Source organism: Nannobrachium achirus (assembly GCF_963921795.1).
Source record: "Nannobrachium achirus genome assembly, chromosome: 14".
NCBI classification, from domain to species: domain Eukaryota; kingdom Metazoa; phylum Chordata; class Actinopteri; order Myctophiformes; family Myctophidae; genus Nannobrachium; species Nannobrachium achirus.
This window is the reverse complement of record NC_137821.1, coordinates 57,827,492-57,899,580: the sequence shown is the minus strand read 5'-3', so window position 1 is coordinate 57,899,580 and position 72,089 is coordinate 57,827,492.

Sequence of the window (72,089 nt, the reverse complement as noted above, 5' to 3'; positions counted from 1 at the left end):
AGACTTTTACAAAAATATTTATAACAATTATGTTAAGCCTCGAACCAAGCCATCCAGGATGGAGGTGAATCATGACCATATAACCTTTGATCCTATGTGAAAACATATTTTAATATTACATTATTTGGTATACTACATTTAATAACTACCCTTTGTTTAGCGATTTTCAAAATGTTCTTTTCATAGAAAAAAAGGTTATATGGTCATGATTCACCTCCATCCTGGATGGCTTGGTTCGAGGCTTAACATAATTGTTATAAATATTTTTGTAAAAGTCTATGGCGAAAATGAATGGGGAATGACGTAGTGACCCCAGGAATCAACTTCCGCTGCGATGCTCTATTGTGCAACCCCTGGGGTTGTCCATCCTCCAACAGCATCTACTTCAACGGTGTGTATCAACAAAAATCAATTGTGTATGGCGTGTGCATTGAAAATAAATGTGGACACTTGCTCCTCCTTTATTTTAAATTGTAATTTGTATTAATGACAACAGCAACATGTATTTTGTTGCACTGCTCTGTTTACACCTGAGTTCATAACATACAGATGTGTTCATGGCAGACTCCAAATATGGTGATGCATTTTGTGAACATATTCCTATATTGGCCAAATGTGCATGTCGGGGCTCCTTCTTTCCTAGTCAAGTAAAGAAAATAAAGCATTTAAAGTTGTACCATGTAACTTTTTTTATAAAACAAATCTTAAAATTGTCCTAACTGTTAAATCGCTAAAGTTTTAGAACACCCACTCCGTTATTTTCAGCTTCTGAAGCCTTCTCTTTATATGTTTTCTATGATCCTGGCCGTGGACCGGATTTCGCGCCAAAATGACGTAATCTGCATCATCTGTATACGTTGTGTATACGTTGCCCAATCACATCGCCGATCATGCACACATGGTACACTACCGGCCAATCACAGCTTATCTGCTCTGGTCTCCAGGAAGCGCCTCCGCTTGGCTACAGTGTTTACCATGGTGAAGGATTTTAACCTCTTAATCCACAAATCCTGGCCAGAAAATTACGTTCTACCATGCGTTCTACCCCTCCACGGATTACTATCGGTCGCGGTGGTTTGCGGCGCCGCTCCGGTGGTCCGCGGCGGTGGTCCGCGACGACTCCGGCCGAAAAACGGCCGAAAAAAGCAATACCGCTACTGACCACTAGTTGAACTTACACAGTATAGCTTTAAGAACAAATCACCTAACCTTATTTGCTATCCATTAAGACAATTTAAATAAGTTGTTCCAACTTGTGCTTATGTTACAGTGTGTTCCTGAGTGTGACTTGACAGAGGTCACCGTGGAGGCAGAATCTTCTGACTGCATAAAAAAAACGAGGTCCTTACGTACATTTCTGGGTGGCTGGTCAGAAAGGTGAAGGAAGACCCACTGCTCTTGTCCTGCTGCGGATGTGAGGAGCTGCTGGTGCACATCAACCCCTGTGAGCACAACTACTGTGCCACCCCTGGTGACTCAAATCTTTTCCTGAAAAGGAAAAGATACACAGAAGACTCTAATGTAATAGAACCATCGAAACTGGTTCGAGAAACAATTTTTCAAATGGAGTCAAGGGTAAAGGAAGCCATGAAATTCCACTGGAACGAGCGCAGCCTCGTCAGCACTGTAAAGCAACAATTACAAGATTCTGACATTTTCTGTGCCATAACCCATGCCCACCCAGAGCAGGCCTTTGCTCTGCAAGAAATAATTTCTGAAAAATATGTAATGTGCATGATAGGAGCAGAGTTGAGAAGAATTAACCATTCCCTGAAAGAAGAGGAAACACGAGCAAGGAGGAAGCTGACATGTTTCACATCAAATCACTGAACGATGTACAGGGTTCCCATGGTCATGACATTTCTGTAGTTTTGTTTTTTGTTTTGAAACATTTTCCATTCCTGTAAACTATTTGGAATAGTTTTTCTGTTTTTGGGCAATCTACTCGACTGTTTATTTGCACTATTGTGTGCTATTAAAGCTTTGCTCATTATTGCACTATGAGTGCTATTGGCCTGGAAATTGGGTCAAAATACACACAAAAAAGGGTTTTGACAATTCATTGTTAATGTGTGGGAAGCCTGGATTTAAGTTGTCTTATAGGGTTATTTTTGTTATTCCAGTAGCAATGTCACTGAGTTAAGAGTTATTTATCCCTATAGCTGTTACAAATGACAACAGCTATTCTATGTTATTATACTGTTGCCACTACAACGTTTGGCAGCTCATGTGTCTAACCCTAACCCAAATGGGACAAATAAATCCTCTGGAAACGTGTTCAAATCTGTGTCTGTGCAAAATGCATTCCAAATATTAGTTTTAATCACATGCTATTACATTGGTATTCATAGTAATGTAAGACACTTATATACTTATATATTATTCACCCCCTCTATTGATGCACCTTCTCTTTATTGGTACTGTACTGCTCTTTTTTCCCTCTTATCTATCTCTTTTTCTTACTTCTCTGTAACTTTGTAAATAACTGTATACTTATATGCTACAACTGGACAACTGAATTTCCCCCTTGGGATAATAAAGGTATCTATCTATCTATCTATAGATTTCTGACCATCTCTTTGACCTGGAAAACCTTTTACCTTGTAAATGGGAACGATTCCCCTTTGAAGGCCAGCGCCACTTCAGGCAAACCCTTTTCAAGGTTCAAGGTTCAAGGTTGTACTTTATTGTTACGTCTTTTGTACAGGTACATAAGAGTAAAATTTGTTTTTGTTTGGCATCCTTCAGTCAATGCAGTCGTATATCAAAGAGAAAAAAAAACAATATAATAACATCAAACCACATCTAAAAATAATAATAATAATAATCTAAAAAGGAGTGCAAAAGGCAAAAAGAGCAACAGGAAAAGAAAAGAGCATCCTCAGATGTACTTGTGCAAAAAGTTTGGCATATTCTATACGCCAACAGCATATTTTTCCAGTAGTTGCTACTGTACTGTACTTAACTTTTGTAAACATCTTCACAGAGTGTTCTATGTGCAACAGATTAATATATTCAGCTTCACAGTATGCATTTATGTACAGTAGGTGCAATTCAACTTCACAAGGAGGGAACGTAAGGGGTATGTACAGTAGGTGCAGTTCAACTTCACAAGGAGGGAACGTAAGGGGTTGGGGGCTGGGGGGGGGGGGGGGGGTGCTAGCGATTCCTTTTTTGTTAAAATTAGACATATTTTATACAGTATGCCTTTTTACCTTGACATTATAACGTCACACACTGTTCGGTTTGCTCAACATGTCTCATAACACACGTCGGTATCTTAATCTTTAAGTCCTGTAACAAAATGACTGTTGGCTGACACTATCAATATTATGGTTCATTTATGCAAAAATATCAACACGCACAGTACAGTAGCTACTTATGAACGCACTTACCGAAACACGATGCACAAACAATGCAATGCTCATCCACATTCCACATGATGTCAGCCAGGGAGAGAGGGATAGGGGGAGGAGATCCGACCTAAGTAAACCACGCCTACTTAGGAGTCTATTTGTAGGCTTTGTGTACCATGTCGCACTCTAGTGGATCCAATGAGGATGAGCTATCTTCATTAATTAAATATCTTTGACCAGACTTGCACAGACTTCTCAGAGCAAATTACCCACAATGCCTTTCACCATTTCTTCTTCTCTTGCTTCTCTGTCAATAAACTGTTAAACAGCACCATCTACACTACAGTATGTGCAATCTCCCACAACTTGTTTTTACTGTTAGCTTTGATGCTTAAAATACTCTGCAGTATTTAATTTCATTATATTCAATCAATCAATTTTATAATTATATTGACCTAATATCGGCTACACTTGAATGAACAATTGAATTGGAAAGGCTGTTTCAGTATTTCATATTTCGTTTTATTGTCAATGCACATTAAGCCCTGAAAAGTCATTTATTGAAGAGTAGCTTAGATGTTATATCTGACTTTATTTTTCATTATTACATTTTTGGCCACTTGCAGTAAGATTTCCGTGAGAATGGCATAATACTATAATCACCCAGGGCTGTACACTGCACACAGTGGGCTATATTATATTTATAATTTGGCTAATAATAACTTTTTTTAAAACAATATACTGTATAACAGTAATTGACATTCAAAAAAAGGAAAGAAAGAACAGAGCCAGTGTTGTGTTTTATTTTATTTTTTCTAATATATATGTTTAGTTGTAAAGTGCACAATGACTCTGTTGGAACAAAAGAACAGATCTACTGCTGAATGCGTCCAACTTGTAGATCTGCCCAGAATACAGGCCTATTCACAGAAACAGTGGAATGCCCTGAAGCAAGCTGAGATGGTGACGTCATTGAGTATGCTGCTATTCCAATAGCAGAACTACCCTCCTCCCGTCCTCCCGTCCTCGGAAGTCCCTTCTCCCAAGGAGAACTTGCTAGTCTGAACTCCCAAGGAGGGAAGTCAAAGTCACCAAGTATTTGATTTGATAATCGTCCATGATCTTCTTGCACCTCCTGCAAGCAGTCTGTCTTCCTGTCTGCTGTTGTAGGACACACTGAACAGCTTGCCAGATGCTTCAACTCTAAGTTCACTGTTCATTTTACCATTTCTATCATTTGGATTGTTTGGAATTGAGACACAGTCAATGGATGATGATGATTTGTTAAGTTAAAATTTGATATTAGTATTGTTTTTTTAAAGAAAATATCCCCCGGGTCAAAATGACCCGCGAACAACATTAGAGGGTCAAAAAAAATGAGGGGGGTGTAGCATGGGTGTAGTGCAAAAATATATTTTTTTACATGTTAATCACAGAAGACTCTTTAAGGCCAGTGAGTTTCAGGTGGAACAAATATAAACATCTACCTTTTTCTTTCAAATGAAAATGTAAAACGTGTCAAAATGACCCGAACAGAACTTAAGGGTTAAGATGTAGGTCTACTGTAAATGTCCACAAATTAGCAGTACAAAGCAGCAATTAGAAAAGGAAGGCTTGCAACTAATTTTCAATGTCCCACACCTTTATCAAGATAAGGAACTTTAAAATGATTTCCAAGCCGTCCTTTTCTAATTGAATTCACGGTGCTTTACAGTGCACAACCCACCAACGGTGTGGAGGCATATGTGCATTAAATTGTTCCTGAATTCGGAATAATTACATTATATCTATCTTCACTTACAGGGCTATAGGTTATAGAAATATGCGGGACAAGAAAAAGAAGAATAATCAATTGGGGCCTAATGCAAAAAAAGAAATAAAAGAAAAAAAAAATGAAAACTAAACCAAAAAATATATAAAAGAAAACGGTGCCTTTCTCACCTTTAAACACCAGGATGAGTATCAGAGATATCCCGCATGGCAGCTTGTGGAGGGCCATCTTCTCTCTCTGTTTCACCTGCATCATCCCTCTGATTACCAGGGGCGTCAATTGGGTGTGGCAGGGGTATGCAGCTGCCATACCCTGGGTCCAGGGGGAAAAATAAAAGTTAATTTTAAATATAAATCAATGAATGTCTCTTTGTCTATCTGTGCTGGTTATTATGTTGTTAAATTACAGTAAAAGGCATTTAACAAGGTATTATAATTGTATTCTCCCCACACTTGTTTTCTCCCCATCTTGACAGAATGCTATATTCCCAGGTTCCGCAGGTCAGCTGCACAGGTGCAATGCATTATTGTTAATTGTAGAACATTTACTAACGTGCTAAGTTTAGCTGCACTTGAACAACCATTCCAGGCTGCCATATCCAGCCCAAGAAACCGTAGAAACCTGTGTAAAAAAAAAAGTCAAAACTCGTTTTTTTTTTTTCAGACATTGTGAAAATAGCCGATCTACATGCTCACAAGCATGTAGATCTGCTATTTTCACAATAGAACCGTGTTATACAAAATGTAATGCCTCTTTTCCATTAGGACTCCGATCTTTGCCATACCCTAGCTTTTGCTGAACTGACGCCACTGCTGATTACATATACATGTCTGAATACCTTTCTGTCAGTATTCACGTTATTCCTGGCCCCGCCCCCGGCTTCCTGTTCATATCCTGAAAGAAAATAAAAAACATCATTTGGTTTCCTGTGTCCTTGCATTAAAGTGTCAGTAGAGGCGCTCTGGGCTCTTGGCTCTGAATGAACCGGTGTTGCCATGTCTGCTTATAATAAGCAATTTGTGTAGTTGTTTATTGGGCTTACTTTCTAATATTTTTTAAACCAGTGGTTCCCAAATCTTTTCATATCAAGGACCCCAGTGTAACATATTTGTCCACAGTTGCAGACCCCCATCTGAAAATATGTGGTGCCAGGGACCTCCACACAGATTTATGTTGTTAAAATCTTTCAAAAATATTCAAATTTATTTTTTTCCCCTCAATATTTTTTTAAATAGCAAATATACAAGCTCACAATTTGTGCGCTTGCTGATCTGCTATTTTCAATTGTAAATGTAAAGTAGTATAGCCTAGTTGCTTCTGTTGGGCTTATTTCTTTGGCAAAATCTGGCAACAGACAATTCCGTGTCACTTCCTTACTTGGGAGGAAGTGAAAAGATGTTTTTTTAAGCACACACCCTCTGTAAAAGAAAATGGCAGCCTCCATAGAATGGCCAGGAATATCGTGAATAGGATGGACAATCTGAAGCTCAATTGTGCTCAAGACAATTGCAAACATGGGTTCCCACACCGAATCCCAGAGCCTGTGGAGCTAGTTTCATATCGTCACTGTCAGGCAAAAAAAGAAGAGAAAAAAAACCCTTGTATCTTCAAATGTGTATTTTTTTAATTAAAGCCCTACTTCACCGTACAAGACTGCCGCACACAAGTAGTGAAAATAGCAGATCTACAAGCACCTCGTGATGTGATGTGTCGTGTGCTTGTAGATCGGCTTTTTTCACTATTTTAAAAATACATACAAATAAAAAGGAACCGTTTCGGACATACAAGGTTTCTACCTGACATCGACGATATCTTATCGCCTATAGCATAGTCATGACTGATCACATGTGTTAAATGGATAGGTGATGGGGTGTGTGTTCCTAGGTGTAATCACCGCAGGGTGTCGACAAAAACACACAGGATGTCCAGAATTATATTTTAATTTCCCTTGTGCATATGGTTCTGAAACAGTAACACATGTTACATGTTGCATCATAAGTCAATAATCTCACAAACGTTACAGTATAAAATGCCAATAATCTTGAAAATAATATACATCCAGTTGTATCGCACCAACACTCATTAGGCATATTACTACTTGCTTAAAATTAGGCATACAAGTAAATCAAGAGATAATATAGGCAGACTTAACATAGATCCATCAAACAAGGTTTCTTTAGGCTGACTCAAACTAAACTCACCCATGTAATGCACGCACAAACACAGAGGGAAACAATGTGTGACTGTTCACAGTGGCAAACTGGAGGTAACTGGCAGCTAACAGATAAACCAGGTGCTGATGATGTGGCTTAATTAGATAGAGACGACCTGTAGCAGACAGTTCAAAGGGGCTTAAATCAGTTACAATTAGAGACTTTTCAACACCCGCCCCAATTTACTCTGTAAATTATACTACAGAAAAGTCTTAATTATTTATGTCAGGGAGGGATGGCAAACAAACAAGCTTGCTCACTGGACTTTGTGTACGAACTTCCCTGCAACAGTTCGGATTCTCCCATCAGCTCCTGCTGTGACTCTGGTCAATTTGCCCTCTGGCCAGAGAGCTTTTGGCAATTGTCGATCGGTGACCATGACAACTCTCCCCTCCTTGAAGCTTGTGGCAGAACCTGAGGCCCATTGTGTTGTACTTGCAGACCAGGCAAGTATCTCTTCATACGGTGGGCCTGGGAACGGTCCAAAAGAACCGGACTGTTACTCTTACGGTCTGTGCTCAGTATCTTAGATATAAAGGATACCACTTGTGGGAGAGCGGAGTCTGCCCGCCCCATCAGCAGACTGTTTGAAGTGGCTGACTTCCCTGGCCATATCTTACAGTCATCACAGTCCTGCTTTGGACGGTGTATGGCAGGGGTCCTCAATAGGCGGACCGCGGCGACCGGACCCAGGACAAATTGGGACAAATTGGAACAGCCGATATCTACAAGCACACGTACGCCTCGCGGTGCGAGGCGTTGTGTGCTTGTAGATCGGCTGTTTTTACTATTTTTTGCAACGGCCTTGTATGCAGGGTTTTGCTTTGCGAAAAAATTTATACATTTGAAACTTGGAGATACGAGGTTTCTGCCCGACAGTGACAATTTACTTTGTTGGCCGCCCAGCCCCCAAAATGGAACGAAGGCCGACATTTTATTTATATTTTTTTCCTAATGGCCGGCCTGGACCGGCCGGGAATGAACCGGCCGTTTGGGAGTTGCCCCGCTTTTCCCAATGGCCAGCACGTCCCTGGACAGACGGATGGACGGACAGATGGATGGAGGGGGCGAAAACATAGGCTCTCACAGAGAATGTGAGCGAGACAAGTAGGCCTACACCTAATCAACTAAATCGGTAATATACGAGGTGTCAAACATTCAGACAAACTGGTTATACCATCTCCAAGCCCATACGATACTTTACTGAACTTATGAGGCAATGACAAAAGAATCTGAATAATTTGCAAAAAAATACTTTAAAACAAACATGTTTCCCCTCGGGGATTAAGAAATAAACCATACCTTACCATAAGATCTAGGCCTACTGTAAATGTCCACGGATGAACAGCACACAGCAGCACTAATGCTATTGTACCAACACAGAATGTTGTTGTACTTTTGTTCATTTACAAATAAAGTTGAATTCAATATAATGATACATAAAACATTGATCATTTCTATAACATCACTGGGAAATTGTAGGTTGCATTGTAGCTTGCACCAAAAGATGCAATATGTATAAATAAATATGTATAATTGATCTGCTTTGTAATTGTAGTGATATTTTAGTTAACGTCCACATAATATAAGACGATACATTTTGTGCCAGACCATCTCCCAGTGGCCCGCAGATGTGCTGCCTGTCAGGTTGTAAAGTGATATCTGGTCTTGTATGCCAAGTCTGCTATGCTAGTCAGCACACAAGTATTTATGAGCTGTGGTTGAATGACACATAGAAGTAATCCCACTTGTTATTGTCATACAGGCAAGCAGGTGTCAGAGTGTCCTGTGTTCTAATCTGAATAATTATGATTCTCTGAGCTTGTGAAAACGCCCACACTGCCCAAATAGTTTAATTTAAACAACTCATTTGAACATCTAGATTGATTTCTTCATTGAGACATGTACACTTAGTTTTAATTACAGTTTGCAGACAAAATGATTGTCATAGCTTAATGCTTTTAATGAGCTCAAACACTGTACATGCCAAAAAGCCTCAGGGCTTGTGTTTTTTATCCTCTGTGATATATTTATGTACGTGGTTGGAAGTACTATTGGACATTGGAATAAAAGTAAAACTTTAATGGTCAAGCATGATAGCATTCAGAACATCTTAATGAGATACAAAGTTCCTTTTTTTTTCTTTTTTTTTGCAAGGTGCAATTAGAATCTTAGCAACATACTGGTACTTTTGACCCCCAGGGCTAGAGTAAATATAATTCCCTAGTATGTTAAAGCCGCATTGTGCAATATTTAATAGACACATAATAGGATTGATTGTCAAGGCGGTTGGTTTTATGGGGCATTTTCACATCTGAGACTTTTGTTTAGCTTACTGATGGCAGTCAAACATTCTTTGTTCATAAAACTGGTAGCCAATCTACAAGCTCACAACACGTCGCAAAAAAGACGCGTTGTGGTGCTTGTAGACCTGCTGTTTTCAAAGCATTTTTAATGCATTAGGGCAGGGGTCTTCAACAGGGGGTCCTCAGAGTTACTACAGGGGGTCCTCCAAATCTTTGTGTGATAAGAAGAAAAAAAGAAAATCTCCTTTTTAGCCAGATTCTTAACCAGATTCTGGGAACTTTAGCCAAAAATAGCAGATCTACAGCTAGGTTGTAGATCGGCTATTTTCTGCAAAGAGGTTTGGTGTAGATGGGAGAAGTATTGACAGTTCAAGTGGTATATCTGAAAACACAAATTGACATGAATCCAATATACACTGATGATTGTGCTGTGAAACGATGAAACAATATGGGATCTATGAACAGGTTGTGGGGGTCCCTGCTTCATAAATATATATATGTTTTAATCCGAGGCACCCCTACATTATAATTTTCACTCCCAGCACTTTATATTTATAGCATATTGTCATTGTCGGGTGGAAACCTTGTGTCCAAAACGTTTGTTTTGTATTTATCATCTATAAAAGGTACTAAACTAGTGAATCTACAAGCACACAGCGCCTCGCAATGCGAGGCGTTGTGTGCTTGTAGATTGGCTGTTTTCACTAGTTTTGTGCGACAGTCTTGTATGATGATGAAGCAGGGCTTTGCTTTACAAAAAGACGTACACATTTGAAACTTGGAGATACGAGGTTTCTGCCCGACAGTGACAATATTTTAGTGATTATGTTACGAGGAAAACGTTGAGATAACAGCCATTTTGGTTAGAACTGACTGAAAATAACTTTGTAAGTTTAAAATTATACTAAATATTTTTTCAAGTGTCCAAATAAATTCCAAATATTATCAAATTATCTCGCGGCACCCCTGGACTGCCATCACGGCACCCCAGGGTGCCTCGTCACCCACTTTGAAAACCCCTGCCCTATTAGACCGGTTTCTTGTTTACAAACATTGAGACTAAATGCACAGCTGAATGTATCATGTAATCAATTCCCACCAATCCCCAAACCTGTTGTTTTGGGGAGCGCTGCATGGTTTCTATTTATTGGCTAATTTTGGTACCGACCCATCAGTGTGACGTGGACCAGAAACCCGTCTATATGCTTCCCACTATGGCGGATGACCAGTATTTTAGCTACGCATGTTGATCACCTTGGCTGTGTAATCTGTAGGATGCATGCGAAGGGAAGGGGGAGAGTGATTTGTTGTCCTTGTTTATATTAGCAGTCGGCTACATATTGCACAATGGGGCTTTAAGCAACACAAAGTTACCACACAGAGTAAAGCCCCAATACACGTAGACATTTTTTCATCAATATCAACCAGCAACGACCAGTGGCGTCAATTGGGTATATTGGCAGCGTCATTGGATTAATCTTTTTGTGCCTCCACGCGTGCAAGACACCATTCATGTTGCCATACCTTACTAATAAGACACCTCAGGGTGCCATGCGACCTCACCCTAAAGGGCGAGGTCGCGCCAATTCTTGGCCAGGCCAGTGATGTATATCGGACCCATATATGGAGACCCTTTATGATAGTCAACAATGTTGGTAAAGCCAGCAGGGCTTTGGCGAGTTAGGGCCTGGGTTTGATGCTTCAGGATCTCCATATATGGGCATAAGGGGGTACCCTAACAGGGCATCATCTGGGAATGTCCATACTGTATTATGGACATTTTATTTATTTTATCCTTTATTAACTGGTTTAGTGCCTATCCCGAACATGTTCGGCTTTATTTCAGTCCAATACAACTTTTTTTTAATTATTTTACTTACCCTGAGTTGCTTGTAGAGCCGTGGGTGGTCCTGGCTCGTCCTACGCTAGCCAGCTAGCCATTTTACATGGTCCGACGATATATTCCATTAAAAATGGTTTAAAATACATTTTTGAGCCCCCCAATGTTCACCGAATGTTCAGCGCCGCTTCCGGAACGTAGTCCAGTGTGCCTATCCCGTACATGTTCGGCTTTTTTAATGAAATGAATAAAATGATCCGAGGCCTTCTGAAGCCTGAGCCTAAATTTAAAATCCAGTGTTCCAAATCCGGGGGCCGCCAAGCCGGCCGTTAGCCGCGAACGGCGCCGCGAATCGCCGCCGAATCCAATGAAAACCCACATCTTTGAAGGGCCATATCTCTGGATTGTGTTTTTAGGGATGCGCGCCGAGGTTTATTTACGGCGAAATCGCCGAAAAATGATCTTTAAAATGACAAAATGGGAATAGCTATTCTGTTAGCATTATCATCCGGGACCTTTCCATGACGTGCACGAACGTGAGCACGCGCGTCACTGCAACGTGAGCCCCCGGATGCTAATGCAGTCCCCTATGGGAGAAAGTCTGGCATTCTAACGGCGCCATCTAGGGGCTGGCACTGGAAGCGTTAATATATGATATCCATAATATCATGCCCATACATGGGCATTACTAAATATGGGCATTCCCAGATGTCCTTAATATTGATGACAATGGGACAGGGATCTCCATATATGGGCATAAAACATAATGTTAATTAGTAAAGCCGAGCAGGGCCTTGGCGAGTTAGGGCCTGGGGATCTCCATATATGGGCATAAGGGGTCCTATTAATATATATATCTATATACATATATGGACTAAATATTAACAGAAGGTAGGGTGTAGTCGCAATCAACAGGCATGAATTTATTTTTGGAGTAATAATGGATTGCATTTTTTATAGCGCTTTTCGCTCAAAGCACTTTACAATGGTTCATTCATTCATACATTGGGAAGTGAAGCGGCGAACATTCGACGCCAGCGTCCTCACTTCCTACATACATTTATTTTTTTCCCCTTTAGCCAAGGTATGGCAGTTGCCATACCCAAATGACGCCTCTGGTCTTTGCTGGTTGATATTGATGAAAACATTGCTACGTGTATCAGGGGCTTAAAGAAGCAATGCAAAGAAGGTTTCCTATGGTCAAAGTAACTTAAAATAATGCAACTTTGGTGCCTTGGAAAAGCCCTTATGCAAAACCAGCCATGCTGCAGAGCATCGGCGCAACAGTTAAGACATAAGTGAAGTAGGAGAAATGGACGGTGTTCGGGCCGCCACAGAACAGACTCTCGCACGGTTTGACGGGTGGTGGTCGTGTGGTCGTGGGTGGCCACGGTGGGAATGCGGTCGTGGGTGGTTGTGGTGGTGGCATAGGACACTGGAAACCCACGTCGGTGTCGGGGCCGGGGGACGTGAACCTGACGAAGCCTGGCTGGTCGGTGGTGATGTGGCTGTTGATCCAGTCCTGGAAGCGCGACACGCGAGTGTAGACTCCTGGGAAGTCGGGCCGGGCACAGCCTATACCGAAGCTCACCACCCCAGACTGGACCCAGTAAGTATCAGTCCCATTGGGACCATATGTGCGCTGGAACCTCACCATCGGCCCGCCAGAGTCTCCCTGAGGAAATGAGAGATTTATGTATTTTTAAAGAAGTTTATTCTTGGGTGGTTTCTGCTTCACACAGGCACTCTGGCACTGAAATACTCGCCACGCCCCAAAATGAAAATGCACTGTATGAAGGCTCCACTGAAGTCAATGTTGTTTTTGACAAAAAATGTTGATTTAGTTTTATTCATAGTCTTTTGAATAAAATGTCATTTAGTCATAATTTAGTCACCTGAAAAGTTTTAGTTTTAGTCTAGTTTTAGTTGACTGAATATCATAAGATTTTAGGCGTCTAAATCTGCAGTTGATTTAGTCGACTAAAATGTATTTTGGCGGTGCCTTGATGGCATCGTAATGACTGATTTTACACTTGGTTGTGTGCTGAAAATAGCTGATCTACAAGCTCGCGTTGCGACGCGTTGTGAGCTTGTAGATCGGCTATTTTCAGCACGCAACACCGGATAGCAACCAAACATAAAATTACTCTCTTCTCCACAAGTCCCTCCCCAACATTTTAGTCTAGTTTGTATTGTGTTGACGAAATTGTCAATATATTTAGTCTTAGTTATAGTCATCACAGCTTAGTTTTTACTTTACTTTACATTACTACGTTTTTATTTATTTTTCGTCAGTGAAAAAAACGCAGTCGACAAACATTTTTCGTCATAGTTTTAGTCGACGAAATCAACACTGCACTGAAGGCAGTGAAATAGTTATCCTAGCACAGAGGAACAGTATCGTAGAATGTGTCACCTGACATGAGTCCTTTCCTCCAGCTCGGAGACCAGCACAAAGCATGTTCTCTGTGATGATGATAGCAGATGACCCATAGAAGCAGCCACACTTGTTGTTCCCCACGATAGGCACCTTAACTTCCTGGAGGGTATGGGGATGGGGTAGGGGAACTAATGGAAGACATAGGAAAACACAATCATTGGCATTTAGCATTTAAAGTAATGTCCCTATTCACCTTATTCCTGGCCACGCCAAATGTGGGCGTGGCCATGCCCACTGATATATTGTTAAAGGCCATGTACACAGTAAGTAGAAAACAAAGGGCTGTGGGGGCGTTCCACTAAAGACAGGGAAATAATTATTATAGCCAGAAGATGGCGATGCCCACAAGATGGCGGTGTAGGCCTACTGTAGCATCAAAACACTGCTATAAGTCAAGTCACAAGTATGTCTTTTTCGCTCCCAAGGTTTGTTTGAATAACCTATGTTTTTTATGGCATTGGTGCTCAAACTTTTTCATGTGAAGGACCCCCAAAATGATATGTATTTGGCCACGGACCCCCATCTCAAAATATTTAGTTCCAGGGACCCCCCAGAAGCAAAATTTGAGTTACAATTGTAAAAAAGGAAAAAAAAACATATATTCAAAGATGTGCACACGTTTTCTCGACTTTCAAAAATAGCAGATCTACAAGCTCGCAGTGCCGCGCTGTGAGCTTTTATATTTGCTATTTTTCAATAGCTAAAGTAGGCCTATAATAATTCCAGGCCCCTCCACCTTGGGCCCTAGTAACTCAGTCCCACTCTCTCCCCCCCCCCCCCCCCCCCTTGTGACGCCCCTGCAGATGACTAAAACATGGCTACAACTAAATTTCATTTTATTCAAAAGACCATAGCTCACCCGATTCATTCACACTTCCCCAGCCGGTCACCCAGTTGTTGTCGGTCCCAGCGTAGAGGGTGCTGTTCTCTGCCGCCAGACAGACCGGGCGAATGTAGCGAGTGAAGGTGACGGGGCTGGAGAGCTTCAGCAGGGCCATGTCGCTGTCAAATTGCGCTGCCCGATTGTAGTTGGGATGGAGGATGACCTGTGTGATGGTCCTGTTCACCTCGTTGTGGTTCGTTCCACTCTGGTTATGGCGACCAAGATAAACGGTCACGTAGGACGAATTGATTCTGGAAGAGAGAGAGGATTCCGATCATGGTAGGACGGATTACTAATAGATTAGTCTTAATTCAAATGTTCCCTCTCATACTGTGTGTGTGTGTGTGTGTGTGTGTGTGTGTGTGTGTGTGTGTGTGTGTGTGTGTGTGTGTGTGTGTGTGTGTGTGTGTGTGCGCGTGCATGGAAATATGTCCTGCAAATGCATTTTTTTCCACAGCTGTCTTTCCCCGTTTTGCCTTTCTCATTTTTATGGAGAATGGGGCGTATTCTTTTTGCAGAAACCCGCAAATGGCAAGAAACCACTGGCTTTTCTGTGCACACCAGACAGTTTGTACGTGGCTTTGTTCAATATTTAGACATTATATTTATTTGATCATATGATATCATCCAGACAGACAGACAGACACACACACACACGCACACGCACACGCACACGCACACACACACACACACACACACACACACACACAGTGGTGTAAAGTAACTAAGTACATTTACTCAAGTACTGTACTTAAAGGGGAAGCCCACCCATTTTCAATATTGAACTATGTCATTAATATACCTTAGAGGAGTTGTGTGGAAATAATAAAAAAAAAGTTCCCCCTCTTCTGTGTTGCCTAGAACTGGAGGATTGATTTTGGGGTTTGTATTGTAAAGTACAACTTGATGACATCACACATTGTACTTTACAATACAAACCCCAAAAGCAATCCTCCAGTTCTAGGCAACACAGAAGAGGGGGAACTTTTTTTTTATTATTTCCACACAACTCCTCTAAGGTATATTAATGACATAGTTCAAAATTGAAAATGAGTGGTCTTCCCCTTGAAGTACACCTCCAACAATTTTGTTGTTCCAAGCGTCCTTACCGCACTCTAATTTAAAGACAAATGAGGTTGTGTTAGAGCTAATTTCATGGACTAAAAACTATGACGAAAAATGTTTGTCGACTTCTCACTGACTAAAACAAAATAAAAACTATTGGCACATGGGCGGACCCGCAAATCTCTTCTTTTAATAATTTTTATCCCACAGTTTTTGTAATCCATTTTCACCCAGTGCCAATTGCCTATGTAATCCTGGGTTCTGCTCTCCCTCTGCCGCGCCTGGGGAGACAACGTACTGACCTCATGCTTCCTTCTATGCATGAGGAGTGCAAGTTGCTTCTTTTCACCTGACAGAGGGGATTTCACCGGTTTGGACTTAGCGTGGAAGGAACACGTTATTCCAACCAGTTCCTTTCCCCTCCATCAGGCTCCCCGGCTGGCCAGGGGGAGGCATGGATTACTGCATGTTTTTGTGAGGGTATCTACCCTAGGAGACACGGGGAGAACATGCAAAATCCACACAGAAAGGCCCTATCGCCGACCCCACCTAGGGTGTGGGCGCTGATGACGCGGAGGAAGGAACACGCCCCCAGCGCCCACAGCGTCCCCCGGTGGGAATCAAACCCAGGACCTTCTAGCTGTGAGGCGAAGTGCTAACCACTGCTCCACCGTGCCCCCGACCTAGCAAATCTCTCTGGGAGTCTCCGGCCAATAGCACGTGTTCTCCTCCCCCCATCCCCCTCTGCTCCTCTGCTCAGCGCAGAGAACGCTGCTGTGTCATGACGTCAACAAATTCGGTGTGACACCCCTCTGCACTCTGATTGGTTAGGGAAATTCTACACTTCCTCCAACAGTGATTTTAACACGATCGCCCAGGCGTATTTTTATTTTATTTTTGTTTTTATCGCCAAAATAAGCCTTGGTTTCCGAGGCTAGGGAGGGACAAGTGGAGAAGAAATAAAGAACAAGTCATTTTATGTTTGGTTGCGCTTGGGTGCTGCGACATTGCGGCATTACGACGCCATCAAGGCCTGCAAAAATACATTCATGTTGACAGAATCAACTGGGGATTTAGTCGACTAAAACCAGATGAAAACTAAACCTTTCAGATGACTATAATTGTGACTAAAACAAAATTACATTTCATTAAAAAGTGACTAAAACTAAATCACAATGTACAGTCAAAATTAGTTTATTATGTGACATTGGCTGGACTATACTTGATTTAATACACCTGACCTGAAACGTCTTTTTCAGTATAAAACAGGCGGTTAATGTTTGAAATTCTATAGAATGCTTACCAGAGAGTTGAGCATCAGAGCCTGAAATTCAAAACAAAGGAAGACATTAGGTGATGCTGTTGTCAAGAGCAAATGTGTGTGCACTTTGTTGACTATTTCTTCATTGCTGTATGTTAAAGGCAGTTATGTAACTTTGTGCATTTTTACACATCATTTCCCAGCAGTCATGTTCTTCTTTTCTTTTCCTTTTTTCAAAATCTCTAGGCCAATACAATGTCCATACCACCAGTAAGACGCCTAAGGGTGAAAAGCGACCTCGCCCTTGCACCATCTGTCTTGGCCATATATGGATTATGTTAGTGTGGTTCCCCTAACAGGGCATCATCTGGGAATACCCATATATGGACTTTTATTTATTTTATCCCTTAATAATATAATATAATATATATATATATATATATATATATATATGGAGATTCCTGACACATGACATATAAATTGGCATTCACAGATATGGGAGTCATCCTGGTGATGTCAGAATGAGTCAGCCATAGCCATATATGGAGATCCGGGTGATGTAGAGTTGATGATGTCAGTGTTGGTCAGCTCCATATATGGAGGTCCATGACATTAGAGATCTCCATACATGGGCAGGTCAGCCTCCATATGGGCAGGATGACATCAAGGATCTCTATATATGGGCAGGTCAGCGATAGGCATTGATGTCAGCTATAGACATTGAGGTGTTACGAAATCGCTGACGGACCTACTGACAGGATGTGACGGTTTACATACTTAACTGCGACCTTCGGTCGCAATTACAATGCAATAACAGGTGCATTGGCAAAGATTAATTTTAGGGTCATGCGTGTGCCAAATTAAATTAAGAAAAACTAGAAAAGCACAGTTCTCATGACTATAGCGATCGTGTGTGGAGATTGCGTGATGTTCTGTAGAGTGAGACAAGTACACCTAATCAACTAAATCAGTATTGTAATCTGATTCTGTGGAAGTCGATTTCCCACTAGTGGTGCCAAACATTCAGAAAAACTGGTTATACCATCTCTAAGCCCATACGATACTTTAATGAACTTATGAGGCAATGACAAAATAATTTATGATGTACGCCTATACTGTCACGAATGTCCATGAATGAACAGCACACAGCAGCACTAATATTGTACCAGCACAGAGGTTTTTTTCACGTGTTGGAAATGCCTTATTTGGGCATTTCCTGCTTAGAGCAGTTTTTCTTGTAGGAAATTTTAATGAGCACAAACACTGTACATGCCAAAAAGCCTCAGGGCTTGTGTTTTTTTTTAATCCTCTGTGATATCTTTGTGTACGTGGTTGGAAGCACTATTGTGCTCTTTCTACCTTTAATAAAACAAATCAATCAAACTATTATTAACAAGTAAAACCAGTAAGACTCCCTAAATCGGGAGATAAGCAACCATCAGGTCGCATGTAAAAATCGGCCTGATAGTGGCACTAAATGGAACAGATCCATGTTGATGACATGGCTCTACACATACTGTGTAGTGCTTTGCGTGATTTTAGGGCAAAATCTGTAGGAGCAGTGTCCAAAAATGTGTTTAAAAAAATCAGCCTGATGGTGGTGCTAAATGTGACAGATCCATGTTGATGACATGACTCATACATTTTCAGGTATCCCTTCAGGAGAGAAGGATAAAAGACAAACACATTAAATTGGAAGTGAGGAAGACCAGGAGCAGACAACATTGGAACTGGATTCAAAGATACACATGAGTGGAAAAAAGCAGCACACCAGAATGAGCATACAAGACGGGCTCAGATATTAAGTATTCTGAACGCTGACGCGTTTCGGCGTGAAGCCTTCTTCAGAGCAAGTTTAAAAAAGACATTGGAACTGGATCACTATAAAATGTAGTGTTTCCTTTACTTCTGATTAAATCAAATTGGTATGAATTAATATTCTGTTCTGGAGAAATGGAGACATCATAAAGAATTATAATCCTCCCCTCTCACGGAAGGCTTGCTCCAAGCCAACTCATTTTCAATGTCCCATATATCTTTATTAAGATACAGGGCATTAAAATGATTTCCAAGTCGCCCTTTTCTAAATAAATTCACAGTGCTTTACAGTGCATAAACCACCGAAGGTGTGGAAGGATATGTGCATTAAATTGTTCCTGAAATCAGAATAATTATATATTAAAGGCTATGTTGAAATATGCAGGACAAAAAAAAAGAAGAATCAATTGTGGCCTCATGCTAAAATCAACGCAAACTAAACTAAAACTAAAGAAAGAAAACGTTGCTTTGCTCACCCACCAAGGTGTGGAAGGATATGTGCATTAAATTGTTCCTGAGATCAGAATAATTGTATCTTGCTTCACGTACAGGCTATAGGCCTATAGAAATATGCAGGACAAAAATGTAATAAGAATCGATAATTGTGACCTAAGACAAAAAAAAAAAAAAAAAAAAATCCTTTTCTCACCTTTGAGCCCCAGGATGAGTATCAGAGATATCCCGCACAGCAGCTTGTGGATCAGGGCCATCTTCTCTCTCTGTTTCACCTGCCTGATCAGCATCATTAAATATCTTTCTGCATGTCCTCAACTCCTCCCATACAGTAGGGATGTCAGGACATCAGTGGTGGAAAAAGTACTCACATATTTCACTTAAGTAAAAGTATCAATACTACAATATAGAAATACTCTGTTACAAGTAAAAGTCTGGAATCCAAAATGTACTTGAGTAAACGTATGAAAGTGTTTGGCATCGAAATGTACTTAAAGTACCAAAAGTAAAAGCACAAAATGTTTGAAAATAGCAGATCTACAAGCTCACAACGCGTCGCGACGCGACGCGTTGTGAGCTTGTAGATCGGCTATTTTCAAATAGCCTAGGTATAAAATAGGACTAAAGTGAGTTAATGTGTGTTTTATAATATTGTAATTTACACCTGAAAAGTAACAATTAACTAAAGTTTTCAAACAAATGTGGTGGAGTAAAAGTATGATATTTGAATCCTAGACGTAGTGGAGTATTGGAAATTGGAAATACTCAAATGAGGTACAAATATCTCAAAATTGTACTCAAGTACAGTACTTAAGTAAATGTACTTAGTTACTTTACACCACTGCCTGACATCAAACTTTTTTCTGATATGCCACGTGGTTTCCTCGTTCCTCTCTGATTAATTGCAGAATACCTTTCTGTCAGTATCGCTGCACGATCGAAAGCTCGTTGCACGGAAGAGAATCACTATCGTGGTTCCCACACCTAATCCCAAAGCCTGTGGAGCTAGTTTTATATCATCACTGTCAGGCAGAAACCTTGTATCTCCAAGTTTCAAATGTGTATGTTTTTTTTATTTTATGTTTTAAATTAAAGGCCTCCTTCATCATACAAGAGTGTCCCACAAATAATGAGAATAGCCGATCTTGGCCTAAAAGAAATAGCCGATTTACAAGCACACATTTCGAGGCGTTGTTTGCTTATATATATCTTTAAAAAAGATATATATAATAGAAAAGGAACGGTTATGGACATACAAGGTTTCCACCCGACAACGACGATATCTTATCGCCTATTAGCCCATAGTCATGACTGGTTTGTCAGCAAATATCCAGAGAATCATGCAGGCCTAAATCTAGTAGGATAATCATAATAGCCTACTGTGGTCAGGGATGTCTTGCAACCCACATTTCGGAGGGGGCACATTTGAGTCGGTGGTAGTGGGCCTAAGTGGGGGGAGGGTTCGGAAAACTCATTTTTTTACCAATATTAAATGGGGTGATATGCTGTCCCAATGGGATATCCTATGAAGGTAGATATTGTCGGGTGAAAACCTTGTATGTCCATAACCATTCGTTTAGCATTTTCCATTTTAAAAATGATTTAAACTAGTGAAAACTGCTGTTTCACCGCTTTTGTGCGACAGTCTTGTACGATGAAGCAGGGCTTTAATTCGCGAAAGAACATACAAATTTGAAACTGGGAGATACGAGGTTTCCACCCGACAACGACGATATGTTTCATATTCGTGAGCAAACAGTTCTGAGGTTGTGCACTTGTAGATTGTTTTCGCAAGTTGTATTTTGCGATTTGAGCAGTTGTACTTCAAGATCCAAGCAGTTGTAGCTCGGAATTTGCACACGTGTATGATGGAATCTGAAGTTGAAAAACTGCCCTGCCCTGCACACGTACACCCTTTCTATGAAATTTTATATTCTATAGGGAGTCAAGGACGGATGCTCAACTAACCTGCTCAACAACAAACAACAAACGCACAGTTGAGCTGTTGCCAAATCGTCAACATCGAGTGGCGCGCCTGCCGTTGTGTAACTTTTGGAGGAAGCCAGTATATCGGGAACGTGTGTGTGTGTGTGTGTGTGTGTGTGTGTGTGTGTGTGTGTGTGTGTGTGTGTGTGTGCTCGTGTGTGTGTGTGTGTGTGTGTGTGTGTGCTCGTGTGTGTGTGTGTGTGTGTGTGTGTGTGTGTGTGTGTGTGTGTGTGCGTGTGTGTGTGTGTGTGTGTGTGTGTGTGTGTGTGTGTGTGTGTGCTCGTGTGTGTGTGTGTGTGTGTGTGTGTCAGAGATGTAAAAGAGTCTTTGATCTCGAGTAGAGTCCGAGTCACGAGTGTTTGATCTCGAGTCACGAGTCGAGTCGAGTCTTTAGTGGGTCAGCCCGAGTAGAGTCACGAGTCTTTCATCACGAGTCACGAGTCGAGTCACGAGTCACACATATACATATATATATATATATATATATATATATATATATATATATATATATATATATATCAGTGGCGATGCGTGCCCCAAGGGACCGGACCTTCGGGGACGCGCCACAGCCCCCCCCCCCCCCCCCCCCCCCCGCACATGCGCGCAAATTGTATGCCTTTTTCATTCTTCTTTTTCTTTTACAAAACTGGTTAACAATGAACAGCAGACTGTGTACAAGGCAAGCACGCTGGGTAGGCTTAACCTAATTAGCACTACACACATACTCCAAACCAAGACTTCCAAACCAATGCCAATATAAGGATTAAATAGATGTGCGCTGCTGACAGACAGAGCCACACAAGACACAACCAGCGCAACCAATCGAAACGTCCATTTAACATAGCGCGCTTTACGGTGGGACTACACCAAAAAATTTGCACATACGCGCGTACTGTCCGTGAAGAGGCTCGCGTATGCGTAAACGCTCCAGGCTACACCAAGGAGGGAGTATATGTGAGGAAGACCAGATAGTCTGTGTACAAAACGCATAGGCGTGCTTAAAAAATAGAACCGATCCTATTTTTAGGGAATGCGTATCCGTGGTTCGCGCTATCCGTACGCCTGGTGTAGCCAGCTGAATTGATATATATTGGATCTATCCAAAACGCGCATACGCGCGCGCGCCCCGCATACGCACGCATACGCACTGACGCGCGCGAAACGGCTTGGTGTAGTCCCACCGTTACAAAGCAAAACGCACTGTCCACCATCATGTAACAACACCAGCTATCAATGCAAAGAAAGACCACGTCAAGAAAGACCCACATTAAATAGACAAAAACAGGCCTAAGTGTATCAATCTGTCGTTCAATGTTATATGAGATACATAAAGTGGTTCCTGTGTAAATAAGCTGTAAGGTTTACTAGGATCTCCTTTTAGCTGACCAGTGATTTGTACTGTCATGAAACTGTACCTTTTCCAATTGCAAACTTCTAATACATTCTTCAATGATCAATCAATGGAAATTAAATGCACAGCGGCATATCCAGCAATATAAATTAATTCAGTTTCTCTCACCAATGAAGTTGTTCACTTGAAGAAAAGAAAAACATCCTCCTGTCCTTTTGGGTGAATTTCTCAAAGATGGGTTCATAAAGCTATCATTCCTTTTAAGTTCTGTCCATCTTTTCATAAAACAGTCTTCTTGAAAAAGGCAACGATAATAATAAATCCACAGCGTTCACTCCAGCTGCAGCCATGTCGCGTCTGTTTACTTTACAAGTTTCACGTGTTATGCATAGTGAGTGTGAAACATGCTTGTTGTTCCACTCCAAGTCCCGGAAAAGCCGTGTTGTGATTGGCCAGTAGTCACTTGACTCATTTTGATTGGTGGTTGAACGTGGGTGTTCCGTATACCCTTGACCAGAGCCCTCAAAATATGATTGGTTGATCAAACTGTCAATCCACACCAAGGCTTGTATTATGGGGAACTGGCTCAGGGAATTCTAGAAGTACTGCGAGTGAGAGTAATCTGCGCAGAGACTCAGTAGAAAAAATCTCTCATTGGCTGTTATTTTTCCCAGCACACAAGCACTCCCTATGCACAGAACTTGGGGAAGAAACAACTACAACGAGTATAGCGAGCGAAACAGTGCAGTTTAACAGATTACCAACACAAATAATTGTAATTATTTTAATAAAAATAATAAAAAATAAAAATATATTTTTTATTTAAAAATAAAAATATTATTTTCTTTCTTCTGAGGATCCCTGGGTCTTCTCTGAATACCCTGAAGGTCCTGAAAATTCGCCACTGATATATATATATATATTTCTTCTTTTTTTTTTTTTTTTTTTTCGGTTGAAATATGTGGCGCATCACGAATCACCCGGTGTTACTCACAGTGTCACACAGATACAGCAGCAGCAGCCATGGCAGGCTAAATTAAGACACATGAAATTCATGAATGTATACTACTCACAGTCACGCTACGGAGGCGGTTAAAAGTTCCACGATTAATAATAATGGATCCATTTCCCCCAGAAAACATCTCTGAAGTAGACCTCCTGCCTTTCCTTCCTCGGTGAAAGTTCCTTGGAAGCAACACAGTTATGTCCAATAGTAGCAGGGTCCCCGTCCCGAATCCCGATCATCATCCGACGACTTTCTTTGTTAATACAATAATCCCAAAGCCAGCCACACTTGCTTCAGTTGCTTGACACTTGAAGTATGAAAGGACCCCAATGACAATGTAAACAAGCCATTGTGCTTTCTTGTGTTTAAATCCTTTTAGTAGACCTTTGTAACTTTCTGTACTAACCTTTTCCTAAGAGAGCTTGAGCTATACAAGTATTCAAATGTTGTTTTTAATACGAATTGCGAAGCAATCATAATTTCTCTATTTGAAGCACCCGCCAGCTGGACGGACAGTCAACATAAAACTTTACGGCAGTTACGTAAAACGTATCGCTACGGGTTACCATAGTGATGTGTACTCTTAGTGGGAATACATTTTAAATCACTGTCGTAACGTTTGTTACCGGCGTATATTAATTAAATTATGTACTGCCAACTGCATGATTGTTTCATTCATGATCACTCTTTTACTGTATTAATATAAACAGACAGTATGTCAGGATTGATTACATTACTTAGTCATTGATAGGCCTACAGCATAATTTTCAATTTAGTGACAACAACCTATATGAACTAATAGCCTACTATAGGTTTATTGTTTAGCCTATAAGGCTCCCAAAAAATCTGAGTTGCAAGCTATTAAACCATGTCATGGCACGTCTAGATAGCTTAGATCTTCTCTTTTGAAAAGACGCACTATATAGGCGCGAACGCAACAGATACAAAAACAATTTAATAATCCTCTAGCAGTGTAACAGTAGGGCTACTGGGCATGGTGTGGTGTAACCTCACGTTAATGCTTTAAACAATAAGTTACGAGGGGTTAATGAGCTCAACTATATTATAGCTGCAGCTGGTGCAACATTATTAAGACGAGAGGAGGATGCGCTCGCCGGAGAGATACCCGTCATTAGTGAAGCAGCTTTCAGCCCCATTCCCTATGGTTCCCACTATGGCAGATGAGCGCTATTTTAGCTACGTACACTATGTCTCACTTTGGCTGCGTAATCTGTTGGATGCATGCAAAGGGAAGGGGGACACCGGGACAGCACTTTATTGTCCTTGTTTATATTAGCAGTAGATCACCTATCACACAACAGGGATTTAAGCAACCACACACAGTAAAGAATTAATGCAAAGAGAGGTTTCCCGTGGGAAACGTAGCTTAAAATAATGCAACTTTGGTGCCCTGGAAAACCTTATGCAAAACCAGCCATGCTGTAGAGCATCAGCGCAACAGTTGAGACATAAGTGAAGTAGGAGAAATGGACGGTGTTCGGGCTGCCACAGAACAGACTCTCGCACGGTTTGACAGGTGGTGGTGTGGTCATGGGTGGCCCTGGTGGTTTAAGTCATGGGTGGTTTGGTCATGGGTGGTGTGGTGGTGGGTGGTTGTGGTGGTTGCGTAGGACACACAAAACCCTGGTCAGGGTCGTTGCCGTTGGAGGTAATCTTGACGAAGCCTGGCTGGTCGGTGGTGATGTGGCCGTTGATCCAGTCCTGGAAGCGTGACACGCGAGTGTAGACTCCTGGGAAGTCGGGCCGAGCACAGCCTATACCGAAGCTCACCACCCCAGACTGGACCCAGTAAGTATCAGTGTTATTGGGACCATATGTGCACTGGTACCTCACCATCGGCCCGCCAGAGTCTCCCTGAGGAAATGAGAGATTTATGTATTTTTAAAGAAGTTTATTCTTAGGGGGATTCTGCTTCACACAGGCACTGAAATACTCGCCAAGCCTAAAGTAAGTTAAATTTGGTTAAAGACCCTGTAAACAGGAAATAGGCGTATAAACAGGAAGTAGGTGTATAAGCAGTATTTTGTATTCACATTTTGTGAGACCACAGAATAAACCACCCGGTCAAAGTAGAATGATAAAAAAAATAAAAATAAAGTAAAAATGGTTTCCAAGTCGACACAAATGAATGTAGTTTTTCTTTTAAAGGCTGTGGGGGGTGTCCACTGAAGGCAGTGACATAATTATCCAACAATTTACAATTTTGGCATTTAGCAGATGCTTTTAATCCAAAGCGACTTACAATAAGCAGGTAACATCAATTTAAGCACAGAGGAAGATTGAGTAGAATGTGTCACCTGACATGAGTCCTTTCCTCCAGCTTTGAGGTCAGCACAAAGCATGTTCTCTGTGATCTCATAGTAACCTTGGTAGAAGCAGTCACACTCGTTGTTTCCCACGATAGGAACCTTAACTTCCTGGAGGGTCTGCGGATGGGGTAGGGGAACTAATGGAAGACATAGGAACATACGATCATTGGCATGGATTTAGCATATGTTATTGTCCCTCTAGACCAGGGGTGGGCAACTTTGATGATGGCGAGGGCCACCATATTTCCACCTTCACTCCATTGCATCTTTTGAATTGGAATCCTGAATTATTAGTGGCCAAGGCCACGAAGTGGCAAAAGGCCACTTATTAAAATAGTACTTGGGTATTATTCTTCCGCCACTTTTTCTCTAGCAGCTAGACCGTGCAGTCGCTTTTTACGAAACTCAGCAGTATGGCAGAGGACTATGCCAAACTGCTAAAACGCGAAGCTCGCAACAATCGGCCAAAGGGTGGCGCTGTAGGAAGCCTTTGAAAAATGCCAACTTTGAACAGGTATAGCTCATGCTCTGTTTCAGGTACAGCCATGAAACCTGTATACACTTATGCGTCTCCTCATGCCGAACAACTTTTACACTCTGACTTTTGACCTCTGACCTTTACTTCTCCCACCATTTTGAATTATATGAAAAACAGTCAAAATCTATCTCCTCCTGGGATTTTCGCGTCACGTGCGCGAAACTTTTTTTACATGAACTTTGGACCAATGCGCGGATTTCTTTTAAAGCGAAACATTATTTTTTAATAATTCACTGAATATTGCAGTTTTATGCAAATTATTCTTCTGCCTCTAAATCATACATGCAAAGTGACACGTTCATGGCATTTGGCAAATATGTAGAGGGTTAGTCCACTCCAAATATCACTGAAAGCAATCTTACTCCAATTGGCCAAAGGGGGGCGCTATACGAAGCGTTTGAAAACTCAAACTTTAAAGGGGCATAAGTCATGCCTCGTTTTGTTTGAAGACATGCAACTTGCTTACACGCGGGCCTTGACACAAGCAGTTTACAGTTTACATTTTAGGCATTTAGCAGACGCTTTTAATCCAAAGCGACTTACAATAAGCAGATACAACATCACAATAATAAACAAGATAATAGGTCAGTACATTAACAGCAATATAACAATGTAAATGGATATCTATCTAGAGAAAACACAATATAATCAAAGTTCTAAAGAAACCTAAAAAAAAACAAATGCTAACTAGCTTCATGTATGGTCATTGATTTTACTGTAGTGCTAAGGGTTTAGGTGGAGTCTGAAAAGGTGAGTCTTCAGTCCACGGCGAAAGCTAGCGAGTGAGTCCGTTGTTCTAAGTGCGACAGGGAGTTTATTCCACAACTTGGGAGCCAAGAGGGCAAACTGTCTCGGACGAGTGGATTTTTGCCCTGGATTTTTTAGCGAGGGTTCGGTCAGCATCCCTGTGTTGGCTGATCCAAGTGAACGGGTGGGGGTGTGTAGGGGTTGATCAGGTTTTGGAGGTATGGAGGAGCCATACCTTTGGCTGCTTTGAAGGTCAGCATCAGTGTTTTGTATTCCATGCGGGCCGCAACCGGGAGCCAGTGGAGGCTGCGGAGAAGGGGAGAGACATGTGAGAACTTAGGCTGGTTGAAGACCAGTCGTGCCGCGGCATTTTGGATCAGTTGGAGAGGTTTAAGTGCACATGCCGGGAGACCAGTGAGGAGAGAGTTACAATAGTCAAGTTTTGATATGACAGATGTCTGAATGAGGAGCTGCGCTGCCTCCTGGGTGAGGAACGGTCTGATTTTACCTGAGGGTGATATGCGACCTCAGGGTGACATGCGACCTCGCCCTAAAGGGCGAGGTCGAGACAATTATTGACCATCTGGCCAACCACAGCGTTTCTCTGACGATTCTAGTTGTTGTCATTCTGGGGGGAGTTCATGTTTTTGTGAGGGTATCAACCCTAGGAGACACAGGGAGAACATGCAAACTCTACACAGAAAGGCCCTATCGCCCACACCCTAGGTGGGGTTGGCGATAGGGCCTTTCTGTGTGGAGTTTGCCTAAACATGGAGAATGACTCATATATGGGCATAAAAAGTATGTCATATGACATCACTTCCTGTACAGACAGTCAGACAGACAGACAGCCATTGACTCCGGCCTAACAATGGCTACTGTCTATGACGGTAGTCCCATATGACATGATGGACTGGACTATCTCCATATATAGTGTTCTCCACATCTCCATGTTTAGGCCAAACAGGTTTTCTCCATCTCTCCATTTATAGGTCCAAAAGCCCAACGTTGAGGCCTAATAACTTTATCTGACGCCTGTTGCCACCTCCTATTTACATTTTCTTTTCTGAGACTGCCGACTGCACATTGTACCTCATCCACCCTTTCTTCTCTCTCCTTTTGGTATCTTTATCCTCCTTCTCTTTTTTTGTCTTTCTTAGTCTTGTGTATCCTTCTCTTTTTTTTGTCTTTCTTAGTCTTGTGTAGCCACCCCGTACAGGAAGTGATGTCACAACTTGCTGACATCACACTGGCATCACTTCCTGTACAGAAGGAAGGTTACAGAAGGAAGGAAGGAAGGAAGGAAGGAAGGAAGGAAGGTCACTCAAGCGACAAGGTTTTTCAGGGTAAATGCGACCTTCGGTCGCAATCACTGAAACCAATCTTACCCCAGTTGTCCAAAGGGGGGCGCTATATCATTTTGAAAGAAGGCACTCAGTGTGTCAAGTACATTACATGAAACCTTTTTTTTTAAATGACTGGTCAATGATGTGTGACTGCCATATTGAAGTGGGTAGTGCCTGTGCCTGATATACGGAAGGTTGTGAGTTCAAACCCCACGTCAGATTGAGTTGATGTTAACATTCTGGATGGCCACGGTGTGTGCATACATGTCAAACTCTTTAATGTTGCCACGTCTGATCTAACTCCAGCTCACGTTCATGTTTAAAATGAGCCCTTCTCTAACGGCCGTTATTTTTCTGTTCTGAGTGAAAGAAAATATGATCACTCGAAAATATCAGAAATACTCAGATTACATTTACTGATTTCACCCAAGCCTCCAAAATATGAAGAAAAAAAAAACAATACAATCAAGGCACTCAGCCTACATAGAACTTTTTGTCCCCCCCTTTTTTTTAACAAACATTATCAGAACCTGTGGCTGTCTAGTGTAGTGGTCATGTCCAGGGGGTGTACTTGTACATCAAGACAGATATCATATTCTATCTAATTGGCTAACATTGAATTCCGAGGTTTGCAGGGTTGCTCCTTTTTGAACAAAGGAAAAAAATCAAAAAAATCTATAAAATCAAGGCACTCAGCCTACATACTGTAGAACTTTTTTTTTCTTTCTTTTTTTTTAACAAACATGATTAATAGAACCTGTGGCTGACTAGTGTAAAGGTCAGGGCATATGCCTTTCATGCAGAAGGTTGTTGGATTGAATCCCACCTGGGGTTGATATAAGCATAAAACCGTGAAATGTGTTAGACTTGTACAGTTTGGGTCCTTGAACAACGTCTGATATGGAGCCTTCCCAAAAATGCCCCTCCTTGATGCGTTATTTAATATCTGCCATTACTAAAGGTATTTTGCGTCATAACTCCTGAACCGAGCATTATAATACAAACTATGTGATGTCTACACCTACTGTATGTTGTGATGGCCAAGGATTACAATGATATCATGTACCAGCTCAGTGGCCTAGTGGTTTGAGTGTCTCCCCTGAGACTGGGAGAACGGGGTTCAAACCCCGGTCGGGTCATTACCAAAGACTCTAAAAAATGGAACCCAGTGCCTCCCTGCTTGGCACTCAGCATCAAGGGTTGGATTGGGCGTAAGTCCCTGCGACATACAAGCGTCATGTCCAGGGGGTGTACTTGTACATCAAGCTGCCTCAAGCTACAGAAACAGGAGATAGGCTCATGGCTCGGCCGAGTCATATGGGCCTCATGGCAAGGCTTACTTACAGCATCATAAACTGTCCAGGTGAATAGTATCACAGTATTTTGTCTGTTGCATATACAGTCTTTTGCATACATGTTGTGTAGAGGCCAATTTGTGCTTTTACCTATAACCACGATTAGTGTAAAATTTTGTATGCACACTTCCCAGAGGCCAAGGAAAAACCTGTGCCCTGCATTTTTCACATCTGCCATTTATAGCGCCACCAGAAGGCCGACTTACAGTATGTAAAACACATTCTTTGATATTACTCCTTCAGATTTTATCCGAAAATCACAAAATCAGTACACAGTATCTCTACAGTGATGTAATCCTGACGGATTTTTCCGATATCATATTTCTATCTAATTGGCTAACATTGAATTCCATGGTTTGCAGGATTGCTCCTTTTTGAACAAAATGTCTCAAATCATGAACACAGCCTGCTGTGTGTGTGAGATTTTGCACACACATTCCCACTAAGCCAAGGAACAGATGCCACCCTTCTCACATTGGCCTGTTATAGCGCCACCAGTGGGTCAACTTTTGCAAAACACATTTTTGGAACAAAATGCCTCAAATCCCGCATGCAGCATCCGATTGCCGTGAAAGGCCCAAGAACGCGTGGTACCCTTTTCACTTTGGCCTATTATAGAGTCACCAGTAGGCCAAAAAAAAAAAAAACACCTGACCTGTTCGGAAGAACACTGCTTCTAGTTTTTCTTTGATTTCTTCTTTGCTTTCCCTTGATGCTTTTTTGCTTTCCTGCTTTTTCTGCCTTGGCCACTTTATCGCTGCTTGCAGCTATATTTATTTTTTAATTGGAATCCTCAAATGTAACATTTAGATTTAATTTCAAACGCATTTCGTTATATACTCATGTTAACTTTATGAACCTAAATACAAATACATTGGACATAAAAGAAGACATTTTAATACTACTATACTAGACATTAAGCTACTAATATAGACTGACGGATTAAAGCAGGTCATGTTTGGAAATGTAACAGCTGAAATCAATAATATATCAGTATTCCGGTATTAACCTGCGGGCCACATTTAGTGAAAGTGGGGACCGCATGTGGCCCCCGGGCCGCCAGTTGCCCATGTATGCTCTAGACGGATTTCTTGTTTACCAACATTGAGTTTGCACTCACAGCTGCCTGTTTCATGTAATCAATTCCCAACTGGGGAGCGCTGGTTTCAGTTAATTCAACCTCCTCTGGCTGGTGAGATGCTTCTAGCAAGACATATTCTTCACCCTGCAACGGTGTTGCGCGCAGAGAACAGCAGACATACAGTACAAGCTCACATCGCGTCACTGATGCAACCGTAGTCATCTTGGAGGTCTGTTATTCTCGGCCGTTCTCTGCCCACAACCGTAGAGCATAAATTAGGCCTGAGTGAGCAAGAGAAGATCTGGTGCTGTGATCAAACTGATCATAGAGCAGGGGTGGGCAACTTTGATGCTGGAGAGGGCCACTACATTTTCACACTCACTCCAGTGGGCCACAATGCATATACAGTCACAAATAGCAAAGAATTTGAGCTTCTAGATCTGCTATTTTTGGCTATTTTTGTATTGGAATCCTGAATTATCTTAAGCTATTTTTTAATTGGAATCCTGAAAAGTTAAAATTGTATTTAATTTCCAATGCATGTATGTTCTTATGTTAACTTTATGAACTTAAATACAAATACATTGTGAATAAAAAAAGACTAGTACTAGTCTTTAAGATAGTAATATTGACTGAAGTAATTAAAGTGGGTCATGTTTGCATGTTTGGAATTGTAACAGCTGAAATCAATAATACATTGGTAGGCCTATTCAGATATCAACCTGCGGGCCGCATTAAGTGAAGGTGAGGGCCGCATGTGGCACCCGGGCCGCCAGTTGTCCATGTATGTCATAGTGTTTCCTCTGTTCTTTTGACAGCGACTGTAGGTGTGGTTTTCTGGACAACTGCTTTGAATTGCTATTATTGTTTACACACAACTGAAACCAAGGATTATATAATTCAATAGCGAGGAATGTGGGCATGTGGGCATGTACTGTATATGGGCAAGTTGCAACTTGCATTTTGTTATTTATATCAGGTCCCACTTGTTGGTGCTGATGTCACAGAGAACGTTGCTCTCTCATGGGAGCGTTTCGCTGGGGGACTGCCCATAAGTCCGAAATCTCATTAGTCCGAAATCTCATCAGTCCGAATTTAGTTAGGGATAGGTTTAGGCATTGTTTTACTGAGGCTAGAGTTGGGGTTAGGTTTAGGCATAGTATTTTCACCAGGTTAACATCACCAGATTCTGACTAATGGGATGTAGGAACAACTATGTGTCATCTGTTCGACACCCTTACCCTAAACCTAACGTCTGTGGGGTGAGTCGCTAACCCTCCCGACGCTCCTTTGTCCAAATGACGGTCATATAAAAGAGCGAGATTTCCCCCTCTCTCATTGGCTAAAGGCACTGCATTTGTACTGTCAGCCATGCACATACAGTATACAGACTCATCACCCTTCTTTTGTGCTGTGCTGGCACAAGTAATACTTTTTTCAGATGACTAAAACTAAAACTAAATTAGAATAAAATACTATGAATAAACGAATGAAAGTCAAATTCAACACAGCTCTGCAGCTCACCTCCTTCATTGAGATCTCCCCAGCTAGTCACCCAGTTGTCGGTCCCAGCGTAGAGGGTGCTGTTTGCTGCTGCCAGGCAGACCGGGCGAATGTAGCGAGTGAAGGTGACAGGGCTGGAGAGCTTCAGCAGGGCGATGTCGCTGTCATATGGCTGTGTCTGATAGTAGTTGGGATGGAGGATGACCTGTGTGATGGTCCTGTTCACCTCGTTGGGGTTCGTTCCACTCTGGTTATGGCGACCCAGAGAAACGGTCACGTAGGAAAAATTGATGTATCTGGAAGAGAGAGTGGATTCTGATCATGGTAGGACGGATTACTAATACTTAGTCTTAATTCAAATGTTCTCTCTCTCTGTCTGTCTCTTTGTTTATTGTCTCTATCTCTGTCTGTGTGTGTGTGTCTCTCTCTCTCGCTGTCATTGTCACAACGTGTGTGTGTGTGTGTGTGTGTGTGTGTGTGTGTGTGTGTGTGTGTGTGTGTGTGCGCGCGCGTGCCTGCGTGTGTGTGCGTGGCCTAACCCTGGAAAGCAGTGAGCAGCGGTCAGCACCCATTCTTTGTTGATGAGAGAACCTCCACAGAAATGACCATCAATAGGCCAGGGGTACTGTAGACTGGCCTGCCAAGGCCAGTTCCCACGGTTGGCATCTTGACCTCCAATGATTTTGTTGTTCCAAGCATCCTTACCACACTCTAATGAAACACAGATGAGGTTGTGTTAGAGCTATGTTTAATTTCATGGACTAAAACTATGGCGGCGACAAATGTTTGTCGACTACCTTTTTTCACTGACAAAAACTAAATTAAAATTCAATAAAAACTAACCTATGATAACTAAAACAAAAAATGTATTGACAATTTTAACAAATACAAACTAGACTAAATTGTTAGGGAGGGACAAGTGGAGAAGAACTAAAAGACAATATTATGTTGAGGCTGGACAATACTAGATTTAATACACCTGTAATGCTACAAATGATTGTCTCTTTCAGTCTAAAACTCCTTACCAGAGAGTTGAGCATCAGAGCCTGGAATTCAAAACAAAGGAAGACATTAGGTGATGCTGTTGTCAAGAGCAAATGTGCGTGCACTTTGTTGACTATTTCTTCATTGTTGTATGTTAATTAAAGGCAATTATGTAACTCTTTGCCTAACTTTGTTTCTAAAGAACTATACTGTCTGTATGCATTCTTGTACACATCATTTCCTCTATACACCAGCAGTCATCAGCCACTACAGTGTGGTGATGTTTACTTGCTGAAACCCAATCTATTTTGGTGATTTCACTGTTTGTTTTGGTAGTCGGTAAACATCCCCATTACCAGAACAAACGCCAAAATACAGGGAAATGCTGGCAAAGAAAAATCTGGACCTTAACTAGACTAATAATGTAGTTGTTCAAATCATTTGCAAAAATAATTGGAATAATTTGCATGAAAGAATGTAAGATGTATGCCTATATTGTGTCTCACCAAACTAATATAATAGTATATTGTGTATTTATAGAATATTGTGTTACTAGTTATTAACTTGTATAACAGTGAAGGAAAACACCATGGTAGTAAAGGTATTGGGAGGACCCCAGGCCGTTTCAGGAGAAAGCCACACATGCTTAAGGAATACTAATGAGGTTCCCCACACGTGCATCAGTACGAGATAAAAAACGAAAATGTCGGCGGCTCTGCGCTGACAGTGACAGATAAAAGCAACAACGTGGATAAGGAGGTGGATGATGCGTTGAAACGGCCGAGAGCTTTATGTTAATGGCAATGGAAAAAGAGACTCTCGTGTCTTTGGATATAAGGACTGCATCATCGACCTGGTCGTGGAGAAAACTGCACTGATAAGGTAGGACATACAAGTAGTTTATTATATTGCATTGTGCTTTGGTCATTTTTGGGCAGTTGGGTTTGTCTAAGCAGCGGTCAACTGTGTCTTTATGCACAGCGCCAGTGCTGTGTTGGTGTATGCGCTGTGTTACAGTGATAGTGTTTTTGGCTGCAGGGTCTTTGCGTGTGAATTTGAACTTGATGTGAGTTATGCAGTGGTCAGTTATTACCGGCTGGTTTTGAACGTTTGGCTGTGGAGTGTGAGGCTGTTGTATATTAAGTGTTAGGTCAATGTAACACTTGTATACATGTAGGCAATGAGTAGATTATTAATTTGTTGGATGAAGTGAGCACTGTATTTAACATTGACTGAGACTAGATCGCTGTAAAATTGAGTTAGGCTATTAATGTGGCCTATACATGGAAAATGGTGTCCTGTGTGTATGTTGGTGAAATATTAACATGTACATGAACAATGGTTCAATAATAATTAGCATGGACTATTATAAACGAAAAAACATCTACTATTTTAAATTGATCTAATTAGGATGCAGTCATGCAGAAGCTTGGCAATGCAACTGTGTAGAGCTATTTACCAATCAGAATTGTATATATCATTTTATTTTGTTTTCAGAGGGGCAGCTGTCCCCAGGCCAGAATGACATTGTTTCGTTCCATATATTTAGAACACTATTGTTACAGTTTTTTTTTATCAGTAAAACTGTATGGCCAAAATTAATGTGAAGTGTCTTCATTCAGTGGGCGTGGTATTGACATAGGGCTGTTGAGGACCTCAAATGCCAGGGCCAGTCCGGGGCTGCTCATACGTACCCATGACTGTATAGGAGGTGTGTGGCAATTCCACTTCAGCCCTGACTTTTACCACTAGCAGGGCGCATGATTTGATGACCAGGGCTCCGTCCTATTTAGGATGTACCAAATTACATTATACAATGTTTTAAAGCTTGTAATTCTAATTGACAATGATTATACCTGTAACAAATGAATATGATTATTTTATGTTATAGAGACCATCTAGAGTAGACTGTAGATCTGTTTTTCTCTCTATGAATTATTCATAATTTTCTCCCAAATTACACCAGTAAGACTCCAAAATCGGGAGATAAGCGACCGTCAGGTTGCAGCGTGATTTTAGGGCAAAATGTGTTGGAGTAGTGTGCAAAAATGTGTTTGAAAAAATCGGCCTGATGGTGGCACTATATGGGACAGATCCATGTTGATGAGATGAGTGTAGACATACTGTGTACCGATTTGCTTGATTTTAGGGCAAATTCTGTAGGAGCAGTGTCCAAAAATGTGTTTTAAAAATCGTCCTGAAGGTGGCGCTAAATGGGACAGATCCATGTTGATGACATGAGTGTAGACATACTGTGTACCAATTTGCGTGAGTTTAGGGCAAAAATTGTAGGAGCTGTGTCCATAAATGTGTTTTGCAAGAATCGGCCTCATGGTGGCGCTAGAAGTCATGAGTCATGTGAGAATTGATGGGTGGAGGTTGTGATTTGGCAGGCAAAGACACACACACACACACACACACAAACACACACACACACACACACACACACACACACACACACACACACACACACACACACACACACACACACACACACACACACACTCCCTGTCTTCTCTGTGTGTGTGTGTGTGTGTGTGTGTGTGTGTGTGTGTGTGTGTGTGTGTGTGTGTGTGTGTGTGTGTGTGTGGCAAAAGTGTGACGTGTGACAGACAGACTGACAGACTGACGGACGGACGGACGGACGGACGGACGGACGGACGGACAGACTGACGGACAGCTGGTCGAGGTTTTGATAGTAACTGCGACCTGATGGTCGCAACTACACCTACGAATGAACAGTACACATGGACATGTCTGTACTTGTGTTTACAAATACATTTGAGTTCACTATTTTGATACATACAACATGATTGCTACTGGGAAATTGTTGCTTGCATTGTAGGTTGCACCAAAAGATGCAATAAATAAAATGTATCTGTTTTTTTTATTTCCGTGATAGTTTAGTCAAAGTCCACATAATATAAAGACCAGATATTTCGTACCAGACCATCTCCACGAAGGTGCTGCCTGTCACGTCATTGACTGAATGATAACGTTATCTGGTCTTGTCTGCCAAGTCTGCTATGCACTTGAGCACACTGGCATGTATGAACTGTGAATGACACACGGAAGTAATCCCACTTGTTATTGTCATACCAGCAAGCGAGTGTCAGAGTGACCTGCATGTGTACTGATCTGAATAAGATTACGAGCTTGTGAAAACGCCAACACCGCCCAAATAGTTTTTGGGCGGTGTTGGCGTATATATCTAGGTCGATTTACAGTTATATATTATTAGTTATATATTATAGTCTCTTACATTAAAATGCTTAATGCTTTTAATGAGCACAAAAACTGTACATGCCAAAAAGCCTCAGGGCTTTCTTGTGTGTTATTTTTTTATCCTCTTTGATATCTTTGTGTACGTGTTTGGAAGTACTTGTGCTATTTCATGTTTGAATAAAAATCAATCAAACTATTATTAACCAGTTCCCCAGAGTAATTTGCACCTTGCCGGTCAGCAATCGGTGGGCCATGGAACAGCCAAAATTCAATATAATTTATATCCATAAACCTCATCAGAAAAAAAATATATATTTGAGAGCTTATTCGAAGCAGAACAATGCCTCGTTATTTATTTTATATACTGTACATTAGAGGTGGAAAATACTTAAGTAAAAGTACTTGAGTATTTACTTTTTTTGAGGATCTGTAGTTTTAAAGTAATTTTTAAATGCTCTACTTATACTCTTACTTTTGAGTAATTTCCTGGACTAGTACTTTTACATTTACTCTTACTCTTAATAAAAAAGTAACTCTTACTTTGAGTAGGATTTTTCAGTACTCTTTCCACCTCTACTGTACATATTACATTTGGTATGTGTAGGCTCTGACCGCCTTGACGTACCGGTATGCCAAGTTGGGCCTGCAGTTATAAAAGGTTGTGAAACCTATAGTATATGCACTGTAAGTTCTACATCAAAACCAGTAGAAAAGGACAATGCAATCACTAGCAAGGAAGCTTCAGATCAACAGTGTAAATGATTTCTGGAAAGAAATAAGAGTAATTAATAACTGTAAAACACCTCTACCATCTGGCTATTTAACTATTTAATTGTGTAAAAAGTAACGTTTCTGCTGTTGAGAATGTAGAGTCTGATGAGGGGGTTATTATCACTCCTTCTGAAATAAAAACTGAAATGCTGAAGCTTGGAGACAACATGGTATCTTGGAGGCATCTGGTATGGATAATATAACTGCTGAACATATCAACTATGCAAGTAAGAAACTCTCCCCCTTGCTGAGTTTATGTCTCACTGGATGTCTAGTCCATGGCATCTTACCTGATTCTATCATGGCTGTCCTCCTAGTGCCGGTCATAAAAGATAAGCCTGGCAAGTTAAACAGCTCTGCAAATTATAGGCCAATAGCCCTGGCTAACATTCTCTCCAAAGTATTGGAGAGAAGAACAGATTGGAGAGGTGCATCCTTACGTCAGACAATCAATTTGGGTTTAAGCATAAACATAGCACTGACATGTGTATATTTGCCCTAAAGGAGATGTTAGATAATTATAATAGGCAGAACTCCGTAGGCGTTCGATCGAGTTAATCAGGAATTAATGTTTGTAAAATTATGTGAAAGGGGGATTCCTAAATATCTTGTCAGAATATTAGCATTTTGGTATGCTTACCAGACCATGAGGGTAAAATGGGGCAAATCTACATCTGAACCCTTTCATGTCTGTAATGGTGTTCGCCAAGGTGGGATTTTGAGTCCCCTATTATTTAATATTTACATGGATGATCTCTCCAAGAGGCTTAGTGCATGTCGTACAGGCTGCAGGGGTGATTGTCTTATCAATCACCTAATGCATGCAGACGATGTGGCTATATGGAGCCTGTGCACTGCTGGGCTGCAAGAACTACTAATTATGTACGCAGTATGGGTTAGACCATGATATCAAGTACAATGCTAAAAAGAGTAACATCTGGGAACATGACGATCGGGGCTTGGTCTCTACGACCATGCGTGAGCTACGATGTGCTTACGATGGGCTAAAATCGCTTTGGGAAACCCGGCCATTAAAAGTCTTACATTTAATGCTCTGCTTTTAATGAGCACAAACACGATATATCTCAAAAAGCCTCAGGGCTTTCTTGTGTTTATTTCTTTATCCTGAAATCTCAGATGAATAAAAACTCAACTCACCATCATTTTATATGTCTGTCTTTCTTTCTTTCTTTCTTTCTTTCTTTCTTTCTTTCTTTAGTTCTTTCTTTCTTTCTTTCTTTCTTTCTTTCTTTCATTTTCTATATACAGTACATACATTCATGAAACCACCATCTTTTTTATAGGGGTATAAGCAAACTAGGTCCAGGCAAACTAGCAAATTTTGGTAAGCAGGTAATGAATTCAGATTAAAAAAATAAATAAAAAAATAATTTGAGACATTTTACATACTGACAACTCGACTCACCAATAATGTGGCGGTCATATTGGATTGATGCCAATTAAACATATTTCCGTAACTTGGATTTCTTACAACGTTTTGTATGTTGTTCTGGTGACTTAATAGAAATTTAAAAAATCTGTTATAATTACATACATTTTTAGGTCAAAAATGTGCTAGTTTTTCCTGGACTATAACTATTAAAAAAGCTCAATATGCTGACAGCCGGTCAGCGGGTGGTTTCATGAATGTATCTATATAGACAATATTTTAGAAAAAAAACCTTATAGGCCTACCAACTTTCACACTTACGCCAAAAGATTCCCCTTGGCTGCCAGACTAAATCAGTAGAGAAGGATGATAAACTCATGAAATTGGGAGTGATGAAGAAAAGGAGCAGAACACATTGGACCTGGAACACTATCTTTGCAGAGTTCCCTCTCCTTCTAACCAGCTCAGTGGTCTTGCGATTAGAGTGTCTGCCCTAAGACTGGGAGGGACTGGGAGGTTGGGGTTCGATCCCCGGTCAGGTCATACTTAAAGACCTTAAAAAATGGGACCCAATGCCTCCCTGCTTGGCACTCAGCACCAAGGGTTGGATTGGGGGGTTAGATCACCACAACTGATTTCCCGAGCGTGGCACGGATGCGGCTCACCGCTCCAAGAGATGGGTCAAATGAGGAGAACAAACAACATACAGCGATGTATGAGACAAACAGTAGGAAGCATTATCTTCTAATTGGATGAAATTCGTATGAATATTCTCTTCTGTAGAAATGGGGAGACCCTATAAACACTGTATAGCTGCATGTGATTACCATTTTATACCATAAAAAAGTATAATACCCCCATCCCACAAAATTTTAAATTACATTTGGAAAAGGAAGGCATTTTCAATGTCCCATATCTTTATTAATAATAGCGTTAGAATAATTGTCAAGCCTTCCTTTTCTAATTGAATTCACTGTGCTTTACAATGCACACCCCACCAAGGTTATGTGGGGAAGGATATGTGCATTACATTGTTCCTGAGATCTGAATAATTGTATCTTGCTTCACTTACAGGCTATACAGCATAGAAATATGCAGGACAAAAAACAATAATACAAAAAAAAACGTGCTTTTCTCACCTTCAAACCCCAAGATGAGTAGGCCTATCAGAGATATCCCGCACAGCAGCTTGTGGAGGGCCATTTTCTCTCTCTGTTGCCCTTGCCTGATCAGCATCATTAAATATCTTTCTGCATGTCCTCAACTCCTCCCATACAGTAGCACCTGACATCAGATTTTATTTAAATATGCCACTGGTTTCCTTGTTCCTCTCTGATTACGTATTAATTGCAGAATACCTTTCTGTCAGTATCGTTGCACAGTCGGAAGCTTGTTGCACAGAAGAGGATCACAATCATGGTTCCCATGAATCATGCTTCATTCCTCTCTGATCGAGTCTGTGACTCAATACCTTTCTGTTAGTATCGATTCACAACTTGAAGCTCATTGCACTCAGGGCGATCACAAATAAGGTTCCCACATCTAGTTTTTTTTAACTTATCAAACAGTATAGTCATAACTGGTTTGTTAAGGGATAATAATAATAATAATGGATTGCACTTTTATTGCACCTTTCTAAGCAAGTTCAAAGCACTTTACAATGGTTCATTTATATCATACATTGTGTGGTGAAGCGACGAAAAGTCGACACCTGCGTCTTTTAGTCCGATTGTATCAAAAAAGCAACTGGGATAAGGCAGCGGAAGCTTGTGATTGGCTGCACGGAGGTGACGAAAGTCGGGTTGGGGGGGTGGAGATACACTTTAACCTAACCTTAACCCTAACCCTAACCTCAGTAAAACTAATGCTGGTGAATGCTAACCTGGTGAAATGCTAACCCTAAGCCTCAACCTAACCGGACTACTGGGAACTCGAAACAACGAGACCTCTGAGTATCGCGATTTTGCCCAGTGAGTGTCTTACCCAAGCTACATTTGGACAGGAGGAGCCAGGATTCACAGCCGCCCCACTGATCGTTGAACGACCTGCTCTAAGGACCCTGCCCGTTCTACGGGTTTTCGACAGATTGTTAGTGACAGATTGATAGTATTGACAATGGTTCTCAGTTAATATGTGATGTGGTATGGCCACTTGTACATGCACGTTTAAAATAAAAGCATGAATATATTAATCTATTATTATTTTAATAGCATAGTATTGAATGCACAATAACTTTCTATTTGTATACACTTGAAACACAATTTTATACATACATATACAATATATGTTGTAGCCCCACCCCCACCCTACAAAGTAGTCAGTTTGGGGGTCCCTGGCCTGAAAACGTTGAAGACCCCTGGTCTATACTGTCTATGATCAACCAGGTCAGGCAGGACACCAGACTAGAAGTCTTCACGAGGGGCCCGACCCCGAAATTACCCGAGGACCCCGAGAGACCCTTGTTTTATCATAGTCAATGGCCGCATCTCCCTCAGAACACCTCGGAACACGGGACTGTAATCATCATGTGTATTACCCGAGAGGACCTTGTGTGTGTACTTTCTGCTTTTTTATGCAAACTTTAAAGCAATCAATCAATGTGTGTGTGCGTGCGCTGGCATGCGCTGAACGAACTACTGGAGTTCTGTTTAACGTGTGTGCTGTGTTTAGGCTGATCTAGGATCAGATCCGTTAGCCGTGAGGCAGCGAGATGAATGGCTGTGTAACAGTGAGATGATAATGCCGGTCTAGGATCATTTTAACAGCGGGGGGAAAAGATCTTGGTGCATGCGTGATGCGTAGCGGATCCTGCTGCCAGGATGATGAGAAAGCACCCGCGACCGCGTACAAGTTAAACCATGACAAACAAACCGAAAATTACTTACCTCTGTAGTTAGAAAATAACCTAAAAGTATTCCTTTATCCCTGGCTTTTGTTTCAATGTTAATATTATAGATTTCTTGGCAGCCTTCTTCTGCCTGTCAATCAGTTAACAGCGCACGGCTGCAGTGAGTGAGGGATCTCGGTACATGAAAGAGGGTCATGAAAGAGGGTTTTAATAATGATTAAATGGTCAGGTCTCCTGGAACCTCGGAAATAAAAGGATTTCGGGACAACATGTCACGGGCTACAGTCTGTAAAAAAAGAAATAAAGTCGGAACGGGACGGAATCGGACGAGACTGTTACGGGGCCACTCGGGTTGGGTTTTGTAATGTGATTATTATTTCGGAACAGGTCGGTATCAGACGATATGTGACGGTCCATTTCGCTTTCGGGACCATTTTTTCGACCTGTGAAGAGCTCTACACCAGACTAACATCGGTCTATTCCTTTGACAACGTGCACAATATATATATTTTTTGTTTCGTAAGACATTGAGGGGTGTTGGAAGAACTCATTGTGATCTTTAAGAATAGCATTGGGATTATGGTTACATTTTAATTATCTCAATCAAGCTTTATTTTTGTTCATCACCAGTAAGACTCCCTAATCGGGAGATAAGCGACCGTCACGTCTCATACACAAACTTTAGAAGGCAATCGTAGCCAATCAGGAGGGAATATGGGAAATCAATGATGATGACATACTCTGTACCGTTTTGTGTGGTTTTTCAGAAGAGGGTCATGTGAGAAATCAGGGGCGGAGGTTGTGATTTGTCATCCAATTTGCATGATTTTAGGCCAAAATCTGTAGGAGCTGTGTTCAAAAATATGTTTTCCAAAAACTGGCCTGATGGTGGCGCTAGAAGGGGGGCATTTGATACATGTGGTTGTGGTTTGGCAACCAAGGAGTGTGTGTGCAAAGTTTGGCATGGATCGGGGCACTGACTGACTGACAGCCGGTGGAGGTTTTGATAGTAACTGCGACCTGATGGTCATGAATGAGCACTGGATGTCACCTGTAAACTTTTACAGCATAGTTCTTGCTTTGGTATTATTTGACCATGAAGTTTATTAAACGCACAGAGAGAGTGTAAGAATCTATAGGCTCTATTTAATGATAACACATTTTAAGATTAACATTGTTAACTACCAGTAAGACTCCCTAATCGGGAGATAAGCGACTGTTAGGTCACATACACTGCTTTGTGTGATTTTAGGGCAGAATCTGTAGGAGCAGTGTCTAAAAATGTGTTTTAAAAAATCGGCCTGATGGTGGCGCTAAATGGGACAGATCCATGTTGATGACAGGACTCTAGACATACTGTGTGCTGCTTTGCGTGATTTTTGTTGGTATGACCATACATTCTTGCATAATACTTAGAATGCCATTTCTGAAGTGTGTATGTGAAAACCGTTCAAGCTCAACTAAAAGGAAATCCTAGTAAGCTTTTCGGCTTACCGAATTCACACAGGAAACCTTTATGTAATATATAACTCATCTTATAACCGGATAAAAAAATTAACAGCTTTAACAGACTCCCTAATCGGGAGATAAGCGACCGTCAGGTCACAGCGTGATTTTAGGCCAAAATGTGTAGGAGCAGTGTCCAAAAATGTGTTTGAAGAAATCGGCCTGATGGTGGCGCTATATGGGACAGATCCATGTTGATGACATGAGTGTAGACATACTGTGTAGCGATTTGGGTGATTTTAGGGCAAAATCTGTAGGAGTAGTCTCCAAAAATGTGTTTTAAAAAATCGGCCTGAAGGTGGTGCTATATGGGACAGATCCATGTTGATGAGATGAGTGTAGACATACTGTGTACCGATTTGCGTGATTTTAGGGCAAAAATTGTAGGAGCAGTGTCCAAATATGTGTTTTGCAAGAATCGGCCTCATGGTGGCGCTAGAAGAGGGCCATGTGAGAATTGATGGGTCGTGGTTTGGCAGGCAAGGAGTGTGTGTGCAAAATTTGGCATGGATCGGGGCAACGGTTGCGGAGATATGAGCAGGGCAAAAGTGTGACGTGTGACTGACTGACTGACTGACTGACTGACTGACTGACTGACTGACTGACTGACTGATTAGCATGCACTCTAGTAGAAAATCCAACATGGCCGCTCTCAGTGTTGTTCCCAAAGCCAGAGAGGGGAGGTTGACTGACAGGCGGGCCGGCCAATGGGGCGACAGGACCGCCTTGCATCATTCCAAAGCCCTGGCCAATGGGTGGCTCCCGAATTAGACCCTGAATCAGACTCTTGAGTGAGAACATCATTTCCCAGCAGGCTCTACCTCCTGAGCCAAGGTGCTTTACAGAGACTGTGCATTACATTCACCCATTCACACACATACACCGATGGCAGAGGAAACCATGCAAGGCACTAACCTATTCACTGGGAGCAACTAGGGGTTCAGGCTTCAGGGTCTTGCTCAAGGACTCTTTGACACTAACTATGGGCTAGCCCGGGATCGAATTGGGAACCCCTCTATGTTCTAAGACGGCAACTCTACCCTGAGCGACCTTGCAGTTACTGGAATTAGCCAAGAAGTACACATACAGTAAAGTACAGAACGGGCCATACGAGGAGATATGCACGTTTGTCGTGTTTGCACTGCCCACTTCCCACGGGTGTGATTTTATTTTTACTCACCTCATGTTTTTGTCACAATTCTGAGCCAATAATGTGATAATAATAAAGACCCTGGCTATTGTGTCTCCAATCGTATCCATTAGGGTCTTTATTATTATATTTATTATCATCAAATTTAGCTCAGACATGCGACAAAAACGAAATAATCCATGAATTCAATGCTTCATGGGTAGGGATGGAGCTTGTAAATTTGTATTGATAATGAGCACCTTATCGATCCTGCTTATTGAGCTTGGGCTTTTATCGAGCCTACTATTGAGCGTTTTCTAATATTTTGTGGAAAGACGTGAGACAAATTCCGAACATAACTGATATCGTTTTTCATTGGCCAGTTGTTGTGACTGTGAGTTTGTGGCTGACCACCATCTGTGAAGATGAAAATTGAGAAAAGTAACACATATTATCATTACAACAATCATTCTTTAGTGTGCAATATGTGTTAAATGGCTTTATATTATGAATAGTACTGTAATAGTTTCTTGATCGCCTCTTGTCTTGATTGTTTAAACATGACGTCATGGGCCGCTATGCTCTATAACAGGCTTGATAAGCCCAAAGCTTATTGATACTGCATACTCAATACATTTGTTATCGAGTTTGTAGTGGGCCCTTGTTTCGACCTCCATCCCTATCACATGCCTAAACTTAACTACATTAAAAGCTACATTAAAATACATGAACAGAGTTAACACATGGACATTTGAATAAAAGTAAAACTTAAATAGTTAAGCATAACAACATTCAAAATGTCTTAATAAGATACGTTACATTTTTTACTTAGGTGCAATTAGAATCTTAGCAACATAATTGGGGACTTTAAGCTGCATTGTGCAATATTTAGTTTCTAATAGTCACATATAGGATCGTCAAGAGGGTTGGTTTTATGGTGTGTTTTCACATCTGAGACTTCTGTTTAGCTTAGGCCTACTGATGGCAGTCAAACGTTCTTTGTTCATAACACTGGTAGCCTAGTAGTAAACAACATTATTGCTATAGCAACAATTTGTGACCATTTCAGCCTTCCAATCGATACTCTGAATCCAGTGGTGCAAAGTTAACTGCATTTATTCTAGCACAACAATTATCTGAAAACTTAAGTTACTAGTAACTTTGTAGACAAAATGTACATTAATCACTTCAGCCATGTGTACTTCAGATCTCCAAGCATCCCAATGTTGTGGTGCTTGGAGATCTGCTATTTTCAGTGCATTTTCATAATGTGAAATTCTGCATAATAGCTAATAGTTCTTAAGTATATTTTGATGCAAAAACTGTTTGTACTTTTACCGGAGTTAATTTTGAATTCCAGACTTTTGTTCGTAACAGGGTATTTCTACATTGTGGTGTTGGTACTTCTTCCACCAATGTCTGTATGTCTTACGGCTGTGTTTGCTTCCTTACAAGGAAGGTAAGTGACACCTGTCAACAAACCCTCTAAAGTCTCCTCTCCAAGATCTGTTCGTACACCTTGGCATCATCCTGCACTCTTTCAAATCTACTCTTAATACCCCAGGGGTGTCCAATGTGCGGCCTGGGGGCCAAATTTTATTAATTCCGTGTTGTCTCATTCTGGTCAAAGAAGGCTATTTTAATGTATTTTTTTTTTACGTTGCAAGTCTGGTTTCATTTGGTAATGTGAAATAAGGTTGAGTTATTTTGTGTTTTGTTCAGAGCAGACACCTGACAAAAGACAATGATATTAAGTATTGATGATGATAGTTAAATAACATTGTTTAAATGTGATGTGTATGTATGTGACTTTGTTATGGTCCGACGGAAAGTACTGGTACATGTCAGGAGATGGTCAGCCCTTGAGTGTTTTGATATTTTCTTTGAAAAAAAGTTTGGACACCCCTCCCTATATGGTTCCCACTAAGGCAGATGAGCACTATTTTAGCTGCGTACACTATGTCTCACTTTGGCTGCGTAATCTGTTGGATGCATGCGAAGGAAAGGGGGAGAGCGCTTTATTGTCCTTGTTTATATTAGCAGTAGGTCACCTATTGCACAACGGGGCTTTAAGCAACAGAAACCACACATAGTAAAGAAGCAATGCAAAGAGAGGTTTCCCGTGGGAAACAAAGCTTAAAATAATGCAACTTTGGTGGCTTCGAAAAGCCCTCAGGCCACGCTGCAGAGCATCAGCACAAGGGTTGAGACATAAGTGAAGTAGGAGAAATGGACGGTGTTCAGGCCGCCACAGAACAGACTCTCACACGGTTTAACGGGTGGTGGTCGTGTGGTCATGGGTGGCCATGGTGGGTATGTGGTCATGGGTGGCTCTGGATGATATGTGGGCAGGGGTGGCCATGGTATGTATGCGGTCGTGGGTGGTTGTGGTGGTGGCGTGGGACAATGGAAACCCACGTCGGTGTCAGGGCCGGGGGACGTGAACCTGACGAAGCCTGGCTGGTCGGTGGTGATGTGGCCGTTGATCCAGTCCTGGAAGCGTGACACGCGAGTGCAGACTCCTGGGAAGTCGGGCCGAGCACAGGCTATACCGAAGCTCACCACCCCAGACTGGACCCATGTACCAGTGTGATTGGGTGTGCGATGGTACCTCCAGAGTCTCCCTGAGGTAATGAGAGATTTATGTATTTTTAAAGAAGTTCTCCTTTGGAGGTTTCTGCTTCAGACAGGCACTCTGGCAAGCAAGTTAAATTTGATTGAAGACCCTGTAAACAGGAAGTAGGCATACAAACAGGAAGTAGGTGTAAGCAGTGTTATGTATTCACATTCGGTCTAGTTAGAGACAAATAAATGTAGTTCATCTGTGAAAGGCAGGGGGGGAGGGGGGGGGGGGGGGGGTCCACTGAATGCAGTGAAATAATTCAATCTGTGTCCACATAAGATTTTTATATTTTTTAAAAGAGCTGATCTACAGGCTCACTATATCTGTTTTGTCATTGCGACCGTCAGGTCGCAGTTTACTATGAAAACCTCCACCGGCCGTCCGTCCGTCTGTCCGTCGGTCACACGTCACACCTTTGCCCTGCTCATATCTCCGCATCAGTATGACATCACACCACATGTGTACACAAACCTTTGTGTACGTTGCTGTGGCAACAGTCTGTTGTTGCTGGTCTGTTAGTGTACGTTAGCAACCAACTTAGCAACCATGGTTTTACCCTAGCAACCAACTGTTTACCCTAGCAACCAACTGTTTACCATAGCAACCAGATACGCAGAGCAGGGATCTCCATATATGGGCATAAACAGGTGACATCACACTGATGTCAGATACTCAGAGCAGGGATTTCTCCATAATATATGGGCATAAAAGGGATTCTGTTAGGGATCTCCATATATGGGCATAAAAGGGATTCTGTTAGGGATCTCCATATATGGGCATACAAGGGATTCTGTTAGGGATCTCCATATATGGGCATAAAAGGGATTCTGTTAGGGATCTCCATATATGGGCATAAAAGGGATTCTGTTAGGGATCTCCATATATGGGCATAAAAGGGATTCTGTTAGGGATCTCCATATATGGGCATAAAAGGGATTATGTTAGGGATCTCCATATATGGGCATAAAAGGGATTCTGTTAGGGATCTCCATATATGGGCATAAAAGGGATTCTGTTAGCTGTTAGTGATCTCCATATATGGGCATAAAAGGGATGCTGTTAGGGATCTCCATATATGGGCATAAAAGGGATTCTGTTAGGGATCTCCATATATGGGCATGAAAGGGATTCTGTTAGGGATCTCCATATATGGGCATAAAAGGGATTGTATCCCAGATGATGCCCTGTTAGGAGATCCACACTCCATATATGGTCCTACCGACAGCTGCTATAAGCCAACCCTGGCGATAAGGTCTGAGTCGAAGAAATGCTTCTTTCCTGGCAAGAATTGCCCCTTTATACTGTAGGGCTCGTTTGTGTATTGTATGACATCACGCCACATCATCGGCTGAGGACTGTGTGATGTCATCATATCTCCATATGGAGACATAAGTTGCTCATGCCCAAATATGGGCTGGTGAGGTCAGACTTAGTGTGATGCGTAGGTTATCTCCATATATGGAGATTCAACTTCAATGAGTAACCATGGCAAACTGTCAACTGCCCGTATTTCTTGATAATTGGTAAAACAAACTTTTGGCCTATTTGTGGAGATAGGCGACCAACGGTCGCTTATCTCCCGATTAGGGAGTCTTACTGGTAATATCCAATGTGTCTTGTAGATATACATTTCTTTGCTATATTTAAGACAGTTATTACATGTATCGCTCTTGTGGAACATCCCATATTTCCGCTGTATGTTGTTAACAGTTTCTCTCTCTCTCTCACACTCGCTCTTATCACTTTGTAGAATGGATTTCCGTCCAGCTTTCCGTTTCCATTTTACTGGCGAGCTCACCCTTAAGGCTTCACCTGAGGCCGATACGGTGGCCGCTACCCTCCTGGCGTCAGCCAAGGGGGGTAAGGTGAAGACAGCTGCGGTGGTGACGAAGGAGGCGAAGGTTCGCATCATCACGACCAATGAAGACCCGGGGGACATCAAACTGGTTCTCAGTGAGTGTGGCGGAGAGAGTCGCAGCCCCAACCTGTAGCCTCAAAAGTCTAGTATATGCCCTCGTTCTATAGGGATGTCCCTTTGGAGTAATGGTTAAGATATTGGACTTTCACGCGGGAGACCCGGGTTCGAAGCCGGGTGGGGAGGTTCGGATCACCTCTGTTACATGAGCATGAGATCCAGTTTGGGAAGTACCGCGGTCAAACATTCAAATGGCTCTTGAGCCATGATGCGGGCTGGGTGTGCGCGATCCTGGCATCTCACCAAAAGGAGAGAGAAGGTGACACATCAAACACCCCACTCATGGCCAACAAAGATGCCCTCCAGAACTACGCCCAGTATTTCCAACCGATGAAGGATGCCATCAGGGTGCGCAGGGCCACGGAAGGGTCAATCACGTCTAGGGCCAATGATGAGGAGGGACGAAGGTGTCGCCTACAAGGCTCTGTATGAGTCCAGTAACCCTCGTCTTAAAGAGTAAGTTGGAGAAGCACCATTTAAATAAGTCTTCTTGCTTTATCCAGGTTGATTGGTCTGCCGCTGTAATTTTTAAAGTGCTGCTGTGCTCTTTGTTGATTACTGTCGCCAATGTCAGACATTCATTCAATAACTTAAACAGGTGTCAAAGACTGCCATGTTGGTGGGTTGTTGATGGGCTGGTAACTTAGGCGCTCTTTTGTGTCTGTCATGATGTATAGGTATGACAATTCTTTTTGGAGGGCGACTATCGACAAACCTGGGACTGCCTTAGATAGAGTGAAGGCGTATGTATTGGCCAGGGACGAAGAGAGGGCAGCTCAAGCTCCCAGCCGGCCCTCAAGTAATATGTTCACCAGGGTCTAAAACAATGTCCTGTTTTTGTAGCAATTTCTAAATCCAAACATTTCTTTGTGTTAAAGCACGATCCACTTCCCGTCCTCCCGTGGAGGATGAGGATATGGACCTTGCTTCTGCAGTTGAAGAGTATGAAACTCAGGGTGAGTACTCTTGCACTCTTGCACTCGCTCACACACACACGCACACACACTTGCACACCACATAAGTATCAATTTACAATTTTGATAACTGCCTGTTTATATTTATATGCATTAGCTGTCAATAGATAATGCAGATTGTCATTTGTTATCTGTTACCCTTAGTCTAAGAGCTATACTGTCTAAAAGTTGTCATTTCACATCTAGCCTGAACTGAAAATAATAGCTGATTGTTTTCACCCTCAGTCGCCGCTCATATCACTCTGTCCTGAGGCCATGCTTTGCATTTCTCATTTCACTGACTAACATAGTACCTAGGCTTAATGCAAATCACCACACTGTCATGTCTGCCTCATGGTATAACAAGGTATTACACGCTTTCTTGCTTTGCCAAGTGAATATGCGTTTGACTTGAAAGAGTGGCTGTGAGCAAATGATTGTGTCCTTTGCAGAAGGCAGGGCCCCAACACCAGCGGCTGCTGTGTTCGCTTCCTCATCTGCCACCGTTCAGGGGCCAGGAGCGCTTGTTTCCCAAAGGCCAGCCTCCGGCAAAGACGTAGGAGTTACACATTGTTTTTTTTGCAACTGATGCAACTGTTACTGATCTAAGTTTATTAACAAACAGAGCATTTATTTATGTGTATTGACTGATATTGCTGTTATAGAGGCTGCCTTCGGCGTGGACCTCATCGATGCCAGAGGAACAGCAGGATTGGGTGGGGCGCACCGTGTTCCAGTGGGACACGGTCAAAGCGAAGTATGAGCTTGCTGACAAACAGCGGATGTGGTGGCTCCCCCCTGGACCTCAGGCCAAGTACAATCAGCCCCCTCCACTCCCGGGGTGTTCTTTCAGCGCCCCTTCTTCCTGTGGGCTCCACGAAGGTATGATGGATGTGTGAAATTTGGCACAGTGTGTTTTCTAGTACTACTACCTACGGAAAGAGCTTTTCATTACTTTTAACTCCCTGAGTGCCAAAAACGTCTAAAACGTCTTTTTTAATAAGGGTCCCCAGTGCCAAAAACGTATAAAACGTCTTTTTTTAATATGAACCCCCCCCCCCCCTTTTTTTTTTTTTTTTTTCCACTTATATAGGTGTATATATATACATGAAATGAGCGAAAACTTGATATAATATGATATCATATCAATTTTGCATGTATTTCAAATATGACATATTTCCTCTATTTTCCTTTTACACCAGATTACATTATAAACGTTTTGGCCTATATCTCCATAACCGTTTATCGGATTGTCTTACTTTTTTTGCTATGTAGACAGAAAAAAATCGCCGACCCAACCATTCTATGTTTATAGCCCGGCCGTGCACGCTCGTGCACGTTAGCCCTTTAGCCAAATTAAACAAAATGGCTGGCATCAAGGCCCATTAAATAATGTAAAGTCTGGCATTCACTGAGTGAATATGACTTGTACCTAAACAGGAGGTTGGAATTCCCCTTCAAGTGCCGTGCAGAGAAGCCGGGAGGGAGCGTGTGTGATGAAAAAATGAACCTGGGTGGGTGGTACAGGACTGTCCGTAAGGTGTTGGCCACAGATGGCTGGTACTACATGGCCACAGAGTACCTGGAGTGTTCTGTGTGTAGTAAGAAGGTGGCAGCCTGGGTCCCGGACATGGTGGAACAGCTGGAAATTCCTCACCAGAGGGAATTCCCAGCCATTCTCACATACAAGTAAGCAGATTTCTTTCTTTGGAGCATGTAACAAATTTCACAGCGTACCGGGTGCCTGTATGAGTGTGTGACAACTAGTCTTTGTTCCAGGTTGTCCACTGACAAGCGCGTCATTGCAGCCCTCAAGTCACAAACTCTCGGCAACAGTCCGACTCGTCTCCACGCCCAGCTTCTGGAGCAGCACACCGAGGAGTGGATGTCGCGGTCCATGCTGTACCTGAGTGTAATGAAGGATTTTCCTCATCACCAGGCGACGCTTCCTCCCATGCCACCTGTTCCAAGCGTGCCCTGGCTTCTGTCCGTGTACGTCAGGGAGGCCTGCACCAGGCTGGAGGAGACCAAGGCCAGGATCACATCCGTCTTCGGAGAGATCCTGAAGATGGACTCCACCAAGAAGGCAAGCTTTGATTATAATATCATAAATATTCAGACTCGTTAAGCCTGGCATCCTATAAAAAATTCTCCAACTCTATTCTAAGATAACACTACAGCTCAACTATTAATGTCTGTTTTAGTTTTTTTTTAAATAACAAAGAAGCTGCAAGGTGCCGGCGCTGGCTCGGCTGCCTGGGTGACAAATGTGGGCAACGAGCATGGGCAGGTGCTCATCTCTGTGCTCACAGAGAAAGAGGGCGCAGAAGCTCTGAAACTCGTGGCAGTCGGTCTGATGCGACGGTTCACTTGTCGGCCAGAGAGCTCGCCCTCCACTGTCGCCGCAGCAAGCGAGCTGTGCCAGACATGGAGAAGCAGATCCAGGAGGAGCTTGATTCCTTCTGGGACCTGAAGGACACCATGGGCATGCTTCTTTTTAACCCATTTAGGCCTAGAATTATTGACTGCTTTAACCAGTGAAAAATAGCAGATATAGCTTGTAGATCTGCTATTTTTGAAAAAGTCGTGAAAATGTGTGCAAATCTTTGAATATATGTATTTTCAAAGCGAACGTTTGTAACTCGAATTTTGCTTCTGGGTGGTCCCTGGAACTAGATATTTTGAAATGGGGGTCCGTGGCCAAATAAATATCATTTTGGGGGTCCTTCACATGAAAAGGTTTGAGAACCACTGACATAGTAGTCTCTCAAGAACAGACTAACTGAGCTCCAGTCAAGTGAAAAGGACCTGTTCTTTGACGATGGCTGGCCAGATTGCTGACATAGAAACATCGTTTTTTTTTTTCCAAAAATCTTAGAAGCATTCAAAAGACACTTATAGAATTAAAATTTTCACGATTTTTCAAAAATAGCAGATCTACAAGCTCGCAGCGCGCTGTGAGCTTGTATATCTGCTATTTTTTTATATTTAAAGCATAACATATTGCGTCATAATGTGTTCAGGCCTAAATAACCAGGCCAGCATGGAATTGATCTGGGCAGAGCAGTGCCCCCATCTCCGCTGTATCGGAGACCCGGAGAACGTGCCGCTCTACACAAAGACGGGAGAGATAACTAAGGGAGGGGTCCGGCTCCCGATCTACCGCTGCGCCAGAGGCACTACCCATAGAGTTATAATAAGAATAGAGAGGACACCAGATATCCCCGCCCGTCCACTTGCATTGAGTTGCTCACCCAGCGCATGAGGCGTTTTCATCCCTCCTTCCGCATAGTAAAACCGTGACGTAGTGGGGCCACTGTGACACATTTTTCGCGCTGGGGCTCAAATTCATGAACGAGCTCTTCCGGTATGAACGCGCGTCAATACAAAGAAGCCTATGCGCGTTCATGTGGTTAGTAGACCCAACTGCAGTACCTCAAAACGGCCACCATGTCCATTTGGTTTCAGGGCGCCCCCAGGGTTCTGGGGGCTTGGCACTACCTCCCTGGAATCCTTTCACCTCCATCTGTGCCGCTTCGTTCCAGGTATGTTTTGTCACCCACCGTATGTCAGATTCACTCTTAGCTGTGTGCCCTTGTCTCACAACAGAACATTTTCTAGTGCCTGGTAGATTTGCTGTTTTTTATGCAATGCACAATAAAGTATATTTTGGGGCTTAAACAAGAGAGAATAATTGGAAAAAGCATGTAGCCAATGTTTATTGTAATAGTTTCTAATCCCATTCGCCTCCTTGTCACAGGCACTGCAGCCAATAGGGCTGTTAAGTATGACATCATTTTGTAGGCAGAGGAGAATTTCTGCCCCCAGTTTCCGTGAATCTTTTTACTATTTTTACTATTTACACATTTTTCTTCTCTTTGTTGTTGAAAGGAAAGTGTTAGAATTATACTTTAGTCGTTATTTTTGTCTCGGATCTGTTGAAATAGCGAGGGACAGAAAATGCTCTGGGGGCAGAGTTCTCCTCTGCCTACAAAATGATGTCACGGCTTAAAGGCCTCCATTTTCAGGTGTACCTGTTGGAGGGCTTGGCTCGATGGAACGAAGACCGTGCCAGGGAAGCAGTGGAGGGTGGCCGCAGATCCACACTGCGTTGCTATAAGTATGCCCGCCCACACACACACACAGACACACAGACACACACAGACACACAGACACACACACACACACACACACACACACACACACACACACACAACACACACACACACACACACACAGACAGGATATTTAGCTCTTGTAAGTACTAGATTAACTTGAAATTCTGTGTCTACAGTGCCGAGCTGCAGTTCGCCTTGAAGCAGCTGAGCCAGGAGGTGTTGGGTGAGACGCTGGTGGAGAATTACACACAGCCCAGGGAGTACACAGGTAACATATTGTGGAGAAGCTCGTTTCATTGTGTGCTCAGTGCGCCAAGTGAACTAATTGAACTGTGTGGCGTTGTTTTCAGGGGAACTCTAAAGCCCGGATCATATAGTCCGCGGTGGAAGGCTTTACACCGCGGTGTAGTCTTTTCGGAGTCTTTTTGAGTCATGAAACTACAACGTTACATCATTCCTCACGGTGGAGAGCTTTCCACCGTGAGTCCCAAACACATCTCTCTGTTTTTACTATCAGACAGGCAGGCTCTAGTCTACACCCCGTTCACTGATTGGTCGACCTGAACCGGTCTAGACGGGGTAAAGGACTTCACCGTGGGCCGTGACTATGTTGGCCTGCACTTATTTTCTGACTTGAGGTGGAAAGCTTTCCACCTCAAATTTGCGGTGGATAGGTCTCCACCGTAGACTCTGATCCGGGCTTTAGGGGTGGAGTATCTGTGTGCCCAGACGGGACAGATGGTGCAGGACCCGGGCCGAGATCCAGATGCTAGGCGTCCAGGAGGAGGTCGACGAGGCCTGGACGGCGGAGGCTGACGAGGGCTTTGAGGATGACCTCCAGGGGACACTGCCCCTCGAGCACCCAAGGTTATAATATTTTTGGATTTTTCCATTAGTTTTTATTTTTTATTATTTTTGAGGTTTTGTTTTCAATTACAGTTTAGTTTGAATTCGTTTTTTAAAGTGAGGTTGCTAGTTTCGTTTCGTTTTTTATTTTTGGAAAATGCTTAGTTTTAGTTTAGTTTCTATTAGTTTTAGTGTTAGTTTTAGTCTTTTACGTAATATGGGGTATTTGTCAGGGGTGAGATTAAAAAAGCTCCGGAAAAAGTATTGTCTAATAAAGAAAATCAACAAAACATCATATTGTTGAGAGTGGCATAAATGTTGAGACAACTTCTCTCTTTGACCTCGATCACCAACTGGTGTTTTTTGTTTTATTTCCACAAAAGACGAAAACTTAGGAGATTTTCTCTATAATTTTAGTTTATTTTAGTTAGTTTTGTAAACACACAATACCGTTTCAGTTCGTTTTAGTTTTTTTTTTAAAAGCATAGTTTTTATTTTTATTTCAGTTAACTAAAATGTTTTTCCATTCTAGTTTTCGTTTTTTAGTTAGTTTTCGTTTACTATAATAACCTTGCGAGCACCTCGAGATGCATCAACAGCTTCTCGCGCACAGCAGAACGGTCCCGGATGGAGGACGAGGAGGAGGTAAATCGATAAGTCTTGCATCCATTTATTCTCTTAATTATTGTTTGCATCCAGTGTGACTTCATGATATTTTTTTATGGCCTCTCTCACAGGATATAATTGGGCCTGATGGTAAGGGCGGCTACCATCACGTGGTGCATCTGGCCACGGCGCAGGCGAAGCTAAAAGGCCAACGGTACGTGTGGCCCACTCAAGCGGTGAGGATCGTTGGCCTTTGGCGGAAGCTGTCAGACGCTGACAGGGCACCGGTCTCCTTCCCCCGCCACCAGGGACGTGCTGGGCCCCTGATTCAGCCCGGAAAAAGAGTTGTAGAGGCCCTCATTGCACGCAATAGAGAGAGATCTCTCTCTATAGCGCTGCTGCTACTCAAAGATTTGCCATTTCAGATCATGACAAGTGACAAGACAGTGGGCCAATTAAATGAGTTATATTTCGTCGTTGTCAGGTGGAAACCTTGTATGACTGTCCAAAACCGTTTGTTTTGTATTTATCATTTAAAAAATGATTTAAACTAGTGAAAAGAGCCAATCTACAAGCAAACAAGCACACAACGCCTCGCGGTGCGAGGCGTTGTTTGCTTGTAGATCTGCTGTTTTCACTACTTTTGTGCGACGGCCTTGTATGATGAAGCAGGGCCTTGCTTTGCGAAAAAATGTACAGATTTGAAACTTGGAGATACAAGGTTGCTGCCCGACAGTGACGATTTACTTTGTTGGCCGCCCAGCACCCAAAATGGAACAAAGGCCGACATTTTATTTTCAATTTTCTCCTAATGGCTGGCCGGGACTGGCCGGGAATGAACCGGCCGTTCGGGAGTTGTCCCGCTTTTCCCAATGGCCAGCACGTCTGTGCCCGCCACTTTCGCACCACCTTGAACAAGGGCAGGTTAAATGTTTTATTTCTCATTTGTATTTATTACATTCAGATGGCTAACCATGCTTCCTAAAGAAATGTTGTCTCTGTGACACTTCCTGGGGCCACAATCCTCCTCCAAAACTATTATTTTTATATGTGAGAAGTTCTGTCATTGGTCGATAGACAGATAGCCTGCCCTGTCAGGGTCCAATCAGGACAGCCTATTGTTCTTGTTCGGATTGGTTAGACCTTCTGTCAATCCTTTTAGCCCCGGTCGGCTGGTTCATGCACCAATGAGCTGCTAGTGACAAGAAGCTCTGTCACTGTGACAGAGCTTCTTACAGATAAAATAATAGTTTTGGAGGCAGACTGCGGCTCCTAGAAGCGCCACAGAGACTAGATTTTTTTAGGGAGCATTGTTAGCCGCCTGAATAAAATAAAAATACAAAATGAAAATAGGCAAATTGCCTGTTTCCTGCTCAGCAGAAAACTGCTTATAGCAACTTTAAGACTCCCTTGATCTTTACCAACCGTAATTATACCAAACACAACATAACTGAAAATATTGTCATTACAAGGCTTAACACACGGGTGACTAACCGGTCCCTTAGGCCGATTTTGAGATTTCAAAGTGCAATAACTCTCCCTGTGAAGGTCTCAGAAATTTCCCCTTCCATGACTTTTCCTAAATACTCAAGATATATGTTCTCGTTTTTTTTTCCCCTTCTGAAACGTTTCCTAATTATGAAATAAAATACAATTATACCACTCTGACGGTAATTATCGGCAGAAAAGACCGCTCTCCCCCAGTTCTCCCCCTCCTAAGAGAATTCACACCTTTAGCGCTCCCGGAGTGCGCCTTTGTTCAAGGTAATGGATCATTTGCATTTCACTTTCAGCTTAGCAAAGACATTAAAACCACTACCTGGAAATGTTTTATTTCATAAATAGTATCAATATAATATTAATTATGAGAATCGCTATGGTGTATATAATGTAGGCCTATTATTATTTTAGCCGTGCAGGAGCAATCATTTGCGGGGAGATGATGCTCTTGCTGACCGGGAGAAGTGTGACGCTGCTGCCACTGCACAGCGTGTTTCTAAAAGCTAAGCATCATTTCAGCTAATAATACATATAAAGAACAACTGGGTGATCTATAAGTTATCGGCCAAAATTAATATCTTGTATAGATATGCCTACACGGCACACGCTGCACCGGGAGACATGGCCCTAATCTCCCGGTGCAGTCAGCCTGTTCTGTCCGAGTGGAGACGGCTTTTAGACGGGCACGCATGTCACGGTGACATGGGTGCCGATCAAACAGTATATGCACCCGACACTTGTGTCCTGCACGTTTAATTTCTAATGGATAATCATTTGCTTTTCATTGTTACATGCCTAAGCAAAAAACACTATGTGAACATTTTACAGAGTGAAGAGAATGTGAATTATCTCTCTCTCTCTCTCTCATCATTTCTCTGCCTCGCTCTGTCTATCTCTGCTACACCGTTCCCTCTCTCTCTTTCTCCCGAGCCCAGTTTGCGCAAATGGAACCTTATTTATTATATATATATTTAACTATCGGGAGCGCTCTCTTTCTTTCTCTTTCCCCTCCCTCTCTGCATGCATGCGTGCATGCGTGATGTCGGGACATCACATTACCTAAACATGATTCATTGGCTGGTTTTGTGAGTTGTCTAATAATAGCTAATACGAATGAAAATCGGGACATATGAAGGCGTAATTCTTTTACTTCGCTTCGTATGGCGTTGTGAGCTTGTAGAAGATTGGCTATTTGTGTAACAAAATACCCTATATTGTCAATGAACAAAACTAAGCCAAATGGAACCATACGGGTCCATTTGGTTTCATTTTACGCTCACAGGAGTTACATCTCTCTCACTGTGGGGACAAATAAAAGCGTCATTCTTTTACATAATGGATATATTATGGATTCAGTTAACATCACCAAACAAATAAGCTCACAAACTGCGTGGCTTTGGTGAGCTTGTTGTCCCGTCTCTCTCTTTCTCCCACATGAAAGGAACCTGCCTCTCTCTCCACGTCTTTTTTTTAATACTTTTTTATACCACGTCCACGATCGAACCATGCATGCGTTCGTTCCTATGTATACAGCGTAAGGCATATCTCTCTCTCTCTCATGCATGCATGCGTGCGTGATGTCGGGACATCACATTACCTTGCCTTTCACCGCATAATCAATAGCGCGGTGCGCTGTGTTGGCCTTGAATCTCCCAAACCGTAAATAAAACAAAGCCATAAAAGATATGTTTCTGGATAAACAAACGTGTCTATAACCACTCAAACTGCATGGCGCACTGTGCGCAAAGACGCTGATCATTGATTTATTCCTGCATGCAAAACCGAACTGTTTTAAAGTGACATTAAAAACTCTACAATCTGCTATAATACAAAGGCCTCGGCGCGGATGCTGGGCTGTGCTACGAAGCGATACGAAATTAAACCAGTGACATTAAAAGTAAGATCATGCTACAAACTTTAAATGGTAGTAGGTTCTAATCATGATGTTTATGAAAATAATATTAATAACTAGTAACTAGCATGCGTTCGTTGTCCCGTGTCTAATCCAGGGGATTCTCTTTTATAACTATTCAAATAACAGGAATAAAATCCTTAGCGTTTATATAGGCTGTCATTTTCCCAAGCCTGTTTTTTTCCTGCTAAACCATGAAGTTAACATTGAAAGCGAGAGTATTTGAGAGGTCAATTGAAATGCTAATTCAAATTCGGAAGACAATAGAACCCCCGCTGGCAGCAGGGGGAGGAAGTGTTGCGCTCCTGGGCCAAAAGGGAGAGAATCTAACGGTCAAAATGAACGATAAATGCAGGCGTAGTGGTAGTTTTTTATTTTCAGTCACCCAAGTGTTAAGCCCTTTGCACACAGGACAGTTGCGTTTCTTCCGTTTGCTGTATGGATAAAACGCATTGGATTTGGTCTGCAATGCTGTGCGGAATCGGCGCTGCGGATCCCAAAAGGAGTCATAAAAGGAGTGATGAGTTTTTTAACGCATGCAACAAGACGCACAAATCGAACTGGGTTCAATCGAGAAAAAAATGCACGGCCGCAGCCACTCGTCGCACGGCTAATTCGGATCCGGTGTGCTTGAGGTCGTAGAGAATCATTGTTTTATTTAAAAAAAAAATGAAATTGTCTGTTTTATCCGTGCGGATAAACGCGCCTGTGTGCAAAGGGCTTTATTTGGGCTTCCTTTCTGTAGAGATCCATAATAAGACATGGACAAAGTTTACAAATGGACATTGGAATAAAAGTAAAACTTTAATAGTTAAGCATAACAACATTCAAAATGTCTTATTAAGATACACATTTAAGGTATTTTTTTAACTTAGGTGCAATTAGAATCTTAGCAACATACTTTTGACCCCCAAGGACTTTAATATAATTCCCTTGTATGTTAAAGCCGCATTGTGCGTCATTTAACATCACATTGTTGGATTGTCAAGGTGGTTGGTTTTATGGGGTGTTTTCACATCCGAGACGTCTCCGTATAGCTTACTGATGGCAGTCAAACATAAAATTTGGGAAAACTCAAAATTCTATGGCAACAAACTTCAGAAAACCTTTAAGTTAGACAATCAAACTTAAACTTTTAAGTTTTGCATAAGTTGGTTTAGTTGGTTTATCTTAACATTTTCAGTTGCCTCAACTTATATAGTTTTTGCTTGAGTTGGTTTAACTTAAAATTCTCAGATGCCATAACTATTTTTTACAGTGTATTTGATACACCTTGGCATCAGCCGGCACTCTTTAAAATCTACTCTCCCCCTCCCATACATACCCTATGCTTCCCACTATGGCAGATGACCAGTAGTTTAGCTACGTTTGTCGATCACTTTGGCTGCGTAATCTGTGAAGGGAAGATTTGTCCTAGTTGTTTATATGGCGTGTTATCGCACAATGGGGCTTTAAGAAACAGAAACCACACAGAGTAAAGACGCAATGTAAAGAGAAGTTTCCTGTGGGCAACGTACCGTTGTTTCCTGTTGAGATTGGCATATTTCCTGGGGCAAGCTGCCCAGATCACACATGTGACACGTGTCTTCTTATTTTTTCACTCTCAAAAAGCACCTGCAATGAAGTGCATTTGAAACTACATTGCAGTGCACATCATGGGGTGATCACTGCCTGCCTCCTGTGAATTGTTTTATTTTTATTTTTATTTATTGTCTGTTTATTTCATTGCTGATTGAGGTCAGCAGACAAAGTGACATGAGTGAGATGAAAAAACCTGGGCCAAATGTGCCACTCTCAACAGGAAACAATGGTAACTCAAAATAACTTTGGTGCAACTGAAGGCCTTATGCAAAACCAGCCATGCTGTAGAGCATCAGCGCGACAGTCAAGACATAAGTGAAGTAGGAGAAATGGACGGCGTTCGGGCCGCCACAGAACAGGCTCTCGCAGGGTCTGGGTGGTACGGGGGGCTTCGGAGGTCGTGTGGTCATGGGTGGCCGTGGAGGATATGTGGTGGTCATGGGTGGCCACGGTGGGTATTCGGTCGTGGGTGGCCACGGGGGGTAATCGGTCGTGGGTGGCCGCGGGGGTTGCGTGGGACACTGGGAACCCACGTCGGTGTCGGGGCCGGGTGACATGAACCTGACGAAGCCCGGCCGGTCGTGGGTGATGTGGCCGTTGATCCAGTTCTGGTAGCGAGACACGCGGGCGTAGACTCCCGGGACACCGGGCAGAGCGCAGCCCCGGCCGAAGCTCACCACCCCAGACTGGACCCATCGGGACGTGCCGTTGTGCTTCATCTTGTTCACCATGGGCCCGCCGGAGTCTCCCTGCGGAAGTGAGAGATACGTTTAAAGGTCTTATGCAGTGGCGTCAGTTCAGAAAAAGCTAAGGTATGGCAACATGACTGGTGTCTTGCACGTGCACAAAGCACCAGTCATGTTGCCATACCTTAGCAACAGGCATGATACATTTATTCTAAGAAGTACATTCTATTTTTTTCCCCTGTTTCCCCCGGTTTCTTGGGCTGGATATGGCAGCCTGGAACGGTTGTTCAAGTGTAGCTAAACTTGGCATGTTAGTAAACAATAATGAATTGCACCTATGCAGCTGACCTACGGTACCTGTGAATATACCATCTTGTCAAGATGGGGAGAATACAAGTGTGGAGAATATAAGTATAATACCTTGTTAAAGTGACCATTATGTACAATTTTGCATTTGTAGTTATTTTACTGTAATTTAACAACACAATAAACAGAACAGATAGACAAAGAGACATTCATGGATTTATATTTAAAAGTAACCTTTATCCCCCCTTTATGACCCCCTGTTCAGTGATAATGAAAGTGGCCGGGGGTCATCTTGTCTCTTACTGGCCATACAGCGTGGAAATGTTTAGTTTTTTATAGATTTTTTACACCATTGTAATGTTCTCGTTTTGATCATTAGACCCAATCACTGAATATCGGTAGGCCTACGTCTCCAGCTTCAGGATATGTATGATACTGATTTACTACAAGACTGTGGCATTTTATGAGTTCAGTAGTTTGCAATCTAGGCATTTAGCAGACATTCTTAATTCAGAGCGACTGTGGTTCTCAAAACCTTTATATTGACCATCATAACTAAACATCATAACATAACTACGGCCATACTCTACCCTGATTGGTCGAGGACTGGCTGCCTGGCCACCCCTGAAAACCGAATCTAGCTAAGCTATGCTCGTAACACGGGCCATGGTGGAAGTCCTTATATGGTCAGCACACATTCTTGTGATGAGAATGAATGGAAAATATACCAATTATATTTGTATTTGAATGAAATACAATCACTGAATATAACTTTAAAGGTCTTGATATCACATTTAAAAACATATATTCTTAGGCTTTTTTTTTTTCATGTTTCCTGACCTCAATTACACAAAAAAAACCTGACCTTTCAACATTCAGTGTTTTTTTTTTTTTTAGTTTTTTTTTCTGTAATCTGTAGTTTATGAATTAGTAATTAGGCTCAGAGTTAGTTTTTCCCTGGATGATGATGCGTACGTCCAGAGGCGAATTAACTCACTTTTCCGAGCCTATTAATAAAAAAAAAAAACTACAGATTACAGTAAAACCCACTGAATGTTGAAAGTTCAGTTTTGTGTGTGTAATTGAGGTCAGAAAAAAAATATAGGCCTACATTTGATGTCACAAGACCTTTAAAGCCATTTAGACCCGGAATGCAAATCCATTATTTTATGATGAATAGCAGATATACAAGCTCACTGCAAGCTTGTAAATCTGCTATTTTGGTCTTTGAATATTTTGACCCGATTCTAAAAATGTAAATCCTTCTTCTAAATCGGTGGTTTTCAAACCTTTTCATGTCAAGGGCCCACAAAATGACATGTATTTGGACACGGACCCCCATCTCAAAATAGTGTTTCCAGGGACATTTTATTATAGTAAATTTACCCTCATTAGCCATGTTTCCATAAACGTATTCGAATTAGGGAAGAGAATTATCAGAAAAGCTAATTTAGCCTGTTTCCATTAAACTGATGAAATGCAATTCTTGGGAGATCCTGTCTGGGTCCGTCTGACCGATCTGCTGTAAATAATTCCCGCAGGCTTGCACACACAGTGCACAGAGCTGGGATGGGGCTGATTTGTTCAGACCGAAAGAGCTGAGCACTGCTGTGACTCGCTGCACAGTGCACACTCATACTACAGCGTCGCGGATGCGAGCTGATGGGAGCTTGTAGATCGGCCACGTTTGGCACGCGCAGCACGGTGTGATGACGAAGGGTCACTCTGTGAGTAACAACCGGTTTGTTGGCTAACGCTATACAATGGACGTTAATTAAGCTGCGGGGGAAAGTGTTATAGGAGGAAGATATGGACCAGAACGTCATCATTTATTCGCATTTATTGTCTGACCCGTTTCCATTCACAAATGCGCATTTAGTTTATTCGATAAAGCCTCAAAATCTACCTTGTCCAAGCGGATCATTTCTTTTTTGTGGATAATGAAAGTTTATTTGCATTTTGAAGTGTTTCTATAAAAGGATTTTGCGAATAAGCCTTAAATGCGCATTAAGAGGCTTTAGGGAAACGATTCCGGATGGGGACCCAAATGCATTTCCATCAATGGGGATACATTTATTGAGAGAGAGAGAATGATCTGTCACCTGACACGAGTCCTTTCCTCCTTCATTGAGACCGGCACAAATCATGTTGCCTGTGATTTCAAAGTAGGAGCAGCCACACCTGTTGTTTCCCACGATTGGCACGTCAACTTCCTGAAGGATCTGGGGAGAGGGCAGGGGAACTAGTGGAAGACATAAAAAAAAAAACTATCAGTCACAGGGACGGAAACTCAAATCGCAAGGCTGCTAAGCAGAACTGCAGACATGAGACCAGTAAGGGTTAGTGACCGTCAGGGACGTGCTGGGACCCAGATTCAGCCCGGGAAAAAGAGTTGGAGAGGCCCTCATTGCGCGCTATTATAGAGAGAGATCTCTCTCTATAGACGGGTTTCTGGTCCACGTTACACTGATACAACTAGATGTGTGCGCAGGGTCCGTACCAAAATTAGCCAATGAAACCAGCGCTTCCCAAAACAACAGGTTTGGGGATTGGACGGAATTGATTACATGATACAGTCAGCTGTGCATTTAGTCTCAATGTTTGTAAACAAGAAACCCGTCTATAGCACTGCCGCTACTCAAAGATTTGTGACAAAGTGACAAGCCAGTGGGCCAATTACATGAGTTATATTTTGTTATATTTCGTGAAAACAGCCGATCTACAAGCACACAACGCCTCGCATTCGAGGCGTTGTGTGCTTGTAGATCTGCTGTTTTCACTACTTGTATGATGAAGCAGGGTTTTACTTTGCGTAAAAAAATTACATATTTGAAACTTGGAGATACGAGGTTTCTGCCCGACAGTGACGATTTACTTTGTTGGCCGCCCAGCCCCCAAAATGGAACAAAGGCAGACATTTTATTTAAATGTATTTCCTAATGGCCGGCCTGGACCGGCCGGGAATGAACCGGCCGTTCGGGAGTTATCCCGCTTTTCCCAATGGCCAGCACGTCCCTGGTGACCGTCAGGTCACATACACAAACTTTAGAAGGCAATCTTAAGGCATGTTTTCACTACAGTTCCGGAATTTTTCCTGCAAAATAATTAGCATAATCATTTTCAACTTGCCAGGAGTTTTGTTTTTTGGGTGTTTTCACATGAGCAAAAATGCTGGCATAGCAATAAAATACATCGTTTTCACTACTAAACCGTGGCGGTATGAAAGTCCGTGTTGCCAGACTTTGCGAGAGAAATAAGCAACCAGGTGTACGAAAATAAGCCCCAAAAAGTGATAATATCTAGGCCACACAAGCAATTTAAAACTATAAGCATCGCCACATCAGCTACTTGACAATTGCCGACCTAAAAGATCACAACAAATAAAACGCAGCCAGAAACGATCAATATATACAAGCAACTTTACGGAAATCAAGACCATAGTCTCTTATAATTAGCAGACATGGCAACGGAACCTGCAGCCCACCACACTGTCTGGAGTCTGGACGCTTGCTAAAGCAGCAGCGACTCACTTCTGTTCGTCTCTCTTTTTCTCTCTCACCAATGGATTTAACAAGTTACAAGAAATATTCTTCATGAAACAACACACGTGTCACATAAGGTTCAGAATGAGGTTCAGAAAGAATCGCTTATGCAACGTGTTGTTTTTTCTTTTTTTCTTTTTACGCGTCACCGATGGATGACCAGACTGTATTCCTCGTCGCTCGCTGCTCAGTAAAACACTTTACGACGAGAAACTATTTGATGCAGATGCAGCTCTTTGAGTTGGTAGCTTCCAACTTCCATCACATCACATGAGCGCATTGCGTCCCAATCAGACAAAAAATAGGCTATAGCACCGTAAAAAGAGTTGGTAAAGATTCCAGCTTTCATCACATTACGAGCGCATCCCGTCTCCCTTTCTCCAGACCGGACTTGTATCAAAACCCACACAGCTTAATTACAAATAGGCTATAGAATATCCTACAAATAAGCTTGAACCATGAATTGAGCAAGCTTGCATTTATCAGCACCGCGGCCGTATAGGCTGGAGATTGTAGAAAGAAATGTCTTCTGTGTTTGGCAGGCTCATAACATTCGAATGCAATATGGATTCTGAAGCTTTCAATCCCAATTACAATGCTTTAACTGTTAATATTGGCTCCTTGCATGCACCTGCTTGTCCGAAAAAAGTAAAAATCACGGGTATGCCGTTTTCACTGTGGGGAAATGTCTAATCTCCCAGTACTTTAGGCAAAAATTACTAGGTATTTTCCCGTCAAATTTTGGACTACAAAACTCACGGAAGACAAAATAAGTGGCCGTTTTCACATGGCGTGAATTTCAAAATTGCCGTCATTTTGGAAAAAACTTCCAGAAGTTTGACTCAGTGAAAACGGGGCTTTAGCCAATCAGGAGGGAATATGGGAAATGGGACAGATCCATGTTGATGACATGACTTTAGAGATAGTGTGTACGTGATTTTAGGCCAAAATCTGTAGGAGCAGTGTCCAAAAATGTGTTTTGTAAAAATCAGCTTGATGGTGGAGCTAGAAGAGAACCACAACAGAAATCCCTTTCATGCCCATATATGGAGATCCCTGATGTCATCACTATTAAGCCCATATCTAACGGGACTTCATATGGGAATGCCCATATATGGAGGCCACATCAGCCACATACCACACTAACAGAATCCATATATGGCCATCTGTGTGGCTGGTGCTACAGACAGGGATCTCCATATACGATATAGACATCACATAACAGGGATTGTATGTATGATGTCAGATGTCGAATAACTGAGTAAGCGGCTCTCACAGCGTATCTCCATACAGTACATGGATCTCCATATATGGGTACCAGGGGTCTCCATAATATGGCGCGAACTCGCCCTTTAGCCATTAGGCGTCTTAAGGCTTTATCAGAGTCCGAGGTGAAGAGCTATCACCTCAACTTTTAGGTCATAAGCTATCACCTAAAAATGTGAAAAAAGTGGAGGCCATCATAGTCACAGACAGGGACGTGCTGGGCCCCTGATTCAGCCCGGGAAAAAGAGTTGGAGAGGCCCTCATTGCACGCTAGAGATCTCTCTCTATAGCGCTGCTGCTACTCAAAGATTTGCCATTTCAGATCATGACAAGTGACAAGCCAGTGGGCCAATTACTGTACATGAGTTATATTTCGTTGTTGTTGGGTGGAAACCTTGTATGTCCAAAACCGTTTGTTTTGTATTTATCATTTAAAAAATGATTTAACCCTTAAGTTCTGTTCAGATTCACTACACCTTCGTTCTGTTCGGGTCATTTTGACCCGGTGGATATTTGGTTTAAAAAAAACAACACTAATATAAATTTTAACTTAACAAATCATCATGATACATTGACTTTGACTCAATACCAAACAATTCATATGATATATTTGGTAAATGTTTGCATTTCTGCTTTGCTATATCACATTAAACACTGAAAGAGCTAGGCGTTTTTACTGATTTAGCTGAAATCCATGTAAAAAAAATACTTCATTTAATACTGGGCAATATTGCTCATGCTTATAGGAAGGGGGGGAGGGTTCGGAATGGGGCTTCGGAAGGGGGGTGTTAGAAGTGGGGGTGACTGTGTGTCTGTGTTTTGGCATAATACTGTGTATTTCTGTGCTTCCGGGTCAAAATGACCCGAACAGCACTTAAGGTTCAAAAAATATGAGGGGGGTGTAGCATGGGTGTAGTGCAAAAATATTTTTTTTACATGTTCATCTCAGAAGAATCTTTAAGGCCAGTGAGTTTCAGGTGGAAACATTTTTAACTTCTACCTTTTTTTCCCAAATGAAAATGTAAAACGGGTCAAAATGACCCGAACAGCACTTAAGGGTTAAACTAGTGAAAACAGCCGATCTACAAGCACACAACGCCTCGCACTGCGAGGCGTTGTGTGCTTATGTAGATCTGCTGTTTTCACTACTTTTGTGCAACGGCCTTGTATGATGAAGCAGGGCTTTGCTTTGTGAAAAAATGTACACATTTGAAACTTGGAGATACAAGGTTTCTGCCCGACAGTGACGATTTACTTTGTTGGCCGCCCAGCCAGCAAAAAGGAAAGAAAGGCCGACATTTTATTTGTATTTTTTTCCTAATGGCCGGCCTGGACCGGCCGGGAGTGAACCGGCCGTTCGGGAGTTGTCCCGCTTTTCCCAATGGCCAGCACGTCCCTGGTCACAGACTCACGGTGAAGTCACCGTGAGTGATAGATAGGCTCTGTGCCTCTGAAAATACGGGGCACACTGATTGGTCGATCTTGGTCAAGATCGACCAATCAGTGAACGGGGTGATGGGGAGATGTCTGAAAGTAAAAACAGAGGAGAGATGTCTAGGTCCGTGGTGATGGCTCTTCACCGCAGCTAATGGCGTAATGTTGTAGTGTTCTGACTTTAAACCACACTGCGATAGCTACCCCCTTTATGTAAGCCATTTACCAAGAGAGGGAGTGGGTTGTTGGCTGATTTACCACTGTTTCAGGGTTGTGGCACGAGGCGAAAGTGCCACAACCCTGAAACAGTGGTAAATCAGCCAACAGCCCACGACCCTCGAACGGTAAATTGCTTTCCTACCACTTCTACCTTATAAATGAAAGAAAACACAGTTGTAACTTGCAAGGTTATTTCGTTACAATCATTAATTGTTTCAGCAACACAACAGTGGGCGGGGTCCATGAGCCAACTCAAGGTTGTTGACTGATTTACCACTGTTTTAAGCCAATCAGAATCCAATATCTGAAAATGTGACCACAAAAAGTGGTAGAATAGTATATTACTCACTACCGCTGCCGTCTATTGTCCCCCAGCCGGTCACCCAGCTCATGGTTCCGTCGTAGAAGGTGCTGTTCATGGCGGCCAGGCAGACCGGGCGGACGTAAGGGGTGAACATGACGGGGCTGGAGAGCTTCAGCAGAACCACGTCGTTGTCCATCTGCGCCGTCAGGTCGTACATGGGGTGGCGGATGATCTCCACCACCTCCCTGCTCACCTCGTTGTTGTTCGTCAGCTCCTGGGACTGGCGACCCAGGTAGATGGTGACGTTCGGATCGGGCTCATTTCTGAGAGAGAGAGCAGTGGCGTTAGTTCAGCAGATCTAGCAGATTCAGCAGTTCAGCAGATCTACATGCTCACAACGCCTCGCGTTGCGAGGCGTTATGAGCATGTAGATCTGCTATTTTCACAATTTCTGAAAAAAAAAAAAAAGTCAGTTGTGTACACAGGTTTCTACGGTTTCTTGGGCTGGATATGGCAGCCTGGAACGGTTGTTAAAGTGCAGCTACACTTAGCATGTTAGTAAATGTACCACAATTAACAATAATGAATTGCACCTGTGCAGCTGACCTGCAGAACCTGGGAACATACCATTCTGTCAAGATGGGGAGAATACAAGTGTGGAGAATATAATTATAATACCTTGTTAAAGTGACCATTATGTTAACTTTTGCATTTGTAGTTATTTATATTTTACAGTAATTTAACAACATAATAACCAGAACAGATAGACAAAGATTTATATTTAAAAGTAACTTTTATTCTCCCCCCTGGACCCAGGGTATGGCAGCTGCATACCCCTGCCATACCCAATTAACGCCCCTGAGAGAGAGAGAGAGAGAGAGAGAGAGAGAGAGAGAGAGAGAGAGAGAGAGAGAGAGAGAGAGAGAGAGAGAGTGCGGGGTGAACAACCGGGGGTCCGGGACCCCTATGAAAATAGACGATCTACATGCTCACAATGCCTCGTGTTGCAAGGCGTTGTGAGCGTTGTGAGCATGTAGATATATATAATCATTTATTATTTATATATTTTTTTTATTATTAAATGATCGATACAAATATATATACAAATAAAATCTATTAATATGGACAGATTAATTTCTCACGGTGGGAAGCAGTGAGCAGCAGACAGCACCCATTCACTGTTGATGAGGGAACCTCCACAGAAATGGCCGTAGAAAGACTGGTGTAGACTGGCCTGCCACGGCCAGCTCCCAGGCGGCGCGTTCTCACCTCCAACGATTTTGTTGTTCATAGGAGCCTCGCCGCACACTAACCAAACAACAGGGACGTGCAAAGAATGTTAGAGAGGCAGGGGCTGAAATATCTAAAAGGGCCCTTTGGTGAAAATATAGAAAATAGCAGACCTCCAAGCTCACAGTGATGCTACTAGCCCTGCATCCTGAGTCCCTGACTCATATTTTTAATAAAGGACTCATCAAATTAAGCATCCCTGTATCCCCAGGATGCATACGACAATATCCTTCCTGCTATCAATCATTTCACTGCACCAGCTGAGCTGCATGTGGCGGAGTGTCCACAGCTGTGCGTTCTGGCGTTATTGATGAGATGATTGAGATTGTCTTGTAAATCCATGCTTCTGTCCTTTATTAACCACATACAAGTAGCTATTTGCCACTATTTGTTTAAATTAACTCTAACCCTTTTTGATCTTTTCACTGTTGATAGATAAAGCATGTGTCGTCGCGGGATCCATAAAATAATTCTGGGACCCATTTGAATGGCCACCTGTGGGTCCCGGGACCCATTACATTGAAAACCTAGCAACATCACTGCGACGCGTCGTGAGGTTAGAGGTCGGCTATTTTCACTACTTGCATTCATGGTCTGGAGAGGGCACTTTTTTACAGACGCATAAAAGGGCAGGGGCTCAAGCCCCCTTTGATGTCTATGTGTGCACGTGATGCGAAACAACAACACATCAGGGTACATTTGCTAGAATCAAAAAATCCAAAAAATATTTTTGAATTTAAGTCTCCATGGTGTGAGTAATCAATCGGGGAAAAAAAAGAAAGAAAAAAAAATCATTTGGGGGTCATTTTAACTCATTGAATGCCATTTCAAGATGGCCCCCAAGTACCAGACTGCCACTATCCTAGATTTCTAGTGCACGGATCAATTTTTAGTGCACGGATCGTGCACGCCCATGCACCATATATGCATCATATGTGTAGTACTTTTTAACAGCTTTCAAACAAAAAAATCCGCTTGGAAATCCGTTCAGGCATTCATGAGATAGAAGCCTTCAAAGTCAGACAAAACAAACACTGCCACCTTCCAAATTTCTAGTGCACGGATCAATTTTTAGTGCACGGATCGTGCACGCCCATGCCTAGATCATGCACCATATGTGTAGTACTTTTTAACAGCTTTCAAACAAAAAAATCCGCTTGGAAATCCGTTCAGGCATTCATGAGATACAAGCCTTCAAAGTCAGACAAAACAGCCATTTTTTACATTTTGAAAGATGTGTTTGTTATGGGGCTAAACATGCAATTTCGCAATTGCGATCATGCCTAATACATTTGAGGCATTTTTAGAATTTTTTTTATAAAAAAAAATTTTGAAAAAAAAGAAAAAAAAAATTTTTCTTTTTTTTTCAAAATGGCTTCCAACTCGGGAAACTCGGGCTGTGGCAGCCTGGGAGTACTGTAATAACTCGTGAAACTCGTGCCTTGGCAGTCAATGAGTTAAAAGGATCCCTGGCTAATACAACAAATATGCCTTAATACATTATAATTGTCCTCTATAACTATAATGTAAAATTAAAAACACCTTAAATATGTTATTTCTTCTAGAAATAGCTATTTTTATGGCATGCATGTGCAAAAAAACAAAACAAACACATTTGAAATATTGATTTGATGCTCATAATTAACCATAGGAAGTATTACGTTTGTTTTGCACATACATGCCATAAATTCCATAGGGATAGATCACAAATTACATTCATGACATCATCAACTTGCGACGGGCATTTCCCCTATTGAGTGAAAGATTAGCTATTTCTAGAAGAAATAAAAGAATTAAGGTGTTTTTAATTTTACATTGTAGTTATAGAGGACAATGATAATGTATTAAGGCATATTTGTCGTATTAGCCAGGGATCCCTTTAAGTAAAAGTAGCAATACTGCAACGTAGAAATACTCTGTTAGCCTGCACCCACACCAAAGTACCTATGAGGGTGGAGTCCCCATTCCACCAATGCATTTCAATGAGAAGGGAGCGGTTTCATGCCATTAGAGCAGGGGTCTCCAACAGGGGGTCCGGGACCCCTATGTGGTCCTCAGAGTTACTACAGGGGGGCCTCCAAATCTTTGTGTGATAGGAGCATTCTTTTGAAATTAACAACTTAAACCCTTGCATCCCAATTCTGAAGAGAACTTTATAGACACAAATAGAAGATCTACAAGCTCTCAACGCCTCGAAGCGACTATTTTGGGCAAACAGGTTTGGTGTAGAGGTAAAAGAAAAAGAGCAGACCAAGTACAATGTGAAAGGTCAAGTTTAATAAGTATTGATGATTTAAGATTTGTCTGAAAAAAAAGAAGAAAAAAAAAAGAAAACATTAACATGAATCTGGTCCTGGGTACAAGGATTCACTGCGGGCCCCCCATGAATGTTCTTCATAGGGGGGAGGGGTTAAACCCATTTAGAT